Raw genomic sequence first — 60948 nt, 5'->3', positions numbered from 1 at the left:
GGTTATTATATAGCACATGGACTCATTTTATGACTATGGCTCTAACAGACAAGAACAATTATGGCTTTGTTGATGGATAAAAAAAAGCTACCAAACAAGGATATAGACAATGAATTGCAGCAATGGATTCGTTACTACAATCTTGTCAAAACCTGGTTATTGAGTTCGATCTCCAAGGATATTGTGACAAGAATGTTCTATTGTGATGGAGCACAAGCAGTTTTGGAGTGAATTGTGCAAATATTTTTCTTAGGTAAACAACATCCAACTATTTCATATTGAAAATGAGATACATGATTGCGTACAACATAATATGTCTGTTGACTCCTATTTTACCAAACTCAAAGGATTGTGGGATGTGAGGGATGCTCTTTGTCATATCTCAAATTGTAGTTGTGTTATTTTTTGTGTTAAGTTTTGCCTCAATACTTGCATTTTTTATTTACTCAAATTATTGCACACTTATGTTTAATATTGTAAAAACTCAATTCACAACCCCCACCCCTCTTGAGAAGCAACCTAGGCCAACATTTGGAATTTCTACTTACTAGTTCTATTAGCTAGAATTTACGCACAAGATATTCCAACTCTCCTTTAAGCCACATGTATGCTCAAATATATGATTACAATAATCTCCCCTAAGATTTATCAACTAGATTCTAGCTCTAGGAAGTTCTTCTATCTAGATTTAAAGGTTCTAGATCAACCTATGAGTCAAAACATCAAAATACAAATGAAGAAAAGCTTACACCCTTGAATTTGGTGGAGGGACAACCTTGTCCATTGAAATTTCCAAGCCTCCAATTTGCAACACGAATGAAGATGTATTTCGAGCTTCAACTTAAAATCTGTGTGACGTATTTTATGAATGTAACATAGCTCTTGCCATTTCAATTAGTGTTTTGTTTCTCCTCTCAACAACACTATTTTGTTGAGGAGTTCATGGAGATGATAATGTATGGTCTATGTCATGTCATGTCATGTCATGTGGAATATTCCTTGAAGTATGAATTTTAAAATTCTCCTCTATGGTCACTCCTAATTTTGACAATGTTACAATCTTGTTCTTTTTTAACTTCCTCACATAGCTTTGTAAAGGTTGGAATAACATCATCCTTATGAGCTAAGAAATCTACCCAAGTGAACCTGGAATAGTCATCTACAATCATTAAGGTGAGATGCTTTCCATTCAAGTTCAAGGTTCAAGTAAATCCAACTAAATCCATATGGATTAGTTGAAGAGGTCGAGAGGTGAAACTACATTTTTTAGCTTTGAAAGAGTTTTTGTGTTGTTTTCCAAGTTGGCAAACATCACAAGGTTTCTCTCTTACAAATTTATGATTTGGTAGTCCTCTCACTAGGTTTTTATTCACTAATTTGTTCAATGAGCCTATAATTATATGTCCTAGCCTCTTTTGTCATAACCAACATTCATCAACATTTTCACCCAAATAGATGGTACTAGTTGAGAGAAAGTTAACTATGTTCACAATATAGAGATTTCTATTTCTATGTCCCTCTAAAACTAGTTCATCATTTTCATTCTTTACTAAGCATTTGGAGACTTTGTTTCCTTTGTCACAAAATTGACTAATGATAAGTGAATCATGCTTCAAATCTTAATCATAATAGACATTGGATATGAAAGAGTTAGAGGTACGTATTTTAACAATTTCTTTGATGATACCTTTGTTTTGTCTCCAAATGTTACAAGACCACCGTCTTTTGGTACAAGTTCAATGAACTCGTTCTTATCATCGATCATGTGCCTCGAACACTTGTTATCTAGGATCCACATATTCTTTGGTGCCTTGGCTCGAAGACATACCTATATCACAAAAAGCTCAACCCCTAGAGATCCCATTGAGGTTAGGTCCCTTTTGGGAAAGCCCTTGATCAACTAAATATTTTGGGCATCCACTTTTTTATGCCTGAGGATTTGTGGGTTACCACAACCCTATTGGTTTCTTTGGGAACCCAACTTTGTTGGATGCCATTTGTGTTTTTGATTTGGCAAATGTGGGCACAACCCAACTCATTGCAACAGTGACATCTAAAGTTAGGGACGGGAATGAACGTTTGATTTTGTCTTTCCTTGTTCTTCCCAATTTTCCTTTTAGGAGTGTTCTTTTGAGATAGGGTTTTAAGTTGGTGTTCTAACTCAATACTTTTCTTCTCAAAAGCTAGCCTATATCAAGAGAGTCTATTGATCACACCGCTTTGCGTTGAAGCATTTGCCATATGGCTTTCATTTATTTCCTTCAAGGCAACAAACTCACTTTTGAGCTTTGCAATTTCTTGTTTTTAAGCATTGTAGTTTTCCTTATATTTATTTAGACTATGAATTGATTTTTCTAGAAAAAATTCCAATTCATTTTCATAGTCCAAGTCGTCTACCTCTTTTGAAGTAGTGGATTCATCATCTTCAATGGCTATGACACCACATCACTCTCTTCTTCCTCGGAGTGGTTGGACTTATCTTCCATCGCATCCCAAGTTGAGATCAAGACTTTCTTCTTCTAGGTTTGGAAATTTATTTCTTCTACACCTTGGTTCTCACAACTCATAACAAACATCAGTTCTTTTAAAAGACTTAGTCATTTTGGTTCCTGAGTTGGCATCTGCTAATGTTTTTTTCTTTTTCCTATACATCTGTTGAAGATGCCTAGTGATAAAAGCCCACCTCATTAGAGCTTTCTTCACTAGTATCATCATTCACACTAGATTTGACCTTAAGAGCAAGAGTTTTCCTTTCATATTTCTCATCCTCTTTTTCTTTGGGTTCCATCTCATACGCTGGGAGGATCCTGTAGAATTTAAGATCCCATGTGGAGGACTTTAGATCAATGAAGAAGAGGAAGAGAGGAAGGAGTGGAGAAGGAGAAGAACCAAGATGGAGAGAGTTTGGATTAAGGGAGAAGAGGTGCACCAACCAAGTGAGGAGTGAGGCTGGATAAATTTCTTGAGAAAAGAGGGGAGAGCTTCAATGCTCTACCTCTTCGCGAGTGCCTATATTTATTGCTTTAGAATGCCCTTACGGGTACGACTTGATAAAATAAGAGACATAAAAAGAACAAGTATTTACACCTTTATGCCATCTTTATGGAAAGTATCCTATTTTACCCATATGTCACCACTTAGACTTGTGGGATTACTAGCCTTGAGCTTGTGGGCTTGAGCCCATCTTCCAACACTCCTCCTCAAGTTGGAGGAGAAAAAACATCATAGATACCCAGTTTGCCACATATATATGATAGGATTTTAGAGGTAATTGGTTTAGTGAGGATATCTGCTACTTTCTCTTGAGATGAAACATGTTTGAGGGAGATTATTCTTCCTTGAAACTTCTTCCATATTAAGTGACAATCTACCTCAATGTGTTTAGTCCTTTCATGGAAGACTGGATTTGAAGTAATATGAATGGTTGATTGGTTATTACAATGTAGACGCATGGGGCCTCCTTTATAAAATCCTAATTTGGTAAGAAGGGTCCTGATCCATAAGAGTTCACTAACTATGTGAGTCATAACTCTGTATTCTGCTTCGACGCTAGATCTTGCAACCACATTGTGCTTTTTACTTTTCCATGTAACCAAGTTCCCTCCAACAAGAGTTCAATATCCAGACGCAAACTTCCTATCATCAAGTGATCCAGCCCAATCTGCATCTGAGAAGCCTTCTATGTTGAAGTGCCCATGTTTTTTTATAAAGCAATCCTCTTCATGGAGCTCCATTTAGGTATCATAATATTCTTTCTAAGGCCTGCTAGTGGGTAAGTTGTAGTTTGTGCATGAGTTGACTCGCCACGATTACAACATATGATATGTCTGGTCTAGTTATCGTGAGATAGATCAGTTTTCCCATAAGTCTTTGATATTTGCCAATATCAATATCTTCTCCAATTGTTACACATAATTTTACATTTGTATCCATAGGTGTGTCAACTGGTCGATACCCCTTCATTCCTATTTCTTCGAGGAGGTCCAAAATATATTTTTGATGAGACAATATTATTCCATGTTTGGATCGAAGAACTTTTATGCTTAAAAAAATATTTAAGCAGTCCTAGATCTTTAGTTTTGAATTCCTAAAATATCATATTTTTCACTTCCTATGTGCTATGTGCATCATCATCAGTTAAGATAATATCATCAACATATATAGCTAATAATATTTTTCCTTTAATGGTATCTTTAAATATATTGAATGATCTACCGAGCACCGATGAAAACCAAACCGTAGAAGCATTTGGCTAAATTTATCAAACCATGCTCGAGGGGACTGTTTGAGTCCATATAAGGATTTTTGTAACCGACATACCAACTCCCCCTCAACCACATAACCTGGTGGTTGAACCATATAAATTTCCTCGCGTATATCACCTTTTGATATACGGGCCATGATCAATTAGTAGCAAGAGATAAGAGGATACGTACCAAATTTAATTTTGCAACAGGAGAGGTCTCCTCATAATCTATCCCATAACACTGAGTGTATCCTTAGCAATGAGTTTGGTTTTAAGGCGAGTAATAGACCCATATGGGTTATGTTTAAATGAAAAAAACCCATTTACAACCAACTATTTTTTTTCCTTTTGGGAGCGATGCTAAGTACCAGTTTTGATTCTCATATAAGGTGTGCATTTCTTCATCCATAGCCATCTTCCATCCTGGATGTTATAGGGCCTCATGATAGGAGTGTGGAATGGAATTAGAAGAAAGAGATGCAAGGAACTAAGAGTAATATGAAGACAAATGACGGTGAGGCATAGAGTTCAAGATAGGGTCAGTAGTACAAAAATTATGTTTCTTTCTTAAATCAATAGGTCGAGTATCAAATTCTAGCCCAAACATAGGAGGAGAAGGACTTACCTCGGGTGGATCCGACAACTCCGTAGGTGAGGTGGTAGCAGGTGCTTCAGGGGGTTGAGCAATATCGACATTGAAAGGCAAACGTGGACAAGGAGTGGTAGGATGAAATGCCAACCTTGGAGGAGTATCATGCGAGGAGTAGAAGGATGTCCTAAAAAACGGTCACATCTCGAGATACAAGCATTCTCAAATGGATAGGATTGTAATAGACATATCCTTTATGGGTGCGATAGTATCCCAAATAAATACACCTCATAGAACGAGGATCAAACTTACTCTTTTGTGGGGAAGTGACATGGACAAAACATGTACATCCAAAAACCTTAAGAGGAAGAGAAAATGGATCTTCACCATGAAATAAAACAGAGTAAGGAGTTTTATTGCTAAGAACAGATGAAGGTAACCTATTGATAAGAAAACAGGTCGTAAGTATAACATGAGGCAAATAAAAGTAGGGTACCTTCATGGAGTAGAGGAGGCCTTGAACAACTTCAAGAAGGTGGTGATTCTTTCTTTCAGCAACACCATTCTATTGAGGGTTATAGGTACACGATGTTTGATGGATAAGCCCATTACTGACACAAAATGATTGGAACTCACTGGATAAGTATTCCTTAGCATTATCAGACCTAAGGATTCTTTCCAAATTGAGTCAACACCGTAGCATGAAAGGTTTTAAAAATAGGAAAGATTTCAGATCATTCTTTAAATAGACATAACCACGTGACTCGAGTAAAGTCATCAAAAAATGTAACAAAGTATTTAACATGAGAAATATAAGAGACACACAAAAGTCCCCATGCATTAGAGTGTATTAAAGCAAAAGGAGCAGCACTTATAGTTGTAAGGTGAGGAGAATATGTACTCCTATGGTGTTTACTTAATTGACAAACCTCACAATTAAAATTAGAAAGTGATTTTAATGAAGGAAGTAAATGACAAAGTGAAGATTTAGATGGATGGCCAAGCCAATTGTGTCAAAGTTGTGCCTCAGATATACTGGATGATAGGGCAGCTAATGGCAGAATTGTGAAGTAGTACAAACCCCCTTTTCATGACCACCACCAATCACCCATTTCGTAGTTAGATCATAAAATGTACAAGAAGAGGGTGAGAAGGTGATAAAGCAAAGTGAAGATTTAGATGGATGGCCAAGCCAATTGTGTCAACGTTGTGCCTCAGATATACTGGATGATAGGGCAGCTAATGGCAGAAGAGTGAAGTAGTACAAACCCCCTTTTCATGACCGCCACCAATCATCCATTTCATAGTTAGATCATAAAATGTACAAGAAGAGGGTGAGAAGGTGATAAAACAATTCAAATTTTTTGTTAGTTGACTAACTGAAAGAAAATTTAAAGGAAATTGAGGGACAAACAAATTATCTTGAAGATGGCTAGAAGATGTAAGAGATGAGGAACCCTTGCCAAGTACCTTGATTTGGGTACCATTAGCAATAATGACAAAATTTTGGGGGCAGACATGGAGATAAGGAATGAAGCATGTGTTTGTTACCTGACAGATGTTCGGAGGCCCCAGAGTCGATGATCCAAGAGGAAGAGGATGAAGAGGAAGAAAGCATACCTGAGACAATGGTGGTAGCAACAGTAGGTAACGGTGGAATGGAGGACTCCATTAGAGACTTCATCTTCTGAAATGCGACATAGTCTTCAGCAGTGAGAGTCACTTTTTTGGATTGGGAGTCAACCTTTTCTTCCCGTTTATCAACATTAACAGAAGTTGGGTTAGTCATGGCTCAATCAAGTTTGCCATGAAGTTTCCAGCAGGTTTCTACAAAGTGGTTCTAACCACCACAAGTGCAAAGGCGAGGCTCAATGCGGGAATGAGTTAAACCCATTCTACCACCTCTACTGTGACCCTCTCTTATATTTCTTTCGCATCCTCGGTATGATGATGATGTACCCCTATTGCTGGAGCACATATCAGATGTAGCATCAATGGGGGAAGTAGGAGATAGATCAGGGATCTGTAGCTACATGGCACTGATGTCATCGAAGGACGAAAGAGCGGAGCTAAGAAGCTGGGTCTTAGAAACCTTAAGGTAGGACTTAATATTTGTCAAGCAAATGGTTGTTGCCAAGGCCTCCCATTGCCTTTCTTGAACTCAAATGTCAGTTGAATATGGCTGAGCGATGTTTCATTCTTGGAGAAGGCCCCAAATCCTAGTAAAAAACTCATGAATGTTATATTCTTCTTTAGTATTCAACATACTTTGTAAGACATCGAATACTTTTTGTAAGGACGCCGTACTGGAGTATAACTTAGCACATGTGTCCCAAACATCCTTGGCTGTCTCCAAGTGGACCACATTGTTAGCTACATACATTTCCATGTTATTGATGAGCCAACTAATAACCTAGTTATAATTTTTAACCCACTTAAGGTAGACTACATATTCTTCATCAATCAGAGGAAGAAGTTTGATTACATAACTGAGAAGGTCACCAGTAATGAGAACCCATCGTATCGATCGTGACCAACTAAGATAATTGGAGAGACTTCTTAATGGAATTGTAGTAATGCGGAGTATGTCACTCTTACTACTTGTATGTCCAATCTCCATCATGAAGCAATTCAAATGCCGAGGTCAATCGCAAGGGGCGTCTTCAAATAACAATTACTAAATGCTATTTGAAGAAACTGTGGACCAAATCAGACACCGACAATGGAAAAATAGAAATTTTTCATGAGAGCAAGCACCAAATCATCAAGGAATTTGTGCTTTTGTCAAGTGGGGACAAGATCCAACCATCACTCAATTTCTCCTATATTCTTATAGAAAAACAAAGAGGAGAAGATAGATGTAAACTTTTATGCCTTAATCCAAACTCCAACACAAATCGTGGGCAAACATGTGAAAACCACTATCTTCTTTAGAGATACTTAGAGGCAAATCAGAACTCTAGGAAGCAAACTTTTCTCAACTCATGAGAACACGCCAACATAAAAAAAAAAAAAAGGCAATCGTTCCAATTTAAGAGCAGTAAAGTAATAGAGATAAGTAGATGTTGGAATTTTAACCATATGACGGTCATCCAACAACATAAAAAGATCCCATGAGTAGCGTCAAGTGGAGAATTTACAAAAATATATGCTGGAATTCCACCTCAAAGAAAATTGATCCAAGTTACATAAGGGGGGATTAGTCAACTTGAAGTCCGAGATGATCTTCAACCGCATGACGCCCTTCAACAGTTGAAGTCGTTAGTGGAGAGTAGATGACATTTTATCAGGATGCAGGTGATGAAACAGTCTTTCATCTCCATGGTTTAAAATCCTTCATTTCAAAGAAGGCCATATTTGATCTTCTTTGAGATGAAGGACGCGCGACACTTCCTTTTCCCCTCTCTCTCCTCACACCCCCTCTCTCGCATGTCCTCTTTTTCCTTTTTTTCTTCCTCTGTCCCGCACTCTGTCTCGAAAACTTTCCAAGCGGCGAAGCCCCAATGAACTGCGATTCGCCACCGGAGAAGCAGGAGACTCCGTCGGCGAAATTTCCGCAAGGGTTCTCTATTCCGGGGGGCTGAGAAACAGAGCTTAACAGGTTTTCGAGAGCCCTCTATCTAAGAAACTCTCCACGCGGCAAAGCCCCAATGGGCTGCAATTTGCCACCGGAGAAGCAGGAGATTCCATCGGCGACATTTCCGCTCAACCTCCATCTCGGCAGCACAGTGACAAACGACCCGTCAGCGAAATTTCCACATAAGGAGGAAGAAGGCTTCCGATTACAATTTACCTAAGTTAGGAAAATTTAATCAGTGCAGTACGCTAAGTCGCGCACTGGACCGGGCTTACTGAACCAAGTCAACCCAGGCCAACTCGGACCGGGCCAACTAAAAAAATAAAAATAAGCTTCAGTTTTGGGCTTCATAGGGTGGACATAGCTATTGCGGGTGTTACTTGGGCACAAGTGGAGACGTCGGCATACAGACCCTACTTTCGAGGTTGGGGACAAGCCGTATTGATCTGCTCCGTAAATTCGGTTGGAGCTTGATTAGCTGCTTGGATTGATTTTCTCTGTTCGTTGTGATCTCTGGTTTTTCGGCGCCGTGGGAAGAAGACACTGTTGGAAAATTTGATTTTCCTAAGTTAGGAAAAAATTAATGTGGCGCCGGTTCAGTGCCTAACGCAACCTGGCAACCCAGCACTATATCAAATTTATTACTATATTAAACTTCATATTTAAGTCTTTGGTAAATAAAATATAATTAAAGTATGCATTTGATTAATTAATTACTTTTAATTTTGTGAAAATATATTATTAATTAATACCATGTAAAAAATCTATCTTATGTTATTAATATAATACTTTTTATTCATTAATCATTTTTATTTTTTATTTACTCTATTGTATTAGTGATTTAATAGTCGTAATTAAAATATTGTTAACTCAAACACTTGGTTTAATTAACTCATTTTTATAATTAATAAAATCAATGGTTTTAAATTTCGAAGATGAAGATGAAGATGAACTTGTCCATACTAACACCCTATTTTGAAGATTTCGAACATGAACTTGTCCACACTAACACCCATTTCGAAGATGAAGATCATGTAGATGCATGAGATGAAGATGAAGATCAAATTTCCAGTTTGTTGACTAACCACCTAAGTTACATAAAGGTAACCGAATCATAAATCATCAATTTATCAATCTTGATAAGACACTAGTAGTAACTAATCTTGATCAAGCTTATAATTTAGCTATAAGAAGATTAAGATTATAACATCTTCGTAGTCATAAGAGATAAATCTTCACAACCTCTCATATGAAGATTATGTTGACTTGATGTAATTCATAAATCAAGAATTCAACAATTAAAGAAAAAGTATATAAATAATGGCCAGAATTGACTTATCTCTTCATGGTCGGACTCCTTCATTCATGAACAAATTTTTGGACAAAATTCATAAATAATTCCTTGTATACCTCATAAAGGGGGATCCTAAAGTCCTTGCTTTGATACCATCTAGAATTAAGGATCCCATGTAGAGGAATTTAGATCAACGAAGAAGAAGAAGAAGAAGAAGAGAGGAAGGAGAGGAGAAGGAGAAGGAGAAGGAGAAGAACCAAGATGGAGAGAGTTTGGATTGAGGTAAAAGCAGGTGAGCCGACCAAGTGAGGAGGGAGACTGGATGAATTTTTTGAGAAAAGAGGGGAGAGCTTCATTGTTCTACCTCTTAGCCAATGCCTTTATTTATAGCTTTACAATGCCCTTAGGGCTACAACTTGATAAAAGAAGAGACATAAAAAGAACAAGTATTTACACCTTTATGCCATATTTATGAAAAATATCCTATTTTACCCATATGCCACCACTTAGACGTGTGGGCTTATTAGCCTTGAGCTTGTGGGCTTGAGCCCATCTTCCAACATATCCCAACTTTTTTGAGCTCATTGTCCTAAAGTTAGCATTCTCACGAATGGATCTCTTCCTCATGACCCATGAATTTGGAGGAGTCTTGAGAAGCTTGTCTTTTTGCCTATATGGTGACATCTCTTCTCCTAGGATGTTCAAATTATTGATAATATGAGTGAACTTAAAGTTCGTCTTAGTAATTAATTCTCCTGGTTTCAGTTTAAATTCATCATATTGGGCGATCAAAAGGGTAATTCTAGAGTCCTTGACCCAATTGGTTCCTTCATGGATCACTTCAAGTTTGTCCTAGATTTCTTTGGCAGTTTTACATGTTGAGATCCTATTGAACTCATTTAGCCCTAAGGCATACAATAAAATGTTAATTGCCTTAGTTTGTTCTGAGTTACTCTATGTCTTCCCTAATGAGCTCATTAAATTCTTTTGTGACTAGGTAACAATCTTCTGATTTTTGTAGCTGAAATTGGTCACTCTTGGTCACATGCAAAATGTCTCAATCTATGGATTAGAGGAAGAACTACATTCTTACCTTCCAATATTCATAATTTACTCCATTGAATAATGGTGGACGGTTGGCTAATTGTCCTTCAGGAAGAAGCAACTTGTTTTGAGATGCCATGAAATCAAGATTTAGAAATCAAGTAAGATTTTGATTTCAATAAGTGCAAAAACCTGCTATGATGCCAATTGTTAGCCTAGGTGGGGTAGGGGGGAGGGGGTGTTGAATTGACTTTTTACAATTGTTAGCTAAGTGTGGCACATTGAAATTTAAATAAAATAAAATGTAAAATGCACATACCTCAAATAAACACAAAGATTTTTTGTTATCAATGTTCCCTAGTAGTATTCACCTCCCAAGAACCTTTGCTTAGGAAATTCTATTAATTAGCTCTATTACTTGGAATTTACACAAAAAATATTTTAGCTTTCTTTTAAGCCAATTGTATGCTCAAATACACAATTACAATAATCTCCCCTGAGATTTATCAACTAGATCCTAGCTCTAAGAAGCTTTTCTTTCTAGAATTAAAGGTTCTAGATCAACAACCTATGAATTGAAACATAAAAATACAAAAGAAGAAAAGCTTATTCCCTTGAATTTGGTGAAGAGACAACATTCTCCTTTGAAAATTTCAAGCCTTCAACTTGAAGTACAAATTAAGATGTATTTGGAGCTTGATTCTAAAGTTGCATGGATAAATTTGAGAGAAATGGGATTTTGCAAGGTTTCTCGTTCTTTTTCTCTCAAAAATGATTTTGAAGTGGATTTTAAGTAAAGATTGCTTTGAAAGTGGTAGGTTTTCAAATAAATGCTCAATAATTATGTTTAGGAATGTTTGGTAAGGTATTTATAACTGCTCCAAGCAAAACTAGTTGTTATTTGGTCATTTGGAAAAAAAAAAAAAGGTATAACTCAATGATTGATCAATGCAAAGTAATGATTGATCAATCATATGTACTAACTATATTTTTGTTAGACTTTAGGCTAATTTGCCAATCAGTTGATTGATCAATGCTTATTTGACATATTAAAAAGTTTAAGTTAATCAAACAATCCATCAAGACTAATCGATTATGCATTGATTGTTCTGGCTATGCAAAACTAAGTTTGATCGATCAATGAATTGTGTATAATAGATCATGCTTTGTGTCCCTAATTTCATTCTTTTGTATGATCGATCAATATTGTAGGTATGATTGATTATGCTTTATAATTTTTCAATGCCTTGACATAGATGATCACTCGGTCCAACATGGACGCTCATTATGGCCAAATTTTGTCTGGGTGACTGATGGATCATGCTTTATAGCTCATTATGGCCAATTTCTATTTGGGTGATTGATCAATCATGCTTTATAGTTATAGCTAGGTTGCATTATGGATGATCTATCATTGGCAGGTAATGGTTGATCATGCCAAAGCCAGTTTGCTAATCTAGTCTTCAAAGCTTAATAAAAAATTATCCTAAATGATTCTAACACGTTTAAAACTTGGGTATGCATCGGTGAAATATGTGAATGCAATATCCCCTGAAGCTTCAAAATTTTATTTGTACCTCAATTTTGAAGAGTTGGGGATGCTCTCTTACATAGTTAGGGTTCTTGAGATTTTCTAAACAACTTGGACTCTAAAACTTCCAATATTCATTTGTTCACTTATGGGTACTTCTTCAAGATGACTTGACACACGATAGAACTTGAGCTTTTGAGATGCATATATCGGTTATTTTGCAAAGACTTTGATTTGTATGTCTTTTGAAGGAAAAACCCCTTAAATGCTAAAATTTATAATTGTTAACACTATTAAGTTTTATTATCATCAAAATATGGATGAGAGTTAACTCTAGGTCAACAGTGATGGGTTCCCAAGGACACAATGAGATGAGTTGAGCCCTGCAATGTCAGGGAGATCAATTTCAATTTGTAAAGAGAAAGAGAATCAATGTCTCCTCTTCCTCAACTAACCAACTTCATAGGCTAAAGGAAGACATTGTGAAACTAAAGGCTGGGCAACAAAAGCATAAGGCAGGCCAACTTGAGCTTCGGTCCCTTCTAACATCATCAGCCTCCTATCGCTTCCTCTGTCACCTCAATTTTAGGATCAACTTACTATATTGCTAGGTTAACCTGGAGTTGATACCTGTAATTCAATTTACTTATATTTATGTAATCAACTCAAATTTTCTATGACATTGATAATCTATGAAATAAATGGCCATGATCCACCTTTTATTCAAAATTTCACATCTTTTGCTCATGACAAAAGGGTGATGAAACAGCGAGAAAGAATTATGCAAAAAAACAAATTTTAAAAATCTTATATGCATAAATTCAAAGGGATCTAACTATAAAATTGAATTCAAGTACTTCAATTATTTTAATACTCTTTACGCATATGGGCAATGTTATTTTTAGCTTTATATGCTAGGTTTTATCATAATAAAAAAAGGGGCTGATTGTTGGCCTAGAGTTGACTCTCATCCATATTTTGATGAAGACAAAATTTATTAGTGCTAACTGTTGTAAATTTAGCATTGTAGATGTTTTTCCTTCAAGAGACACAAAAATTAAAGTATTTGACAAAGAGCAGGCAAATGCATCTCAAAACCTCAAACTCGATTCATGTGTCAAGTCATCTTGAAAAAGCACCCCACAAGTGAAGGAATGAGGACTTGGAGATTAGAGTCTAAGATGTATAGAAAGGTTTCAAGAACTTTAATTATGTACGAGTATAACACCAAAACTTCAAAATTGAGGTACAAATGAGTTTTAGGACATATATCTTTCAAAACATGTTTTTTCAATCCATACCAAAGTTTTGAACTTGTTAGAAGCTCTTATGATAATTTTTATCATGCTTAGAAGCCTAATTTAGAAAATTGGTTGTGGCATGAACCATCAGTTTCTGGTAATGATGGATTATCCAGAGGGTTATCAAGTACAAAATATAAGGCATGATCAATCAATCAGGTTGATTGATCAATCAGACAGAACTATGCTATAATGAACTATAAAATATGATCAATCATTCCCATTGGACTGATCGACCATACATGTCCAGGTATTGAAAAATTATAAGACATGATTGATCATACCCATGTATTTATCGATCACACAAAACTATGCCAATGAGGGACATAAAACATGATCGATCAGACTTAAGTTTTCTAAAAGGCCAGACATCATACTTAGTCTTGCACAACCAAAGCTTCACTACATGATCAATCAACTTAAGTTTTCTAAAAGGCCAAACATGCATTGACAGCCAGATTTTCACTACGTGATCGATCAATCAACTTAAGTTTTCTAAAAGGCCAGACATGCATTGATCGATCAACTGATCAATCACTTAGGCTAAGGTCTGACAAATATGTAGCCATTACACAGGTTGATAGACAATAGTTTTTCATTGATCGATCATTGAGTTGCCAGCCTTTTGCAAATCGCCATATAACGGCTAGTTTGGCTTGGGAAGTTATAAATACACCATGAAATGTGCTTTAGAGCATTCATTGAGGATTTTTTTTTTGTTGGAAACCTACTTCATTCAAAACAATCTTTACTTGAAATTCCATCCAAATCCATTTTTGAGAGAAAAAAAAAATTATAAATTACAAACTCCATCTCTTAAATCTCTCCTTGCATCATACTACGTGAAGTTCCAAATTATTCCTAGTCATGCTTCAAAGTTTGAGGCTTGGATATCTTAAAGGAGAAGAATGTCTCTCCATCAAATTCAAGGGTGTAGGTTTTTCTTCTTTTGTATTTGTACTCTTTGCTTCATAGGTTGATCTAGAACCTTTAATTCGAGATATAAGAACCCGCTAGAGCTAAAATTTAGCCAATTAATCTCAAAGAAAGGAGATTTTTGTAAGTCTGTGTATTTTAACATACAAATGGCTTAAAAGATAGTCAAAATCTCATTTATCTTAATTTCATCTAATAGAGCTAATTAGTGGATTTTCCAAAGCAAGTTCATGGGCGGTGAATACCATTAGGGGAACATTGATAAAAAAACATAATTGTGTTAAATTTATGGTGTGTGCATATTTTGAATATATGTTTACTTCATTTTTTTAATTTAGCATACTAAGTTTTAATTTGAAATAACTCATTTCTCCCTCCTCTTGAGAAGCCACTTGGGCCAACACCTTTCCTCTCTCAAAGTCACTTTGCATCCTAGCATTCAAACTCTACATTTCATCTCTTGTGCATATGAGGATTGGAAGGTTGGAAATTACTAGGAGAAGGTTCTCTCCATTAAAAAACAGTGTAAATTTTCTTTTTCTTTGTATATTTTCCATTTGTTTTCTCGAAGGTACTCTAGAACCTAAAATCTAGAAAGGGAAACTTACTAGAGGTGTAATCTAGTTGTAAAATCTCAATGAGAGATTTATTTTGGGTAATTAGGCATTACACATGGCTTACAAAGAGAACCAAAATATTTTTTGTGAAAATTACAGCTACTAGAGCTTATTAGTGAAACCTTTTCGAGTAAGGGTTCTTGGGCGATGATTACCACTAGGGAATATCGAGAACAAAAATCTTTTGTCTTGTGTTGTGGCGTGTGCATTTGTTATTTGTACTAATCTAATTTTTACATATAAGTGCCAATTTTTTTTAGCTTTGAATCTCAATTCATCCCTCTTGAAAAGCCGTTATAACTACTTCCTAAATAAATAAATAAAATTAGTTTAAATAACATTCATAAAAAATAATCATAATCATTGCTTTATGCATTTATTTATGTGAGAAACATGTTTTATAAGAAATTAGCAAAACCCAAGCCATTGCCATTCATATTAAAACGAAGCCCTTCTTGCTTCTCCTACTATGCAAGTAAAGCAAATGCAAATATACCGTTAAAAGAAAATAGCACAAGTAAGTAAGGGCAAAAGCGTCAGTTGATGCGGTCGGCAAAACCCTAGCTCTATAAAAACTCTTCGAAGCGTAGTGTATAGGCTCTTCAGCGATCTTCTCTAAAACCCTAATTCGTTTACCTGTCTGCTCGAAGCCTCTGCCGCCATGCCGCCCAAGTTCGACCCCTCTCAGGTCATCGATGTCTTCGTTCGCGTCACCGGCGGTGAAGTAGGCGCGGCTAGTTCTCTCGCTCCCAAAATCGGTCCTCTCGGTCTCTCCCCGAAAAAGATCGGAGAAGATATTGCGAAGGAGACCGCTAAAGATTGGAAGGGCCTGCGTGTTACCGTAAAACTCACCGTTCAGAACCGTCAGGCGAAGGTGTCGGTTGTCCCGTCCGCCGCCGCTCTCGTCATCAAAGCCCTTAAGGAGCCGGAGCGAGACCGGAAGAAAACGAAGAACATCAAGCATTCGGGGAATATCTCGCTCGATGATGTGATCGAGATCGCTCGGATAATGAAGCCAAGATCAATGGCTAAAGACCTTCGGGGTACTGTGAAGGAGATTCTGGGGACTTGCGTATCTGTTGGATGTACCGTAGATGGGAAGGATCCTAAAGATATGCAGCAGGAGATAACTGATGGAGATTTGGAGGTTCCATCTGAGTAAGAAGGAACGAGGACGATATTTCTGCTTGGTTCACTTATTAGCTTGCATTTCCTTTTGCATTTACTTTCTCGTTAGTTCATTGGATTTTTGTTTTTCAATACTCCCTTGAAATCCAATCTCAATTGGAGAACGAAAGAGAAACTTGGGATTTTGTTGAGATCTCTGGAGATGTAATCGTAATTTGAGGGTTTTGGATAGTGTGACTCGTACAGTACGGATTTTCCAATTCAGAGTAGTATGGTTTGGTCAAGTCTAGTCTTATTTGAGGTCGCGGTATCTGAAATGCTGAAGGTCCTTCGAGTAACTGACCCTATATGTTTTCCCTATATTTTTCCTCTCGTCTCGTGATTTGGGTGTTCTGTGTAAAACTGATGTAGCCCGAGCACGCCAAATTCCAGTGTTTTGCATCATTTGGTGACTGATTCCCTTATTAGAGTTAACATTAGAGTTCTAATGTTGATGTTTGAGACTGAAAGCCTTTCCCTTCCAACGAAAAAATAGTCCATTTTTAGCGTGCTACTGAATTTATTCAACGGGTTTCTGTTTGATGGTATTGAACCTTATGCTTTTCTAATTGCTGCTGTACAGATATCACAGTGTTTAGTCATTCTTCTTCTGAACAAATCACCAAGCTTTGGTTCTGTATCTTGTTGTCAAAATGTGCCTGTTTTGTTAAATTTTTTATGTAGGAAGTTTTTGTTAGTTAATCTTCAGTTCGAGAAGAACTACCCATTGTGGAATGTCATATATCATTTTATATAACCATGTTTGGTCGCATTTCTTTTTCACATCTTGGAATCCTCTGATGGTTTTTTATTTTTTATTTTCTGTTCGTGGATATTGAATCCGGCAGCTCAGATGACCTTTTTTCTCTAGGAATGTTAGAGATTTCACTTTGAAGCTTTTTCGCAGGAATCGGCTTCTGTTTGCTATTTCCCGTTGGGGCGGGGGTGGTTTGCTCTGGAACTTGAGTGACATTCCAGGTTATCATGATCCTAGTATACGTTTGTCAGAAAAAAGTCTCTCCCCTTCCTCCCCCGTTAAGACTTCAGAGAGACTTGCAGAGTTCTTCTCCCCTGTTAAGACTTGCAGAGTCCGTTTTATACCTTCACTTTTGTATCGTTTTGATTATTATTTCTTAAGAGTCCGTTTGTGCTGCCATTAGAGATTTTTAATTTTTAGACTAATTTTTGAGAAATCTAGTTTTTTATTATGACTTTTCGTGGTTTGTTATTGGAGTAATAAAAAATATCTGAGATCATATTTTTAACATTTTGATGGAAAGGATGAATTAAGTGGAACAAACATTCATCACGAAAAAGCCAAAGAACTTTTGTTGGTATAATTTCGCACATATTTCTAGTTAGAATATGTTCATTGTAGAGGATGAATAATATTTTAGTTTAATTTAACTATGAATGTTGAGTTAAATATGATTTAATTATAAAATTAAGTATAAATTTATATTTATTTTTTAATTATTATTATTATTTAATATTTATATTATTTTAAATATATTAAATGTAGTTTTCAATTTAATTGTTTTAATTGCGTTAGACAAAAGAGGGTCACACTCTCTCTCTCTCTCTCTCTCTCTCTCTCTCTCTCTCTCTCTCCTCTGCAGCATGTGGAGGTCCCTCTACTCTCCATGTGTTGTTGCATTGAAATTTGTAACATGTGAAGTAAGCAAGAGAAGTAATTAATTTGTTATCAATTGTGAGAGTTAAATGATCCAGCCTTAGATATATGTTATATTATATTTATTCTGAGAATGTTAAAAGACATTCGCATGTGTAATGGTGGTATGACTAGTAAATAAGAAAATTTTATATAATAATGATATTAAATTGTATTTATGCAAATTAGTATATGTTTTTGGTTTTTTTCTTTTTTGAATCATATAACATTAAGGGTATTGTAATCATTATAAATACTTTTATATAACTATAAATTCAACCTCAAGACATGAGGTAGAAACATTCAAGTCTTTCCCATTTGGCTCAAATTCGCCATCTAAAAAAAAATGGTTAAAGTCAAATTTTTCTAGAAAGTGAAATCGACATATGAAGTGGGAAAGGTCTTGTAGTAGAACAGTTTTGAATAGCAACAAAAAACCTCAATTTTTTGAATGATTTGTATCAACATAGCTGAGAATTTATATTGAGAATTATATTTTAAAAGAAAGTTATGTGAGTCTACTTTATATCCCAATTAACCATTTCTCAATCTGATATTTCTAGAGAGAGATATCCATATTGTAAAAATTAAAGGTCATGTTGGTAGCATGTGGTATGTGAAAATCGGAATTTAAGCTGATTTTTTTACTTCACTTTTTGAGTTATTAATGTTAGTTAACTTTCCTATTTGTTTCAAACTCTAGTCAAGATTTTACGTTTAAGCTATCCTTAAAATGTCAATAGCTTCTTTGTTGTTCCCTAAAGTTGGGTTATTTTTCTACCATTGAAATTGAGCGAAGGGTGTTTCAGACTATGACTGCTTTGACTGGTGTATGAAGCTTTGTTGTACGGCTAGGAATGATTATTATTTTTTTCACCATTATGCTGTGCAAATTGCGTCTCTTGGTAAAAAACAAAGAGATCATTAATTTGAGGGAGAGAATTAGAAGAAGAAATACTAGAAAGAAGTAATCAATAATGAAGAATTCCAAGGGAGAGAACAAGATGAGCACAAGATGAGGAGTATAAACAAGATGAATCAAAACAAGACAATCAATTTTTTTACAAGCACATAAGTTTCTTGACAAAGATTATTTGCATAGCGAAATTACAAACACCAATTTTAGGGGGAGTGTCAAAAGGCACCCACATATGTAGTGGTGGCATGGCTAGAAATAAGAAGAATTTTCATAAAGATGGTATAAAATTATAATTATGTAAGTTGGTGTATGTCCTCTTATGTCCTTTTTCCTTTTAAGCATGTAACTGTATAAGCATTGTAGTCATTCATTGTAAACAACTTTATACAACTATAAATACAATATCAAGGCAGGGGGTAGAACACTCAAGTCCCCCCTTACTCTTTGCTCAAATTCTTCTTCACACCTCTCTCTCTCTCTCTCTTTTCTTCTTCTTTTTTCTCTCTTGGTTTCTTCCCTCTCTCGCGAGAGCTGAAGTTCATCTCTTCAATCCTTCCCTTGAGTTCTCATGTGTTTATGTGTTAACCCTAGAAATCAACATAAATCATTTGCTAACTTCAATTTGGGTGAAAAATCTTCACTTCAATGAAAATATAACATTTTGATATTTCGATTAAAGAGGGATTAGTGGTGGACAAATTATTATGTCCAATCCCTTTTTTTAGCAAAAATAGGTGGCACTTCTATATGGGAACATTTTTACTACCTTAGGAAAATAAAAAAAAAAATATCAATGCAAATATTATTTATGATCTATTTTTGATTAATAATTTTTATATTAAATAATCTACTTGGTTGGTTTTTTTGTTTGTGTTGGTGCCTTCTATTTATTTTTCCATTTTATCTTATAGGAGCAATAGAATACTTATTTTCCTTTTTAAAATTTTGTAGCAGAAGATTTGCATAAAAAAATTTCTAACCCTTAAAATTGACCCAAACATTAGAAATTTTCTATTGAATGAGAAATTTTTCATTTACATTTTTTCTCTATGATTACCGGAAAGACACTTGGAATTAATTCCATGAGTAGGATTTTAGTAAGGATATTGTCTTTATTTCATATACTTGGAGTCAATTATGAAGATCAGTAAAGAATGTTATCTAACTTTATTCCATAGGCAAACAAATAACATTAGATGTTGAAAAACCCAAAAGGGTTGAACTATCGATCGTCTTTGAGGTTTGAGGTAAATAAGAGTAATTATTAACCAACTAAAGAGGGAATTGACGAGATCAATTAGAGTAAAGAGTATTTTTGAAAAAAATAATATGCTAATGAATCAGCTCATCAGCTAGCAAGCCGACTTGAAAATTCTCAAGTTTAGTTTGTTATATTTAACGAGCCTTATTTTAAGTTTGAGCTCGAGCCGAGTTTAGGTAAAAACTAGACTGAATTGAACTCGAACGATTTGCAAGCCGATTTGGCTTGGAGCCACCCCTACCTATGTCCCCTTTTCTTCTAGATTTTGTTTTAAATATTCAAAAGAAAAGGGTAAGGCAATGCTTCCCTCATATTGGATGAATGACTAAGAAAGGATGATACCTACTTTCCTCTTCAAGATTCACAAAAAAATAAAGAAATTTAATAATTTCATACAAAAAATATGCTATAGTGGACAAAGAAGATAATGAGATTGGTTTAGGGATTAGGGAGAGAATGTTAGGGTTTTTGCAAGTTTGGAAAAATATCAGGGTTATGTAAACTTTTATATTACTAAAATTGGAACGTAAAATTATCTTTAAATATTTCCAGGTAATCAGAGGTAATTAACTACGAAATAACCATTATCCATATCCACTATTTAATAAATAATAAATTAAATACTAATTTAATACGAAGTTAATGAATTCAGTGGGCTCTGATAAGAATTAGGTCATATTCGAAAATACGACATCTAGATTTTGGATGGCTGTATTTAGATGATAGAAGAGGTTTTATTTGAAAATTAATGTTGTTGGATTTCTTTAAAATTATCTTCAGGCTACAATGTTTAACAACTAAAGTGCTTGATAATAGAAAAATAATTCTGATAGAGATTTAGGTCTATATAGTTTAAGTATACCTAATTTTCAATTTAACCATTAGTGTTTGTTTTTTTTATTTTTATTAAATTTTAATGATACAATAATAGTATTATTATTATAAATATAATAAAACAGATGAGCCTCGCCACTTTTTTTCATTGTATGACGAACCCCCAGATTAGCCAACGAAAAAATCCATTTGTTCGATTGGACAGGAAATTCATGGTTGGTTTACTGTCAGACAAATATCAGTATCTAATGGATGGCGATGGTAGCCTAATTTGTCACGTCTCACGGTGACGTGCGGTGGCTGCCGCCATGTGTGACCCATCGTTTCCAACCACAGTCATCCATGTCGGACAGAGCCACCCTTTTGATTCTATCTCAGAAAAACGTGTCGCATGGAGACCACCAGACACCTCTTTATTATTTTCCTTTTCGTTGCACTTGCTCCTCCAACGAAATTTTCAGAGAGGAAAGAGAAACGAAAATGGTATGGCTTTGAGAATTGAGAATTTGTTTCAAGCACGAGTTGGAGGGATGGGGAGAGTCAGAGATGCTCTGGAACAGGTCAAATAACAATTTTGTTTTAATTGCGTCGAGGATAAGGGGAAAGGTCCCAACGCGAATGTCGGGGATGTGTATTCTGTCCAGGGCAGCGATACCCGCAAACCGTATCTTTTCCTCGCCTCGGCATTTAAATCCGAGCACAACCCTTTTTTCTCCTGCTCGTCAGGTATCTTTAACGTCTGGCTTTTCGGGATTGAGAGTGTTCTGCTCTGCCGCTTCCAAGCCTTCAACCATGGGAGACGCCGTTGCAGATTTGGCTATGGACGCTGTACAGAAGCGCCTCATGTTCGAAGACGAGTGCGTGCCTCGTTCTTCTTCTCGTGCTTCGTTCTTCTTCATTTTCTCTTTATACTATCTACGTTTTACTCTCTGCTTCTTTTCTGATTCACGATGATTTGGTTGATATACTCGTAACTCAATATTGGTGAACAGGCCGCCTGTTTTTTAGTAACTGGGATCGCGGTGTTTGTTACTACTGAAGTTTGAGAGTAATTTGGTTTTTCTTCTTTGATATTCTGGCTGGATCTTGTAGAGGTCAAGCTCCGAGGTGATTGCAAAGGAAAAGAATAATGTGTGGATGTGCTTATATTAGGATCTGCTTGCTTTTGACTTTTCGCTTTTGGAGGAATCTGGTATAAGCCTTCACTGGCGCGTACTTTCTCTGCATGCTAAGTTTGTTGCAGATTCTGATGGATGTTTTAGATTTATGTGTTACAGTGTAAAGATAATATGTTTCATGATGAATAGTCTACTATCGAGAGTGTTCACGGTAAGATTGAAAGAAAAGCCATTGTTTTTTTTTAAAGTTGATTCTCTTTGTTGCTAGGAAAACAATTACAGAAAGGGGAAGAAGAGATATAATGAGTGTAGATCAAGGAACTCGATCTCTGCAATTACATAAGAAAGTGCCAACTAGCTTCCTATAATTTCTGATGAGAGAAAACCAAAGAAGGGTAGCCCTTTGTATGTGTCTGTCGTTAGTACTATGGCCTGAAAATTCTTTCAATTACGCTACTCATTGACCTAGATAATCTGTTAAATGTTCTGTCACTCTTTTCACAGTAACCAAGACATCGTCCAATGACTGCCTTCCTTGTATTTCTGCCTGCTATAGGGAAGTTCCATGAGTAGCACTGATCAATGAATTCAGGAAAGGACTTTTACATGCAGAAGTGGATACTAAATTTGTTGAGAATAACACCCCACTGAAACACTGAGAGGACAGTGCAATAGTCGATGGTTTATGTTTCTTCAGCCTGCCCACAAAATTTACAGATGGTATTGACCACTGGGCTCCCTCTTCTTTGCAGTCCAGCACAAGTGAGGATCCTCTCGTGGATGGTCCAAACGAAATGCAATGCTTTAGGAGGGTCAATGAGTTTCTAAGCAAAGGACATTGGGCTCCAATCAGAACTGTTGGGGCACCCAACAAGGTGGCAGTATTGAGAGGCAGTAGAGAATTTGGCTAGACATGGAGTCCAGATTAATTCATCATAGTTATCATGCCTGAGAAAGAGAGATTATAGCTGGTTCAAACAGGCTTGATATGTCAGCAGCTTCCATATCATTAAGAGCTCATCTAAACTAGAAGTTCCTAGCTGAATTCGCCCATCGAAGCATCTCAAATCTGAAAGCAAGACCTCTTTATTCAAGTCTAAGATGCATAACCTTGAAAAATTGTTCCTTTAGGACAGCACCTCCAAGCCAAGTATCTGACCAGAAATTAGTGAGATTCCCATGTTTAATTTGAAACCTGATATAAGGAGTGAAGAAGTCCTTGGACATACAAATTACTCTCCAACTGTTAGAAGTTCTATATGTTGGAGTCTCCATGGGGGGCCAAGTTTGTTGGTCAAAACTATAGTAACAGTTTAAAATTTTCCTCCACAAATAGTTCCTAGAAATGGCAAATTGCCACAAGCATTTAGTAAGGAATGCCACCTGCATTAGTTTTGCTTTCTGATGCCCAATGCTTCATCGTTTTTCTTCTTGCAAACTTCCTCTTGTTTTACCAAAGAAAAGTAAAATTTGTTCGAAAAGCCCATCACAAAAATTTTATTTGGGTTGCTTCCAACTTAGCAGTTATACTCTCTATGGCAATGAATAGGTGAAAGGAAATTTTTGGAATGACCTGCGAAAATTGATTTGATTAATGTTTCTCTACCTGCCAACCTCCTTATCCAAGAAGCAAGTTGTCTTTCAAATCTTTTGAGCACCATATAGCATAAAGCTCCATTGTGTCTGCCACGAAAAAGAAGCAAAGCAAGATAGCTAGATGGGAAAGAAAACAATTTGCACCCTAGAATTGCAAGAAGAATCCAACCTTTCTTGAGGGGTGTTTACTCCATAGAGAACGAATTGAGTCCATCTTGGGTGTTGGGTTGAACCTGATTCTATCCCAAAATGACTAGCTAGTTAGGAGACTTATTACTCAACTTTATAACCCTTTAACTCTTCTTCCCATTTTTTCATGTGAGATTTTTTGTCACTCAACACTCCCTCTCACGTCCAGGCTTTATACATAACTGACCTAAGACGTGGGGAAAAACCCTCAACGGGGCACACAAGCTCCTATTTCACGGAGTCCACAACATAGAGACTCTTACCTTATGGAGCCCATAACACAAACACCTACCTCATAGAGCCCATGACACACAGATAACTTAGGGAGCACAAACTAAGCCTTGCCTAACACTCAACTTGCTTTGATACCACTCTTGGTTGTTGGGTTGAACTCGGTTCTATCCCAAAATGGTTAGCTATTGAGAAAGTCTATTGTTCAGTCTTATAACTTGTTAACTTTTCTTCCCATTTTTTTAATATGAGACTTTTTTCCCACTCAAGAGTTCAGTTTATCTTCTGCCCATTTACCATCTCATATAGTGAAAGAACTACCTTGATGCTTAGTACTTGTTTAAGAGACCCATTTTAGAAAATACCATGTCATATGCAAATAAAGGAATTTGAATAGAGGAGCCATCGAGCTCAAACACGAAGCCCCTTAGTTGCCCTAAAAGAAATAAAGAGTATAAGGCTTCACTTATGGTGTTGAAAAGGAGAGGGCAGAGGGGTTCCCCTTGTCTGTGACCTCTTGTACCTTTTAATTAGCCCTTCACTGTTTCATGATTAAGAGAGAAAACATAGCAGAAGACACAAGTTTTGATCCATAACCTCCATTTGAGATTGAAGCCCATTTTTTAAAGCATGAAGTCAAGGAACTTCCAATGTCCTCTATTGAACACCTTCTCCATTTCTAGCGTTAGGAAACCTTCTTTGCTCCCTTTTTTGTAAGCATCTAGTAACTCATATGCAATGAATGTGGAAACCAGAATCTGTCATCCCTTTGTAAAGATACTCTGTTTCTTGCTTATTGATATAAGGAGGAGCCTTCTTGAGTCTTCTGGGCAGCACTTTGGCAATCAGTTTAGATGGGTTTGAAATGGAGAAGTGGACCTCTTGTGAGGCTGAAAGATCTGATGGTATAGATTTGACTTGTATATTTTCTGATTTTGGTGTAGATGGCTCACTATTCTGTATAGGACAGTATAAAAGCTCAGAAACTTATGAATGATATCCTCCTTTTTAGAGTTGATTGTGCCATAGGTAATGATTGAAGAGATTCTGTTTCACCTTCTATGGGCTGAGGCCATAGAATGATTTTTTTTTGTGTTTGTATCACATTCTCTCAGCCACCTGAAGCAGGCCGTCGGTTTCCAAAACTCCCTCTCTTAGACTCTGAATTTTATTTTTTTCCTTTAATATATCTCTTAACATTACTTTAATATTGTTAAGGTTCTTGACTCCTCTTCTGTGTCTAGGTACTGAATTCGAGATAAATTACAAGCTTGCTGCTTTGAGATTCTGCTGAAGTTATTATTACACATTCCTTTATCTTTAATTTCAGACCCTTCAATCCTTCATGAATCTCAAGCCAGCTGGTCCAGTAGGGTCTTGTTTTGACCACCACAGTGGAAGTAGATCTGTAAACTCTTTCTCATGCAGCGTACTGTTTTGAATTTGAATGGAGGAGAGCTCTAAGAATCTGGAAGGTTTTCTATTTTAGTAGAAGAATGGTATGAAAAGGGCTTGGCTCTCTACTAGCGCTAGAAGAGAACTGATAAAGTCAGTCCTGAGTAGCCAAGAACCTAGCGCACATGGACTAAGCAAAGGGATGGTTAAAAATGACAAGGGAAGTAGGGCAGTTAAATCTAGAAAGTCTTGAACTACTTGGGAGCCAAGTGAAAAATTGGGGGAGGGGAGCAACCTTTGAAGGGTATTTTTGGACAATTCTCTTAACAAAACTAAAACATTTAAGTAAAAAAAGGAATCTTATGTGAAAAAGGTCATGTTTAGGGAACGAGTCTTTGTTTCCTATTAGGAGTCCTACTTTCCTATTTGATGTAATATTTAAAATTAGAATCTTAATCAAAGTTGTTTACTAAAGTCTTAGTTAAAGTAGGAATCTTCTATTTGATGTAATTGAAAAGTTATAAATAGAAGAAGCTTGGATAAGACAAAGGAAGCCAAACCCTTTTTTAATTTTGCCTTCTTGTTCTCTCCTCTGGTCGTCTCTCTCTTTCCTCTTCTCTTCTCTCCTCATGATCACTCTGTCCCTTATTTCCTTCTCTTTTCTTCTCTTATCCTTTAGATTTACCTTTCACTCTTCTCCCAACCCTCATAATCTCCCTCTCTCAATCTTTCCTTGCACTTGGCTGAAAAGATATGAACTTTCTAAGAAGGGTTCCATCAAAGTGGTACTAGAGTAGCCTTCTTTGTGACCTTCTCAAATCATGGTGAACACAAAAAGCATTGACAAAGAGATAGAAGATGCTGCTAGCCCTAGCTAGTTATTCGTGCATAGCTTGAAAAGATGTCAACTTGGGGGGAGCAGATATCCACTATAGGGGTAAAATTCTCTTTTTTAGCAATCCAAGTTGAAAAACTCTTACTTTGGATGGATTCATGTATGGAAGAAAGTCTCTAGACCTCCTCCCCCCTCTCATTAGCCTATTAATAAAGAAGCTTCATCCAAATCAGTCCTTGCACTAGCCTCTTCACCTTTTGCCTCACCGCTCTTGTTGCCCATGCCAACCATCCCCTACTTCCTTCCTTATGAATTTTTTTTTTTTGAATCTTAACGCCGTTTACCCTCCTCAACCCACCTTCCCTCCAAGCCAAACTTCTCTCTCAGTCTCTCACTCAACTCCCTAATATCTTCCATCCATCTTAACCGCTCCCTCTCCTTCTCAACCAAATCTTCATATTTTTCACCCCTACAATCATAAAACCCCTCACCAACCCATGCACCACCATACTACACTCCAGTTTCCAACCACCTAACCCATGTCAATACCTACCCACTTTACCACTATCTCCTAAATCAACCCAAACCTGACTCACTCCACAAACCCTAACCCTAAGCCCTCCCCCTCCCCAACAAGTATACACTTATTCATACCAACAAACGAACCCTAACCTCCATGCACTACCTATTATCCAGCCTCACACTTAGCACAACCACCCTCCATTGATTATTTCCCCCCATGTTCTAATTACTTACTACCAAGGATGGTTAGGTTTGACTTTCCTAAGCATAAAGTCGAGGATGACATAGCTTTTTGGGCTTACATGGTTGAACAATTCTTTGCATTCCGTGGAAGATCAAAAGATTGCTGCTCTAAAAGAAGCTTGGCTAGATCGAGATTTGACCCTCAAGCTCATCAAGCGCCACCTCACCTTATCACATCAGGGTATGAAAATTTATTATGACAAGAAGCACCAAGAGGTTGAATCTATCCTGATTGAAGAAAAAACTTGGGAGCTTGAAGAATACATTGGTTTTCCAATTCTTCAACCTTTAGGACAAGGTTAATCTTCGAGGATGAGTGGAATGATAGAATTCATTTTTTTTATAATTTTAAATAACAACACATGTGGACTAGAAAAAGGAGGGTTACAAATGGCAAGGGGGAGGTAGGGGAGTTAAATTTAGAAAGTCTTGAAGTTACCTTTGGACAATACTTTTGACAGAAGTTAAAAAGTTAAGTAAAAAAAGGAGTCTTAAGTGAAAAGGTCATGTTTTGGGGTGTGAATCTTAGTTTCCTATGAGAAGTCCTACTTTCCTATTTAATGTACTCTCTAAAGTTAGAATCTTAGTCAAAGTTGTTTACTAAGATCTTAGTTAAAGTAGAAGTTTCCTATTTGATGTAATTGAAAAGTTATAAATAGAAGAAGCTTGACCGGGGCAAAAAGCAGCACTAGATATGGGATCTTGATCAGGGCGAGGCCCTCACTAAGATTAGAGAATTGTTTTATAGCTATAGAAACATGACCTGAGCTACTTGATTTCTCATTTGCAAAGTGAGTGGTGTTGAAGTCACCCCCAATTAAACCATGGAGAGGATACTACTGTGACAATAGAGAGAGTTTTGCCCAAAAATCAGGTATCTGAGCTAGGTGGTTTGGTCCATAATTAGAGGCTATTGACCACAAGAACCTATCTGATTGACAAATGAATTGAACTGCTACTGTGAATTCCACTTGCAATTGGTCAATTTTCTCTAGCTAGTTTGGATCCCAGTTCATCAAAATAACCTTGGCTGATCTCCTTGCATCTCAAAAAATCCATTCAGGTTTGGTTTTGTACTAGACATCTCTTACGGTAGAGTTTGAGATTGTCTCCAATTTTTTTTTTTTTTTCTTGAATTAGAGTTCCTAGTACCTTTTTCGGTTGAAAAACTTTTCTGCTAATGCCTAGCTTTACATAAAGGGTAAGTCTTCTATCAGGGTTGTATTTAACACCCATAGAGAGGCATAATCTGACAACCTACAGTGCATGAAAGATTCCCTTCTTCTGTTGACAGCATCGCCACTGCTAGTGGGAGGGCTGAAAAGTGTTGCTTTCTACTAGTGGTTTGTCCCCTTTGATAGACCCCCTTTGTGTTGAAGTTAATAGGTTGGCTGGAGCAATTGTTGTAGACGTTTGCCAAATTCTGGGAAGCTTGTTGCCTTGGTGCTGCTGCAGAACAAAGGGGACGAGGCTTGGGGATCCCCTGTGGAAGACCTTGTTCGATTTTTGGATGTCGGTAAGTTGAACTATCTCTGGGCCCTTTTTCAGGCATAAGTGAATTTCATCTTAGTTCTTCCCATGACGCTGAATCTTGTCCACAAAGAAGATGAGATGATGTCTTTGGGCAAGGTTGTAACAAAGGAATCCGGCCTCCAACAGAATTGCAGCTGGCTCGGGTGGATATGCCTCATTAAGTAATTGGGCATTTGTGTCTCGAATCAGTTGGCTTGAGGGTGGTCTGTTGTGCTGGGCTTTTCTTCAAGGTCTTGAATGAACATCACCATGGGCATTCAATTGAGGCTTGAATTGGATTCAGCAAAGGAAGCTTAAGCCTGATTGATGATGTGGATAGCTGCCTCCATTCATTGGTCATGGCTTTCGGGCTGAGATGTCGTAGCTTTGATTGTTCAAATTTCAAATTTGAAAACTTTGGTGAATAGCTGTTGGGGTTTGATTTTCGTCATTTATTGCTTTTGGAGAATGTTCAACATCCTTAACATCTGCTGTAGCAAAAACTGATGTCTCTTGAGGGTGCTTAGATATCTTTTTAGAAGAAACCTCCATCGATTCCCTATGGGTACATTGCTCTTCTGTATCTTTGTGCTTAACACCTGATTTCCTGTTGAGTGATGGGGACTTGTTGTTGATTGAGTTATTTTGCATTCTAAGGTGGGAGAACGACTTGCTATTGGTGAGAGAGAGAGAGAGAGAGAGAGAGAGAGATTAAAATTCTAACCTTTGTTTGATTTGTTGGTAAATTGTGTACTATGACAACCATAATTAGAGATTGTAAATATGCATACTGTTCATATTAAAGAAAGCTGATGGTTTTTTTTTATAACCCATTCTTGCTTTGAAAACATTGACTCTTACACTATTTTTTTAGCTTATTGTAAAAATGGATCTTCATTATTTCCAAAATTGTGATTACAATTTCTTATAGAGCTATGACATAATACAGAACAGGAACCTTTAATGTCAAGTGGGGATTGTTCAGAGTGGTCATAACTCAACTTCATAGAAATCAAGCAAATATCTTTATACATATTCTTTCTATCCATATTATAATTGACAGTTTTACTGTGTTTTTTAAGCAAAGGAAAAAAATCGTAGGTTAAAGTCTGTTGCTGCACAGGCAGCCTTCTTATCCCTTGTTTGCTTCTCCCATATGTAGATGCTATCTACAACTTTCACTGTTCTAATGCATACTATCATTTTGGTCTGTATGATATACAGTTAAAGGAATTACAAAGACTACTTTGTGTTTTTCTTCTTCTTGAAGCATATGATGAGTCTCCACATTTCATGCAGATGTATATTGGTGGATGAGCAAGATATTGTTATTGGACATGACTCCAAATACAACTGTAAGTGAAGTGTACTGCAAAACCATTATAAGTTCTCTGAATCCTTTTAGTTTGCCTTATTCTTTGAGTTGTACAGTGTTTTAGATCCATCAATTAGCTTTCAGAAGGAAACAAATCATTTGTTATTTTGGTAGATATTGTTTGCTTACTCCTCTCTTATATTTGGGAAAAATATGCCTAATTTTTATTTATCTTCTTTCAAGAAGATTTTTCATAAAATGGAAATTTAAAGGAATTGACCAGTACATTTGTACCTGTAATAATGCATTTTATTCTGGTTATTCATCCAACAGTTTTGTTGGAATTTACAGTTTACTAGGGCCCATTCCACTTTTAGGTAACCTAAAGAAATTTGCTGTCAAAGAGGCCATTGTAGTGATTTTAGACACTTGGAACCTCAGGGACATTGCAACAACTTTTTAAGGTACTAAGCATGTACCATTGTGGATTTGCTGCTTTGGATAGAATAGAGAGAGAGAAATGAAGAGGTAGAGCAAGAGGAGAGTATTCTGGTTTGTGTCAATGAGAGAGAATATGCTAATTCAGTCTTTGTCAACCCCAACTTCCCCCTTTAAATGATGTTAGGTTTGGATGAAACATTACAAAAAACTCAAGTATCCCTCTCCCTTAATAGAACATGATATTTATAAAGATCTAATACAAAAAAAAAAAACTACAGAAATGAACTTAGAGATATCTTAAGAGGGAGAGGACAGTGATCAGTCTACCCATAAGTAAAATGCAAAAAATACCCCTTACAACATTCAACAAACATGTTATCAAAATAGTATGCCATTAAGCATTAAATTGTTAACATGTTAGCTTGCTACCAAGCATTTAACTTGTCAAGATTACAAACCCACTTCCCGGCCAACTTTTCAAGATTAAATGGATGACCGTCTCTCAGATGGGGCTTCCTATAGAATTTTTTCTGGTTGAGTAATTTTGGTAAAAATTTTATTTTACTTTTCTTCATCCCCTTTCATATATATAATTTCTTGACTGAAAATTATATACCATCAAGCTTTCATGATTAAAAAACACAAATATACTGTCCCTTTCTCTCAAGCCATGTATTTTCCTATAAGGTTTCGGTCAAGTTTATATGCTGCTGATGGTTCATAACACACCCATGTTTCTGATAGAAGGTAGTTATATTTATGTTGTGATGACACTGTAATTTGTGGTCCTTGACCTACACAGAAACCTATTGTAGAGCTTATAAATTCTACTTAACAAGCAGTAAAGGTAACTTCATGAATTTTTACAACTGAAATTTTGTGAATATTTACAATTTTCTTGTGGTAAATTTAGATCGTTGTTTTCGTTATGGTTGATGCATCAATAGTTTTAACATTACATTATTTGGGCAATATATATTTGGTTGAGTATAATGTCTTCTCTTTTGTCATCCAGGCCATCTGATGGAGAAAATTGATTCGGAAAATCTCTTGCATAGGGCCTTTAGCGTGTTTCTCTTCAATACGAAATATGAACTGCTACTTCAGGTTTGTGGAGTGTTTTTGCTCCTTAATTGAAGTATTGTATTTGCTTTTGTGTTAGTGAAATTGTCAATTTCTTTTTCTATATTCAATTTGAAGTAATTTTATGTCAAATTAGTAAGTAGTGAAAGACAAAGGGAAGTAATCTCCCCGTTGTAGCCAATCCATCCAGAAGTTTTTTCTTTTTTTCTTTTTTGATTTTTTGAATGGCAATAAAGATTTTATGTAAGGGGAATGAGGAAGAATAATACACATCATCCGGAATTTGCAATGACTGTATTGTAGGAAACATAGTTTGTTTAGTATTATTTTCTAAGCAAGTTTATTATTTCATGGACATGCTCTGCACCATAGCTTATATAATTCAGTTTGCTATTTCAAGATGTGTGCTCATCCATCAATGTGTTACATGCAACTTGATTGGCTGTTGGAAAAATGTTATTTTTGCCTTCACATTTTGTTATTTTTCCATCCATGCAACTCAATACAATTCTCTTCTTTTTTCACAGCAACGTTCTGCAACAAAAGTAACATTTCCTTTGGTATGGACAAACACTTGCTGCAGCCATCCCCTTTACCGAGAATCTGAGCTTATAGAGGAGAACTACCTAGGTAATTTATCTCAGCTACTTGCTTTAGTTTTCCCATTTTCTCCTTCATTGCCATCACCTTTGTGCTTCTTTCTCAAACAGGGGTTAGAAATGCTGCTCAAAGAAAACTTTTGGATGAATTGGGTATTCCTCCTGAAGAGTTACCAGTTGATCAGTTTGTCCCTCTTGGCCGAATGCTATACAAGGCCCCATCTGATGGCAAGTGGGGTGAGCATGAAGGTACAGCCTGGTCCAGCATATGCTTACATAATTACCTTGCATTTTGCTTGTTCTACATGTAATATTCTGATTGTTCCGACTCCTGATCGTCTGGCTTGAGTAGCACACTGACTTGAACTTTGATGTCTAATTTTTTTTTCTTTCAGTGGATTATTTACTTTTCATTGTGCGGGATGTCACCTTGAACCCAAATCCTGATGAGGTTGCCGATGTGAAGTATGTTGATCGGGAGCAGTTAAAAGAGTTGCTGAGGAAAGCAGATGCCCATGAAGATGGTGTCCAACTTTCACCTTGGTTCAGGCTTGTTGTGGACAACTTCCTGCTCAAATGGTGGGATCATCTTGAAAAGGGCAATCTTGAGGAGGTTGCTGACATGAAAACCATCCACAAGTTAAAGTGAAGAGCAGTTGTCTCTGGATGGGTCATCTTGCAGTTGAGTTTAATATCTGTGGCCATTGGCCTCACATGACGCTGTTTAGTCGTTTCAATAAGGCCCGGATCATTTCTTGTTTATCCTACATTGTGGTTATGCATTGAAACATGTGTGGTATTTGGTTGTCAAATAGCTTTTTAGGGTTCTGCTTGATTTCCGACCCCATGTGTGATTGAGGCCAGCGAGTGCCAATCCAATTTTAATTTGTCACTTTGTTTTTGCTTCAAGACCGCATTGAAGTTCATATTCTTACATGGTGTTAAACTTGATAGCAGCACCCTTGGATATGAACAGACGAGTAGAGCAGAGCAGCATGTGGCCTCAAATTGTGAAATGGTCAGTGGCAAGTGCGAGGCCATAACTCAAGCATATGAACCGAGAATAGAGACTAAATTTATAGACTGACCGGAGAATGAAGGTACAGACAATAAATAATAAATTTATCGACTGACCGGCGAATGAAGGTACCTAAACGGGTCCCCGGCTGTGGTGCTGGCAGCTCACAAGGTAGTGAATCCAGTAGTCTCTGAAATTCTCAGGAAACAGAGAAGAGCGTATCCCCTAGTGTTTGTCAATCACAAGTAGAGTATCATTTTGTATAACGGCACAAAAGATCCTCAGTTTTGCATTCGTAATTGATTCTTACATTTTTTTTTTCAATTATTCAAAATAAAAAATATTGTTTTCTATTTGAAAAACTTCCATTTGATCCAAGAAAATGCCATGCAACATAGTAACGATGGATACCATGCGACATCTGATGATTTTTTTTTCATCGTTTTGATTTTTCTTGGCAACACAATTTGCATTTTATGTCGTGAGAATCCCATGCAACGTGGTGGAAACTAACAACGGAGCATTCATTTTTATATCTATTGGTTGATTGAGTTGTACTTCAAAAACTAAGTACACCCGAACTCTTAGTTTTAAAATTCTTACTCATACTTACGGTGATTTCATGTTGAACTTGTTGGCCCTGGTGGTTTCTCAAGAAAGGGGTGAATTGAGATATTCAAATTAAAAAATGAGTTGTGTATGTGATTAAACATTCATGCATAAAAGCAATTCAAATTAAAGAAGAACATGTGCACAACACATGGACAAATAGATTTTTTGTTATCGATGTTCTCCTAGTGGTAGTCACCGCCCAAGAACCCTTACTTGGAACAATTCCACTAATTACTCTAATAGCTGGAAATTTACAAAAGAGATTCTGGCTCTTTTTGGCCGCGTGTAACTCAATACATGAATTTACACAACACCAGTCTCCCCAATAGATTACTGCTAGATTTTAGCTCTAGTTAGGTCTTTCTATCTAGATTAACAGGTTCTAGATGAATCTTTCACAATACATAAAAAAGAAGGAAAAAAGGTACACCCTTACTTGGAGAGATGTTTCTCCTTGAGATATTCAAATTGTCTCCTCCTTTGTAGCACATTATGAAATTATCAAGGAGTTTGTACTATGATGAATACAAGGATGACTGAAAGAGGATAAGAATTTCAAAGTGTGTAACTCTCTCTTTCTCTCTAAAACACTTTTGATGAAAATTTGAAAGATAAAGGATAGTGCCTTGAAGATATGCCAATAAATGCTCATTCACACCTTTACTCACGGTTTGATGGGGTATTTATAGCTTCCCCATCTCAAACTAGATGTTATTTGCCCGTTTGTAAAAATCAGTACTTTGATTGATCGATCGTTGTTAATGATTGATAGATTAATTGATCATAACAACTACTTTTCTGTCAGACAATTATTAATTGATCAATGGACTAATAGATCAATATGTTACCATTGGTCCAAAAAAGTTAAGTTGATCAATCATTGCCAGTGATTGATTGACCAATCGAAATTCCCTTTGGTTGTGCATTAAAAGTATGATTGATTAGTGTTTTTTCATATGATCGATCATGCTTGAAGTTCCCTACTGGCAAGGTTCTGATTAATCGATCATTCTATGTGAAATTAGCTTGCCTGGATAGTAATGATCGATCAATCCAAGTGGGATAATCGATCATGTATTATAGCATGAAATGGCCATGTCATGGATGGTCGATCAATCGACTATGGTTGATCGATCGTGCCTTATATTTTTGGCTTGCACTGTTTTGGATGATCATTCATTGCCAGTGCTGATCGATCATTCTAATGCTAGTTTAAAAGAGTAGACTTTTTAAAAGTGTTATGGCATGTTCAAAATGATGTTTATGATGATATTAAACATGACTATTTGTAATTTATAACCTAAAGGTCTGATTTCACAAATGTACTTAAGGAAAGGGAGTTTAGAATGTGCTCTTAAAAAAATGATCGAGTTTAGACATTTGTCTATTACACTTGAACTCTAGTATTCTTGTTGTCTTTTTCCTTGTGGGTACTTCTTCAAGATATGTTCTTCAATTGTGCTTGAGGTCTTGAACTTGGCTTTGACGCTTTAGACTTTGAGATGCTTTAACTCTTGAGGGTGAAGTATCTGAAATACTTGGATTTTCAAGTTGTTAATTCAATTAAGTTTTGTCAACAATCTCCCCCCTTTTTTATGATGACAAAACCTTACTTGGAAAAATAAAAAATTACTCATCCCTAAGGATTGGAGTTAAGTAAATGATGCAATATTATCATAAGCTCCCCCCATTAATCTTTGCATAGTCATCATACTAAAAAAGATGGACAATTGAAATACATAGGATATAACAAAAGGAAGCTCAAAGACCGTATCATAAAGATGTTCAATGTTTGTAAAATAGTGTGTATAAGTATAAAAACCAATACATACAAGTAAACATTGAGTAAAAAAGAAATGGGTGAATCCTAGGTCAGCTAAGCTCGAGGAGGGAGTCGGTTGAGAATGGTGCCGAGGAGATGCTTGATCCTCTGCTGCCTTGCCTTCAACTAGTACGATGTGGGTAGGTCTGGTACCTAGGTAGCCTTGACATCATCAATGACATCTCCTAGTGCTAATAGTCGGTTGGTGGATGATGAGCCGCCTTCTTCCGTTCTTCTCCTCTTTGTGAACTCCAACTGATCTACAGGAGGCTCTGGACTAAGCTCATCTCCGGAAGCTTTAGGCTACGGGGCAGACTCCTTCGATATCTTTTCCTTCTATATCCACTGACCTCACCATTTTGCGAAACCAAACTTCCCAACCTTAATTTCTCTAACAGACATCTTCTTCATCATGTCCAAGAACACCTGATCTGAGAGACCTACACCACTATGTAGGAGGATGGCAGTGATCTCCTGAGCGAATGTTAGTCTATCCACCCTCGAGCTAACAACAATATCAGCCATCCTATTGGCCATGAAGTACCTAATCCAAAGGGACTTTTTGGAAGATCGCCATCAACCAAAAGATGTTAGCTGTTGTGAGCATTGAGAAGATGCCCTTCCTAGGATTAAGCATGTGAGTCACAATCTCTATGGCGATTCTCTAAGGTATGGCGAGGTCTTGTATCTTGACTTCATAGGAGCTTCCAAGTGTTTGTCCGAAGACAGAGATATATCATCTTGAATATTTTGAGGGAGGTCATTGTGGAGATCCATTGATCAACTTTCTTTGATATATCTTGTCTTACCAATGATGGTGGAGCCGAGGAGGTCATTTATAACAGGAGTCTGAATGGAAATAGGTGTTTTCTTCACATAGGTATTACAGTAGTTGTAATACCTTTGATGTAAGAAGCTTGTGTAACTTTTTTTTCTTTTGTAAGTGTAAACTTTAGTCACTTTTTTATGAACCTCATATAATTTTTCTTTCATTGTATTAGGTTATGTGAGGAGCAAACCTAGCGAGGGGAGGGGGAAAATAGGTTGGTTAAATTTGTAATATTTTTACTTTGATTTATGTGTGTTCACACTTTTAGAATAATATTAGTGTGCACAATTAATTTCAGAATCAACACCAATGCACAACAAATAAATAACCCAAAGGACATAGAGATTTATAGTGGTTCCCAACCCAAACTTAAGTTCCTAATCCACTCTCAAGGTGTTTGCACCTCAAAGTTTAATTTACTATGTTTGGGGAACCAAATGACATTTACAACTAATTATCAGTAAAGTCAATTACTTACATAAAAAAAAAAAAAAAGACAAGGAAGAAGGCCGATATATTTCAAGGGAGCTACTTGTCTATCGAGGTTCTCTCTTTCTTCGCTTCTCTCTCCTCTTCTTTCATGTTGGTCTCAGTTCGACCAGCCAAGGATCGTCCAACTGGATTGCCCATTGTCCGATTGGCCATGAGAGAGAAAAGGTGTAGTAAGTATCCATTTGGCTAATCGATAAAACACCTTGTACAAAATTGAACAAATACCTCATGATTGGAAATGAGAGAGAAAAGCCTTGGGAACTAACACTTCAATGAACTATCCGAATGGCCAAGCCAAACAAGCTGAATGCCCAAAGAGAAGAAGGAGGCGCTCACTGAAGACCGTCCGATTGGTCTATTATTGGTTGAACGACCATTTCGAAAAATTTGTGGAACAACATTGAAGGTTTTAATCCAAGCAAGATATTCTAGAAATTCTGTAAGTGACTATGTGATTAGTAGCTCAATAAAAAATGTTAAATATATTATCAAGATTTTTAGCTGAGATTTTGCTAAGATATTTGAATAGACATAAGGCCCTTTTTAAGCTCAGTGGTTCTATCTTTGAATGTTGAAAACTAATCTATTTATATTGTTTTAGCTCTCAACAACATCTCTCTTGACTCCTAAGGCTTCCACAACCACTTCAAAGCACATATTAACTTTGAAATCAAATTTCGAGATTTGATTCGAGTTTTCAAAAAACCAATTGCCTAAGTCATAAATTTTTAGCTTTTACTTTGAATTTTTTTTTTCTTAGCATCTTTCATGTTAGAATCTTTGTTCTTGTACTTAGAAATCATTTTGTACATTTTAGCAAACTAATTTTCTTGGAAATTTGAATGGCCTTTTGCATGATATTGGATTTTGGGGGCTATATTAAATATCCAAGTCTCAATATGCTTTGGTTTTAAATTTTTTTTATTGAACTTGGTCGGGTACTCTAAACTTGTGCCTTTGCACTTTAAAATTATCCATTAAAGCTTAGATTACTACTTGTGGGGTTAAACTTTGAAACCTTTATTCATATTGAGTTTCTTTAAGTAATTCCACCCACATTTTAAAAACCGATCTAGTTTTATTATAAAATTTAAAATTAAGTCATTAAGGATTACTTGAGCTGATATTTTCATAAAATACATACTTAGCATTGATTAGCCTTCATCGCACTTGATTGAGAATTCTGCCTAATCTAGACGTTGATATAGGGGGTTGAAGTGAAAGCAACTCTCATATATTTTGTCAAGCTTTTAGTAGGCAAAATTTTATTCATCTCAATTTTATTGAGAGAGGCTTGAGTGGGAGAGGAAAAAGTCTGTTAAGCCTTGACTTCTGCTATTGTGAACCATAAGCACTTGGCTACAGATGTTGAAAAATCCCTATGTGGGTCTCGATTGGTGTGCCTTTTGATTAGTTGTACAAAATCCCTTTCTCGGTCTAGGTTGGATAACCTTATTTTTTGTTGTATTCCTATGTGTGGGTGAACTTTTGTAAATTAGTTGTTGTGGTCAATTAAGTAGTATAAGTTTTGTGTTTGCAATATTATAATTGGCCTTAGATGTACTATTTTGTAAGTGCCATTAGACAACCCAAGACAGTAAATTATTCAATTTCTGGAAAAAATAAAAACTTCACTAATTTTTTGTAATTAGAGTACAATGAACCTCTATTTATAATAGAGGAAACTAGTAGAATTGAATTACAATTAAAATACCCTTATCCTAGTTACACCTAAAGTTAAACACTAAAATATAAGTCCTAGAACAACTGAACAACTAAACATAAAAATAATACTAACATAACTAAAACACTTTTAACTAAGTCTCTTTTGTGAGGCCTCCTCCTGTGAGACTCTTGTAAGACTCAAGCATATTAATTCTGGTTCTGTGAGACTTCTTATTGTGAAAGTCATAAAAGTCTTCCATATATGCTCTTCAACACTCCCCCTCAAGTTGGAGTTTATAACTTCAACTTGCAATGAAAAGAATTCGGTTGAAACTTAAGATTCCATGGTGTATAATCATAGTAGAAGAAGATTAAGGGATGAGAAGAAGAAGAAAAGTTGTGGAGAAAAAGTTTTAGGAGGAGAAGAGGAAGAGTGACAAATTTGGAGAAAAGAGGAGGAAAAATAGGGTAATGAACTTCTTTTAACCTTCTCCCTTAAGCTCTATTTATAGATACTAATAGTACCAATATTACATGTATACTCTTCACCCTAGTAAGAGTGAAGAAAAGATAAAAATCATAAATTAATTACATCGATGACACTCCAACTTATTCATATCTTCTAACACTCCCCCTCAAACGGGGAGGTAATGGCAGTGATCCCAACTTAAAAAAAATAAAATAGATAGAGTAATAATCTCCTCCATCACGGTGTCCCGAAGATAAGTACAAAACTGAACACATACTCGTAAAAGGTAGAAATTGGTGATAAAACTTAAGTCGAAACCAATCTCAAAGGATTTTGAATAAAAATAGTGATAATAATCACTAGAGTGGGAATGCCTGTCATTCAAAAGACGACAATAAAAAACCCAAAAGTACCAATAAAAAGTTTCAATGGACTTAAAAACACCCATATATAAAGGACCAACCATAACAACGTACCAAAAAGGGTTGGCCAAAGGGGTAAATGATAGTCAAATAAAGGTTGGTAAACTTCAACATGTTTAGTGCGATCATGTTGAACCGGATTTTTTGCAATTTTGATGGTTGCCTTATTATCACAGTGGAGATTCATTGATTCAACATATTCAATACCTAAGTCCCTCAAGATATTTTTTATCCATAACAATTCGCATACACCATGAGCAATACCTCGAAATTCAGCTTCAACACTTGATCTTGATACTACCTTCTGTTTTTTGCTTCTCCACTTGACAAGATTACCTTCCACAAAAGTAAAGTAACCAGACGTGGATCTTTTGGTTGTCTGATCTCCTACCCAATCAGAATCTATGTATCTTTCAATGTTAGAGACACCCTTTTTTTTAATAACAAACCTTTTTCCTGGAGCACTTTTTAAGTATCTCAAGATCCGATAGACTGCTTCCATATGTTCTTCACTTTGTGCATGCATGAACTGACTCACAACGCTCACTGCATATGCTACGTTTGGTCTTGTGTGTGATATGTAGATTAATCTTCCAACTAATCGCTGATAACGCCCTTTGTCTGTAGGGATTTGATCTGGGAGAATTCTGAGCTTATGATTCATTTCTATGGGCGTCTCTACTGGTTTACAATCAAGAATTCCAGTTTCGGCTAGAAGATCCAACACATATTTTCTCTGTGAAAGGAAGACTCCATGTTTCGATCTTGCCACCTCAATTCCCAAAAAATATTTAAGTTGTTCGAGATCTTTCATTTCGAATTTAGTGGCTAAATACTCCTGTAAAGTTTTCATTTCACATGAGTCATCTCCTGTCAAGACCATATCATCAACATACACAATTAAAACTATTACTTTTCTTTCTTTGCGTTTTATAAACAAAGTATGATCTGAGTTACTTTGCTTATAGCCAAACTCCTTCATTGTAGCCGAGAATCTTCCAAACCATACTCTAGGTGATTATTTTAACCCGTACAATGACTTCTTCAATTTACAGACTTTAGAACTACTTTTAACTCCAGGTGGTAGCTCCATGTAGACTTCTTTTTCTAAGTCTCCATTGAGAAAGACATTTTTAACATCAAATTGTTGCAGAGGCTAGGCTCAATTTGCTGCTATAGATATAAGAATGCAAATTGTATTGATCTCAACTACTGGTGCAAAAGTATCCTGATAGTCTATCCCATACATTTGCGTATATCCCTTTGCAACTAGCCAAGTTTTATATCTTTCAATACTTCCATCCGGTTTGAGTTTCACCGTGAACACCCATCGACATCCAATCGTCTTCACTCCTTTAGGCTGTGAAACAAGTTCCCAAGTGGCATTCTTTTGTCGAGCCTCTATCTCTTCGTTCATCGCCTTTTTCCATTTTGGATCAACCAATGCATCCTGCACATTACTAGGAATAGAAACCCTGGATAATTGATCAACATTAAATGCATACGATTTAGTCAACCTATAGGAGGACACATAGTTGTTGATTGAGTATTTTGTCTTGGCTTCAAGATCAGGTTCATACTGTTTCTTTAGAATTTCCCTATTCAATATTTGTGGATATCTAGGAGTTATATTTTCTGTAGGAACACATGTTTCAATAAATTTATCAAACACAAGATTCATATTTACCTAAGGAGGAACATTTTGGGTTGATTCTTCAGTTGATGGTGCAGACGGAGGCAACCCTAAATCATTCAGGAGAAATTAATGATTCACTCTCGGCTTCATGGTTGGGAGCACAGTCTTGTTGCACATCATGACGGCTTAGTTGGTTAAGAAATTCATTCACCGCTTCTAACTCAGTAAACTCAGCCCCTCCTCTATTTTCTTGTTGAACATTCTCTTCACTTGAGCTCTCCCCCTGAAGAGAATTCCGAGAGACTCCCCCTGAGTAATAAGGTTGTCATTCATGGGACGAGGCATCTAGAGTTACATGGAGCTTTCAAGTGTGTGGATCATAGCACCGATATCCTTTTTGAAAATCAGAATAGTCAACCAAAACACATCGTTTGGCACATGGATCAAGTTTATTTCGCAAGACTTTTGGGATATGAACATATACAGTACACCCAAACACCCGGGGTTCAAGATTCGAAAGATGGGGAATGGAAATTAGGGAGTGCAGTTTTTGTTGAGGAGTTTGAAAGTCTATAACTCGAGAAGGTGTTCGATTGATAAGGTAGGTAGTAGATTTGACAGCTTCACCCCAATAAAATCGAGGAATGTTCATGCCAAAGAGAGAGGCACGCACTACTTACAAAAGTTGTTATTCTACCTCTCTGCCAATCCATTTTGTTGGGGAGTATAGGTGCATGAAGTTTGATGATGAATTCCATGATTGTTCAAAAAATTACAAAGAGAAGTATCGACAAACTCAGTACCATTGTCAGATTGTAAAACATGAATCTGCTTCTGGTACTGAGTGTGTACCATTTGGTGAAATTTCTGAAAAGCTAGATACACATCACTCTTTTTTATCAGCAGGGATACCCAAGTCATTCTAGTGCATTCATCAATAAATGTCACAAAATACCGAGCTTGAGAAATAGAGGGAACCTTTGCAGGACCCCAAACATCAGAATGAATAACCTCAAAAGGTTCAGAATTCTTATTTAAACTCGGTAAATAAGAGATACGGTGGCTCTTAGCTAGTTCACAAGAGTCACAATGAAAATTCAGATTATTCAAACCTGAAAAAAGTTGTGGTCGCAATTTCTTAAGATAACCAAAGGAAAGATGGTCGAGTCTTCGGTGCCATAACCATATAGTTGTTTGAGCACTTTCTTCACTACTAGCTTGATTTGCCTGACTGATTTTTGATCCCGCATTCTTTGTTAACTCCAAATAGTAGAGTTTGCCCCGTCTAACACCATAACCAAGAATCTTTCGGGTTAGAATGTCCTAAAAGACAAAAGGAGGGCCAGAAAGTTATAGTACAAGCAAGAGTTGAAGTAATTTGGCTAACAGACAACAAATTGTATTCAAGAGATGGAACAACAAGGACAATATCTAATGTAAGATTATTCGACAAGATAACTGACCATTCCTCAGTAATAAGAGAGGTACTACCATTGGCGGTGGAAATAACAGATTGAGGAGAAGGTAGGACAGATGTTAACTGACTGAAATCCCTCGTCATGTGATCGGAAGCACCTGTATCAATAATCCAAATTCTATTCTTAGCATATGCAGAGAATACTGATGCTTTACCGATAATACCTGGATGGGCAACATTCGCCGTAGGCAGTAGTTTTTCCCTAACAATCTGTTTCTATGGTTTTTTTGAGAAGTCCCACCACTCTGGATAACCAATAATCTCGTAACAACGCTGTTACGAATGACCTTTTTTCTCTACAGTGAGTGCATACCCGGTTGTTAGCTTTTACAGATATTTAACGATAGTTCCCCATTATCTGTCTATGGGTTGATTCAGATTTTTTTTGGTCCGGTCTACAAATTCGGTTTGATCCAGTTCGGTCTAGTCCGGTCCGATTGTGGTCCGATTTGGTTCTGGTCTGGTACGATAGTGGTCCAATTTGGGTCCGGTTTAGTTCGGTCTGGTCCGGTTCTGGGTCCAGAACAGGCACAGGCCGGCGCTCAATTAAAATTTCCTTAACTTAGGAAAAATTTAATCGAAGTCGTCTTCTTCTTCTTCTTCAGTAGCGGCAGCGTCGACTTCCTTCGACGCGGTGGTCGACAGCAACAATGGGGCCGGTGGTGCGGTCATCGGTGACCAGGTTTTGCGGGACCGTCGGCAGTCGTCGAGAAAAATAGAGGTCGTCGGCTTCCTTTGGCGACCGCAATGATCCTTCTGGTTTGGGTGACGGCACAATTTGCTGGGAGGCCGAGCGGTGGCTCAGCGTCGGTAGATTTTGGAGCTTCCGTTGATCTTCTGTGACGGCGATTCTATTCATAGCTATGACAAAGGAAGCTCTTCCTCTTCGTCGGGCTGATGATGCGCCGGAAAGCCGAGCGGTGCTTCGGCGGCGGTTCGACAACGATTTGGTGGGTTCCAGCGGAGTTCGGGTGGCGGAATTTGGTGGTGTTATGCGACGACTGAAGGAGAAGATATAAAACACACACCGTCTTCTTCGTTCACTGTGACGGCAGAGCAGAGCTCTGTTTTTTTTTTCTCCACCGGCGACAGAGTTGTTGCTCTGGTCTTCGGCTAAAGGATAACTTCTTCGTCCACGACGACGACAGAAGACTTCTCCCGCTCTGATACCATGTCAAACGGAGTAACCAAAGCAATAACACATACAAAGAATTTTTCGATGATATCCATTCTTCTCCTTGATAACTTCAACCTAATTAAGATCCAATTTAGATCTTAAAATCAGGAACAAATCAAGGAAAAAAATCGTTCCCTATAATTACGGTAACAAATTACATAATTTACAGCTTATTTCAACAAAATCCAAGGAAATCGGGAAAGAGAGAAGGGGGAAAAAGAGAGGTAGAGACTAGAGGGGAGGAAGGTCGCAGACGACGTAGAGGTAGAAGGTGCCGAGAGGGAGAAGAGAGCGAGAAGGTGCAACACGATGGGAGGTCGAGAGCGTGAGGTCGAAGGGAGAGGGAGGCCGAGTGCGAGAGTGCGAGAGGGAGAATGTGCCGAAAGGGAGAAGAGAGCGGGAGCGAGAGGGAGAAAAAATATTTCGGGAGGATGAGAGACTGTCGCGAGGGAGAGAATCGAGGAAGAGAGACTGTCGTGAGGGAGAGAATCACGTCCCATTCAAGCGAATGATTGGCTTCATTTACTTGAACTTGGCAAGGTGGCCGGGTTCAAGTCAATCCCGATTTAGTGCTTGATGCAGGGAGAGAATCGAGGAAGAGAGACTGTCGTGAGGGAGAGAATCACGTCCCATTCAAGTGAATGATTGGCTTCATTTACTTGAACTTGGCAAGGTGGCCGGGTTCAAGTCAATCCCGATTTAGTGCTTGATGCCGGTTCAAGTGAATGATTTGCTCTATTCACTTAAACCCAGCCAAGGTGCACCGCTGACGGGTTGAAGTCAACGATCGGTTGAACTTAAACCCGTGGTGGACTAACCCCCCTAAGTTGATCAACTCTGTTTGATCTGCTCTCTGAATTTGGCGATGAATTCATCAACTTTCTTATCAATCTCGTTCCCTTCGGAGGCACCTTCTGTAGCGAAAGTGTTGATTTTTAAGACTATAAATTTAGCTCATGGAGAAAAAAGGAAAAAAATCCATGGGGAGAAAACAGGAGGAAGAAGGGTTATGGACTTGATGATTCCTAACCCTCTCCCTAATGCTCTATTTATAAATTTATGAAACTAAAATATTATAATAATACCCCTGAACTTAGGGTTTAAGGTTTTAACCCTAGAACTTTAACTTAATTACATCAATGCTATCTCTATGAGATGACCCTTTATTTACCATCCTGCCATCCTATATGACTTTTTTGTTTTGATTCTACAGAGGATTTCCACATCCGAAAGAATGCTCAGATAGCTCAGGCCAACACTCCCCCTCAAGTTGGTGCGTACAGATATTTGATGCCCAACTTGCCAAGTGAGTTGTATAAGTTCTTGTTGCATACTACGATTGGTCTGAGACAAAATATGCCATATATCTACTCTTCTTAAGTGCTCCATTGGGTGTGATCAGCGGAAGTCTATTTGTGCGATCCAATTCGGACGTTCAATTTCGTCCGGTTCGGTAATTCGGTTCGATCAAGTCTGGTCCGAATCAAATCCGGTCTCGTCGTCTTCTTCATCGAGAACATTTTTGAACTGTGCTCTCATGGCGAACTAAAGATTAATTCGAGACAGTCTTCGGTGACAACTGATGATAGAGCGTCTTCGGTGATGATAGAGCATCTTCGGTGATGACAGAGCATCTTTGGATTTGTGATCACAATAGAGCGTGTTCGGTAATGTGGTGACGACAAAGCGTCTTCGGTCACGATGACTACAGAGCAGACCTGCTTTGTTCTTCTCCTAGCCACTAAGATATTGCTCTATACTCCAGACTTAACTCATGTCGGATGTAGCTCCTTGATCTGTGGGCCTTGAGCCCGTCTTCTATATTTCTTGGATGTATTGTTCTTCCTTGGTTTTATGGGCTTGGGCCCTATCTTCCAACACTCCACACGAACTCCCAACTTGTTGATATATAAAATATTTTTTGTCTAATATGCTTTATCTTCCAACACTCCCCTCACATTGGTGTTCTTGTTCATGAGGCCCAGTGAGTCACACACTGAAATCTTGGGCACGTTTACCGAGGCAGAAAATAAGTAGCCTGACTCAAGTTTACTTGGACCGAGTTGACTCGGTCTGACTAGTGCAGAAACAATACCTCGGGTCGGTTGGGAACTCGGTTTGCTGGTTTGCTGATTGACTCGGGCGAGTCAACCAGAATAAAGCACTTTCCGAACTTAGGCGCTGAAATAATAATTCCTGAACTTAGTTCAAGCTTTAATTGGGAAACAAAGCTTTCTTCGCGAAGAGAAGGAAACCCAGTGATGCCAAGAGAAGAAAGTTTCGGCTTCCGGCCAGAGAAGAAAGATACGGAACTTTATAAACCAAGAGAGCGTCTTCTTCCACTCGCAAACGGAAACAAAACTCGGCTCTTCGGGAGGAAACTTTCCCCGCGAGAGTTCAGATCCTGCTGTTGACGCCATGTTTGTCCTCCCAAAAACGGCAACCTCAACTTCGCCTGCTCCTCGACACCGAACAGAGAGGGAAACACTTTCTTCCTCGGCATCTTCGGCGGAAACAGTGCTCGACGGAAACTCGGAAGGAAAGTTTCCAATCCGACTGTCTTCTCCGGTAGCAGCAAATAGAGAGTGGCCGACTTCTTTCTTCTTCTTCGGCAAAGGTAGGTCGTCTTCCTCCACGGCCGAACTTGAATCTTTTACTTCGATGACTTCACCACTTCCGGATTTGCCGCCCTCTTCGGCCTTCATCAAAAGCTGCAATGCCTTTTTACAATCTCTGAGGGGGGCTGGCCGGAGAGCCCTTCAACGAGGAGAGCTGCTAGGCCTTTTGTCAGCACAGAATCAGAATCAGCTTCGAGTCGGACGTTTCGATCAGAATCTAGGTAAGCATGACGGAGCTTTGTTTACGTTTTGATTCTGCGGAGGATTTCCTCATCAGACAGCTCACGCCAATAGGAAATCGAGGCTGCGTCTTCTTCAGGAACCGGGGGGGGGGGGGGGGGGGGGGCTTTGTCATCGTTGAACTTGAAATGAAGTTAAGATTTCAATTCATCTTAAATGAATTGATTCAACTTCAACTCATTCTTGGGTCTTAGTGTAGACGACTATTGAAAAACAGATAGTTAACCAAAATGCAAAAATGTGACATAAACAAGAGAATGGGTAACTTTTTATAATATATTTAAATAGAACATATACCTAAACAGATAGTTAACCAAAGAAACAGGGTTACTACACTTATAAGTGATTTAATGTGTTGTATTAAAATATATTAATAAACTAAATAGTGAAAGACTGTATTATATTACTTAATGATTACAGTTTATTATAAATTAATATAATAATTACGTATTACTAGAATAAATTATAAAAAAATAAATTAAAAAATAACATAAGTGAATATAATAAATAAATAAATTATTTTTTAATAACATAAGATATATTTTAACTTTAAAAATCACTAATTTAATAAAATAATAAAAAATAAATATAATAAATAAATATATTATTCTATCAATAACATAATATATATTTTTATGTATTATTATTTAATAATATATTGCCAAAAAATTTAAAACCATTGGTTTAATTAATTATAGCAATGGGATAATTAAACCAATTTTTTTTTATCAAATGTTTACTTTAATAATATTTTAATTATGATTATTAAATCACTAATTTAATATAGTAATTAAAAATGAATATACTGAATAAATAAAAAAATTATTTTATAAATAAAAAATATGGATTATTTTACAAAATAAATATAATGAAGTTATAACGTTGGTTTAATTTTTTCTCACTTAGGAAAAATTAAACCAGCATCGTCTTCCTCACGGCGCTAATGTGTCGTCTTCCTCACAGTGTCGATGTGTCATCTTCCTCATAGTGCCGATAATGGCGGGAGATAACGGCGGGCCAACAGGCAACGACGACAAAGGGAGAAGAGAGGGAGAAGAGAGGGAAAAAATTTGGGGGAGGAAGGCCGAGAAGGGAGAAAAGTCGAGAGGGAGAAGAGAGCAGGAGAGCAAACGAGAGAGGGAGAAGATAACAAGAGAAAAAAATTTGGGAGAGGAAGGTTGAGAGAGAGGGAGAACAAAGCGAAATGAGGAAAAACAATTCTATGGAGGAGAGAGAAACGCGCCCCGCATGATCGCTTCATGAAAATGATTTGCACAATAAGTATGAAACATGATTCCCCGATTCTTGCCTGAGAAGATTACCTAGCGTGATTCAAAGGGGTGGTTAGTCCAAAATGAAGCAAAGATGAATTACTTGTGCATTACTCCGTTCATTCGATTAGGCCATTAGTGGTGAACGAGTGCCCCTTCATTTGAATCATGCCAGGTAATCTTCTCAAGCAAAAATCGGATAATTGTGTTTCATACCTATTTTTCAAATCATTCACATGAAGCGATCGCACGGGACGCATCTCTCCCTTCCTCGACAAATTTTTTTTCCTCATTTCGCTCTGTTCTCCCTCTCTCTCGGCCTTCCTCTCCCAAATTTTTTTTCTCCTGCTCTCTTTTCCCTCTCGCCTACTTCTCCCTTCTCCCTCTCTCGTCTGCTTCTCCTGCTCTCTTCTCCCTCTCGGCTTTTCTCCATTCTCAGCCTTCCTCCCCCAAATTTTTTCCCTCTATCTTCTCCTTCTCGACGTATCATCAGAGTGCTGCCTCCGTCTCCATTGCCTGTTGGCCCGCCTTTGTCTCCCGCCATTATCAGTGTCGTGAGGAAGACGACACTGGTTTAATTTTCCCTAAGTTAGGAAAAAGTAAACCAACGTCATAACTTCATTATATTTATTTTGTAAAATAATTCATATTTTGTTATTTATAAATAATTTTTTTTATTTATTCAGTATATTCATTTTTTAATTACTGCATTAAATTAGTGATTTAATAGTCATAATTAAAATATTATGCAATATATTATTAATAATAATACGTAAATATATATATTATGTTTTTGATAAAATAATTTATTTATTTATTTATTATATGTATTTTTATAGCTGTATTAAATTAGTAATTTTTAATTTTAAAATATATCTTTTGTTATTAAAAAATAATTTATTTATTTATTATATTCGCTTATGTTATTTTTTACTTTTTTATTTATAATTTATTCTAGTCACACGTAATTATTATATTAATTTATAATAAACAGTAATCATTAAGTAATATAATAATATAGTCTTTCATTAATTAGTTTATTAACATATTTTAATACTACACATTAAATCACTTATAAGTGTAGTAACCATGATTATTTTGGTTAATTATCTGTTTAAATATATGTTCTATTTAAGTATATTATAAAAAGTTACTCATTCTCTTATTTATACCATATTTTTCATTTTGGGGCACTAACACTGGAATCTGTTTTCCAGTGTATTTGAACTCGTCAACACTAACACCCTAGGATGAGTTGAAGTTGAATTGAAATTTTAACTTCGTTTCATGTTCATTGTGGACTAACCCCTCAAATGAAGAGGCGCTCATTCACCACTAACGACCTAATCGAATGAACGGAGTAATGCCCAGGTAATTCATCTTTGTTCCATTTTGGACTAATACCCCCCTCCCCCCCCCTCCCCCCCCCCCCCCCCCCCCCCCCCCCCCCCCCCATGTGGCAGACAAAAAGCTTTAATGATTCGGAGGGCTTCCTCCTCAAAGGATGTAACCTTAACATTGTTTGGCTTCAAACAGAGCAGCATGCATCAGACAGTTTAATTGAATCATTTCATTTCCGAGTCTTTCCTTCTATCCTTCTAGGTGCTATTGTTGGTGTGATTTCCTCGAAAGGAGGACTTCTTCCTCTGGAACAGTCGTCCAGATCCGTAAAAACAAAGGAAGAATTCTTTTGTAGCTACAGCTTCGGATAGGATTTGAAACCTTGGTTAGAAATACCTATAATTTATGTATATAAATATAGATGTGATTGTATTGAAATAAAATGACTAATAAAGAAAGGTTTTATGACTTTTATATGGTATTAGAGCGGGTCTGAACCAGAGATCGAATTCGGCGATGATGCAGGGAGAAAAATCTGACTACGGAGATTCTTGTGCCTACTGCTTCTTTGACGCGAACGAATTGTTGAGAATGGAGGCTTAACCTTGGATTCAGAAGCTCGGAGTCGAAGACCTCTCCCATTGCTGATGGCGCTCGGAGGGATGATGACCTGTGCAACGAAAGATCTCTCGTCCCACGCGGCTCAGAGGCAGCGTCACGGGGACGATGAACTTTAAAAATTAAATCCCACTCCCCCACTGCCGATGGCGCTTGAGGGGACGATGGCCTATGAAGCAAGAGATCTCTTGTCCCACGCGGCTCAGTCCAAACCGGCCTCGGGCCTGACTCAGATTAGACTCAAATCGGACCGGACTCGACTCAAACCAGACTCAGACTAAGACTCGACTTGGACTAGACTCAACCTATCCCAAGTTGTCGAGATGTATATCTCAAACAAAGACAAACTGGGGTATATGAATGGTGATCTCCCTCAACCTCCTCAAACGGATGCTGACCCAAGTAATGTTCTCCTCGGATCCACTAGAGAGGATGATTGCAGAGCATGGATACTTGACTCTGGAGCAATAGACCATATGACATTTGATGCAAATGTTTTTTCTCAACACACTGCTAGTTAGTGAAATAGCATTGCCAATGCTAATGGAATTATCTCTCCGATAACAGGGGCTGGAATAATGATGTTATCACCAGCTCTACCATTATCTAATACAGTACACGTGCCCTCTCTCTCTCACAAGTTACTATTAGTGAGTAAAGTTACCGATGAGTTGGCTTGTGTAGTTCTTATTTACCCTACATTTTATCTTATTCAGGATATTCTCACCAAGGAGATCATTGGGCATGGTACTAAGAGGAGGGGGCTCTATTACATGGAGGATTTTAGTGTAGGTCAGGCATATCACATGCGGCACCCGAACGACCTCAAAGTGAAATAAATTTTGATGTGACACCATCAGTTAGGCCATCCTTCATTAGGGTATTTGAAACATATGTTTTCCGATCTATTTTGAATTTGTCAGTTTTGGATTTTAATTGTGAGACTTGCATTCTAGCTAAAATTCACCGAGTCAATTATCCGTTAAACATGAATAAGAGTGATAATCCTTTCTCTTTAATTCAATCTGATGTGTGGGGTCCTTGCCCAAAGATGTTAGGTCTGGTGTTCATTGGTTTGTCATATTTTTTGATGACTGCACACGAGCTCTGAAAGACCCTAGGTGGGTTCAAGTCATGAAGGAAGAAATGAAGGCGTTAGTCAAAAATAAGATCTGGAGTCTTGTTGAACAGTGGGTGTAAATGAGTATTTTCCATCAAATACAAATCAGATGGATCAGTTAAACGGTACAAGGCAAGGCTAGTAGCAAAAGGATATACACAAACATATGGCGTGGATTATCAAGAGACATTCTCACCGGTGGCCAAATTGAATACTGTTAGATTTTTTTTTTTTATCTCTTGCAGCTAATCTTGATTGGCCACTGCACCAATTTGACGTTAAAAATGTTTTTCTTCATAGAGATCTTGAAGAAAAAATCTACATGGATGTTCCTCCTGGATATATAACAAATTTTGAAGGAAGGACAGTGTGTAAACTCCAAGAACTTTATATGGCTTGAAGCAATCTCCTAGAACGTGGTTTGGGAGATTGAGTTTGGCAATGCGGAAATATGATTTTAAACAAAGTAACTCAGATCATACGTTATTCTTAAAGCATCAATGAACAACTTTGATAGTGTATGTAGACGGTATGATCATTACAATAGATGATCTAGAAGAAATAGCAAGACTTCAAGAGCAATTGGCAACAACATTTGAGAAGAAAATTTTGGGAGGACTCAAATATTTTCTGGGAATCGAAGTTGTTAGGTCCAAGCAAGGCATATTTTTTTCCCAAAGAAAATATATCCTAGATCTATTATCAGTAGTTGGACTACTGAAGTGTAAACCTACAAATATCCCAATAATTCCAAATCATAATCTTGGAGAATACCCAGACCAAATGCCAATAGACAAAGAAAGATACCAGAGGTTGGTTGGGAAACTTATTTATATCTCCCATACACGACCTGATATCGCCTATGCAGTAAGTGTAGTAAGCCAATTCATGCATTGTCCTACTGAAGATCATATAAATATAGTGAATCAAATTCTTCGATACCTCAAGTCCTCCCCTGGGAAAGGACTTATGTTCTCAAGAAACCATCACCTAAGGGTTGAAGGTTACACAAATGTTGAATGGGTAGGGAATATTTCAGATAGAAGAACCTCATGCTATTTTATGTTTGTTGGAGGAAACCTAATTACTTGGAGAAGTAAGAAACAAAAGGTGATAGCTTTATCAAGTGTTGAAGCTGAGTTTCGTGGGATGGCTAAGGGTCTTTGTGAGCTTCTCTGGCTTCGGAGATTATTAACCGAAATTGGTTTTGGCCCAAAATGTGAGATGAACTTATTCTGCAATAACAAGGCGGTTACTGATATTTCACATAACCCGGTTCAACATGATCAGACTAAACATGTGGAAGTAGAGCAACACTTCATTAAGCAAAACTTTGAGGCAAAGATAATTCGATTTCCATTTGTTAAATATGAAGACCAGTTGGTAGATATACTTACAAAAGCAGTATGCAATAAGAACTTCTACAAGTCACTTGACAAGTTGGGCATCAAAGATCTATACACACCAACTTGGGGACTGTTGGAGTGAGTTCCTCCAAAGGAGGACTTCTTCCTTTGGAAGAGTCATCCAAATCTGTAAAAACAGAGGAAGAAGTCCTCTGTAGCTACAACTTCAGAGAGGATCGAAACCCTGGTTTAAAGTACCTATAATTTGTGTATATAAATATAGATGTGATTGTATTGAAATAAAATGAGAAAGAAAGAAAGATTTTACGACTTTACAGCCTTAACCAAGTTTTTGCTTCTCATCATGAAGAAACAGGATCATTATTGTTCATCAAATGCCACTATGCCATCTCGTCTACTCGGGCCAACAATAGAAGATAGAGCCGAAAATAAGATCAACGAGCAACACGAACATGGGAATAAGATTTAGCAAAAGCAAAACGGGATGGAGAAACTTGCAGAAGTAGTGAAGAAATGTAAGTCGGAAATCAGCTGGAAGATGAAAAAATTTCAGGCAAGAAGGAGATCGAGAAAAAAAATCAGCGAGATGGCTCAAAATTTTTAGGAAGAAGAAGATCTAAATGGTATTTGAAAAAAGGAAGACCCTTGGCTTGCCTACTGCAAGATTGTTGGAAATTATTTCTGGAAGATTGCCACGCTGGTACGTGTAAGTGTGGGTCCTTGGTCCCACTTAATCTACTAGTTTTTTCAGGTTGTATTGGTTAGGTGCTTACATGGTATTAGAGCGGGAAATCGAGCGATTTTGCTTCGATTTTTCATTCCAAGGTGATTTGGTTGTTATCGAACTCAAAATTTTTTTTGTTTCGCTTGCTTGCGCTTGTTCTGCTCGTCTGCTGTTTCCGTGCCACCGGTTCCCTCATCGTCCGGTGATCTCTGGTTCGTGAAGATGCCGCGCAGCCCCGCAAAAGATCCGTCTTTGGCTGAATCGTCGGTTCGGCGTCATCAGAGTCTTCGTTGCTTCGTTTCGCCGGCGAGAGGTAGGAGACTTCATTTTTTTTATTTTTCTTCGTATGCTGTATTGGCTGAATGTCGTGGGAGCAGTATTTGGTTGGGTGAAATTTTGAGTTTTCTAGCGTGAAGCTCTGCGAAGAGGTTTTGGTGATACTTGAGATTCTGGTTTTATTTGGGTGGTTTGGATTTATTGAACGGATTGGAGAAGAATTTTGTCCTGTTTCAGTGTGATGCTGCAACTTTAAAAAAAATGTGTGTATATATATATATATATAAATATATATTGGGATTATTGTGGTTCAGAGAGGTGTCGGTGTTTGATATTCGGTAGTTAGTATTTGGATTTGGATTATTGTGGATTATCGCTATCCAGAGAGGTTTCGGTATTTGGATTAATATTTACACAATTGGATATTTAATATTTGGTCATTATTGGGAGAATTGGCATTGTTGAATTCACTTTGCAAAGTCATTTGACCATCATCTCTATGGATTCTATTAGTCACTCAAATGATTTGAAGGTTATTTCTGTCCGATTACATTGGAGTAACTACTCTCTTTGGAAGTTTGTGATGCACAATTTTTTAATTGGGAAAGACTTGTAGGGTTACATTGATGGAAACATTACTGATCCAGACCCTACATCCACTGACTTCATCAAAGAGAATAAGAAGTGGGTGACTGATAATGCAAAAATCATCACCCGGATCAACAACTCCGTGGATCAGTCTATCAGCTTGCAACTTTTGAAGTATGAGACTGCAAAAGAAATATGGGACTATTTGGAAACTCTGTATGAACAGACAAACTTTGCCAAAAGGTATCAGATTGAGACAAAACTTCAATCCTCTAAGCAAGGTGATCGTACCATTCAAGAATTCTGCTCTTTTATGACATCTCTTTGGGATCAACCATATATGATGGATCCACCCTCCTTTAGGAAGCTCCCTGAATATACCAGAGCATGTGATGATCGCAAGCTTACTGATTGTCTTATGGCTCTTCGTAGTGATTTTGAAATGATAAGAGGATCTATGATCCAAAGAGATCTGCGACCCACCTTATTTGCTGTTGTATCTGATTTGTTGGCTGAGGAAACGCGATTGAGGTCTTTGGGTGGGCTTTCTTCCAGTAAGACATCATCACTTGATATGTCACAGGTACTTGTTTATGGAACACACTCCCATACTCATCAGTCATCAGGGAAACCTAAAGTGACAGTTCCACAAGATGAATGTTCCTATTGTCATGGTAAAGGTCATTGGAAACAACAATGCCCCGTATTGAACAACAACAATAAAAATCAAGGTCATTTCAAACCTACACAACATCATGCCTCTAGTCGTCACGACCAAGGACCCACACTTACATGTAAATCTCTCTGATTTCACAGAGTATCTTTCATTATCTGTAAAACTTAGAATACAAATACAATACCGACGGTTTCACGAGAAACCCTATTCAAAAATGAACAAGGAAAAGGCAATTTAAGTGTATACCCTTAGACAAATGAATAAGACAAGAATGCCCCTATTTACATTAACCCCCCCCTCAAACTTATGATGGGGCAAGTAACATAAGTTTGTTTATGAGATGATGAAAACGAGAAGTTTATACGATTTGGTGAAGACATCAACAAGTTGAGATGTGGAGGAAACATGGGGCAAGGTGAGAGAGCCTTGTAAGTAGTGATGTTGCACAAAGTGACAATCGATCTCAATATGCTTCGTATGCTCATGAAAAAAAGGATTCTTGGCAATCTAAATGACACTTTGATTATCACAAAACATAGGGGTATCAGATAGTTGAGGAAAGCCAAGTTCTGCAAGTAATCGACGAAACCAAATTAACTCAGCAGTAGTGGTTGCCATAGCCCAATATTCTGCCTCGGCAGAAGAGCAAGAGACAACTGATTGTTTCTTACTCTTCCAAGCCATCAAAGAATTACCAAGGAAGATACAATACCCAGTAGTAGATTTTCGATCTGTCGGATCACCAGCCTAGTTAGCATCAGAATAACCAGTGAAAACCAGATCAGAGGCGGAAGACAAAAGTACACCATGATGCACAGTGCCACGTAAGTAACGTAAGATACGGAGAACGACTGTCCAATGGGCAGTATGAGGTGTGAAAGCAAACTGACTAACCACATGAACAACATAGGTAATATCAGGAAGGGTGACTGTAAAGTAAACAAGGGACCCAACTACCTCTTTGTATCGGGTAACATCAGACAACAATTCACCATCTGTAGGGCTAAGGCGATGATTGAGTTCAGTGGGAGAGTCCATAATCCGATCATCTAACAATCCTGCTCGACTGAGCACATCAAAGAATAGGCAACTTCAATACCCAAAAAATACCATAAGTATCCAAGATCCTTCATTTCAAACAGAGAATGAAGTTGTTGTTTAAGGTCTGCAATGCCAGCTTCACCATCACTAGTCACAATCATATCATCAACAGAAAGAAGGACCACAATATGCCCCACAATAGTTTTGCCAATGAACATGGCATAATCGTAATTTGAAGCAACAAATCTAAGACGAATCAAAGAGGAACTGAACTTCTCAAACCAAGCGTGAGGAACTTGTTTGAGACCATATAAAGCCTATCGAAGACGCCAAACATGACCAGTAGTATGAGGAAGGCCTGGTGGTGGTTGTATATACCTCCTCGGTCAAATCACCATTTAAAAAGGCATTCTTAACATCCATTTGATGAAGATGCCATTTTTGAACAGCTGCAATAGAAATCAAGGTGAAAATTGTCTTCATTTGAGCAATAGGAGCAAAAGTCTCATCATAATCAAGGTCTTCAGTTTGTGAGAATCCTTTAGAACCTAACCGAGCTTTGTATCGCTCAAGTGTACCATCAGATTGTGTTTTGACTTTGAAAATCCATTTACAACCAATAGCATGTTTACCTGGAGGAAGTGGAACTAACTCCCAAGTACCTGTTTGGTGCAGGGTGGTGAGCTCATCATTAATGGCTTGTCAATTTGCATCGGATGCAGCTTCCATGTATGACTTAGGCTTAACAAAAGAAAGAATCTTAGACAAAAAGGTCAAATTGGGGGAAGAGAGCAAATATGAAGATGGACTATACCTCTGAGGGGGACAACATACATGAGTGGAAATGCGAGGGGTGGCAGGATGCGGATCACCAGAGTCCAGAGAGTCAAGAGGGAGAGGCACCATAGGAGCAGGTAAGTCAGTATCTGTAGGTGACTGTTGCAAAGGAATATGAGAGGAAACCTCAGGATGGAGTGGTGAGCCAGTGGACAGATTGTGAATGATTAACTGGTCATCATGGGGCTCATCAGACACAAAGGGATCAATGTGTAACAATTCTGTATCATGCAAAACAGGAGTAGACAAGGGAATGCGAAATTAATAGAACTGTTCCAAAAAATTAACATTACAAGAAACAAAATGTCTACCAGACTCAGGATGATAACATCGATATCCTTTTTGACCAAAACCACAACCAAGAAACACACATAATGCAGATTTTGCAGACAATTTGGTGCGACAGGAAGGGGGTAATAAAACAAAGCATGCACAACCAAAGATACACAAATGCTCATAGGTTGGACGAACACCGTTCAAAAGGTGAAACACTGCCAAAAAAAAAAGATTGGAAATTATTTCTGGAAGATTGCCACACTGGTATGAACAAAGCATGCCCGCCATAGAAATAATTTGAACTCGCGGGAAGATTTTTATATGCGGTTTCCATTTCTGCTCCTCATTGTCGGTTTCAGCCATTGATTGATGGCTTTTGATCTTACGTTTCTCCATGATTTCTCTCCAGTAATTAGCCAAGCATCATCGTCGTCCTTCGGGTTTGTGTTCAATTTATTTCCTATTTTGATCTTCCGTTCACTACTTCTCCGGGATATGATCGCTATCTTTCCTTAATCTTCCGAGAGACTAGCACAGAAGATATCATCCTGGCATTACGACATTACTCTTGCTTTATTTTCGAAAACCAATCTGCAGGATCTTTGCTGCCTTTCCTTCAAAAAATTCTCCTTCGCTGGATCCAATGAACTAATCCCATTATTATTTCTGGAATTTATTTATGGGTCTCGCCTGTTCTGGCCAACCTAAACCAGACTAAGTTAACCCATTGAACTTGCCATCCCAAGCGTTGCTTCTGTTCTGCCGAGTTAACCTGGTCAACTCAGACCAAGTCAACTCGGTTCAGGTTGTTAGGAATTAGACGCCCTAATTCCAACTAACGAAAGCAATAATAATAATCGCGAAAGAAAGAAAAAGCAAGCACGAAAAACAACAAGATTTATACAAGTTTGCCTCAAGGTGTGACTATATCCTGTCTTTTGCCATTGCAGTAATCCACTATAAAGATAAAATATTTTACAAGAGAAATCTCACACACTTATAGGTGTTTTCTCTTACCTCTGTCGGGCTACATCTCCTACTCGGTGATGATCAAAACCCTAATAACAACGCCCCTCAATTATAAAGAGAAAATTAGGGCAATAGCGATACAAGAGTAAAATTTCCAAACTGCCCTTAATAAAACAACAGTTAATATATCGGGGACCAAATGGGGGCTATGCCCCCACACCCCCCAAGACGGGGGCTTCCTACCCCAAACCCCCCCCCCCCCCCCCCCCCCCCCTTCTAATCCCCACAACGACCTTACCGCGAAGGTTGATCTACGTATCGACTCAACGTAGGGCATTGATTAAGCTCCACAACTTAACAATCTCCCACTTAGAGACTAATCCATCATCAATATCTCCTTTGCAAAGGCAAAAACTTTTGAATCCTCAGAGAGAAGTCCAACTGAAGTTGTGCACAACTTCAGTTGCTCAATCGTAATAGCCTTTGTCAACATATCAACCGGATTTTGACTTCCTTGAATCTTCTCAAGTTCTAAGACTCCATCCTCTAGAGCCAATCTGATGAAGTGATAATGCACCTGTATGTGCTTTGTTTGGGTATGATAAATAAGATTCTTTGTTAAATGAATATCACTCTGACTGTCACAATATACCACATTCTTCTCATGTTTGAGACCTAATTCTTCCCAGAAAGATTGCAACCATACCATCTCTTTGTTGGCTTCGGTCACAATAACATATTCTGCCTAGTAGTGGAAAGATCAACTATCTTCTATAATTTAGATATCCAACTAACTGTTGTACCACCCAATGTGTATACATATCCAGTGGTACTCTTCTTGTCATCAATGTCTCCAACCATGTCAGCATCTACATAACCTTGCAAACCCAAATCTAACTTTCTAAAACATAAGGCTGAGTTTGTAGTGCCTCTCAAATACCTGAAAATCCACTTCACTGCTTCCCAATGTTGTTTACCCAGATTACTCATATGTCTTCTCACAACTCCCACTGTATGAGCTATGTCTGGTCTAGTGCACACCATGGCATACATGAGACTGCCAATAGCATAAGCATAAGGCACATTGGCCTTGTTAGCTCGCTCCTACTCTGTAGAAAGTGATTTCTCCTTAGATAGCCTAAAGTGACTAGCCAAAGGATTACTTAGTGATTTTGTATCATTCATGTTGAATCTTCTCAGCGTCTTTTTCACATATTCTACTTGTGACAGTTTCAAGACATCAATGTCCCTAGTAATCCTCATCCCGAAGATTTTTTTTACAGCACCCAAATCCTTCATTACAAACTTATTGGACAACTCCCTTTCAACTTATTTATTTCTTATTTGCAAGCCCCTGCTATCAACATGTCATCAATATATAGCAGTAGAATGATGTACGAGTCATCAAGCTTCTTCACATAACAACAATGATCTGCCTTGCACCTCAAGAAACCATCACTACTCATAAATGTGTCAAACTTCTTATACTATTGTCTTGGAGCTTGTTTAAGACCATACAAGCTCTTTTCGAGTTTGCACACCATTTTCTCCTTTCCTTATGCTTTGAAACCCTATGGCTGTATCATGTAAATTTCTTTCTCCAAATCTATATGAAGAAAGGTTCTCTTTAAATCCAATTGCTCTAGGTGAGTGTCTTCATTTGCCACTAGTCCAAGCACTGTTCTAATAGTAGTTAATTTCATTACTGGAGAGAAAATCTCAGTGTGGTCAATGCCTTCTTTTTTGTTGAAATCCCTTTACCACCAGTCTTGCCTTATACTGCTTGTTGCCATCATGTTCGTCTTTTATTCGCTGCACCCATTTTTTCTGCAAGGCCTTCTTCTCTTTTGGTAGCTTGATCAACTGCCATGTCTGATTGGATAACAGTGAATCCATCTCATCCCGCATGGCCAACTCCCACTTGGTTGATTCATCAGCGTGTACGACTTCTTCATAACTCTCTGGTTCACCTTTATCAGACAACAAAACATAATACAGTGTAGGGGAGTACCTCTATGGTGGTCTGCAAGTTGTGGCAGATCTCCTAAGTTCAGTCAAATGAATGTTTAGATTTACTTCTAGGGGTAGATTTTCCCGGTCTTCCTAAGCAGTATTCTCTATCTCAATAACTAGAAGATCTCTCAAATGAATCACTTCTGACTTCTTGGCTTCATCACTTGTGTTCTTAGACTTTGTTCTTAACCTGTCTTTATACAGGTCACCTTCATTGAAGATCATGTCCTAATAACCTTACGACTTTGGTCATCCTAGAACGATAACCAAACTCAGTACCACCATAGCTAATAAAAAAGCATATCTTAGATTTAGCATGAAATTTATTTCTACCAGCAGAATCAATATAAATATAAGAAACACAACCAAAACTTTCAAGAAAGAAAGGTTTACCTCTTTGCCGCTCCAGACCTCTTCTGGTATTTTTCAATCCAATGGTGTTGAGGGACCTCTGTTGATCAAATAGGCAGCGGTGCTAATAGTCTCAAGCCAAAACATTTTTGGCAATCCCGCTTGCAATCTCATGCTCCTAACACACTCGTTCAAAGTTCTATTCATCCTCTCTGCCACACCATTCTGTTGAGGTTTTCCAGGAATGGTCTTCTTCATCTTGATTCTATTATCAACATAGTACCGTTTGAAATCATCATCTATTCATTCTCCCCCATTATCTGACTGCAAGCACTTCACCTTCAAATCTGTATCATTCTCAACCATTGCTCTCCATCTCTTGAATGTATCAAAGACATCAAATTTCTTTTTCAGGAAATAAACCCATACCTTTCTGCTTGCATCATCAATAAATGTCACATAGTAATTTGAACCACCAAGGGAGGTAACAGTTGAAGGCCCCCACACATTTGTGTGAACCAACTCCAATTTTGTTGTATTTTGCTCCTGTCCAACCTTAGAAAGCTAAACCTTCTATGCTTTCAGAAAATACAACCTTCACACAAATTGTTGCTTACAGCTTTCAACCATGGTAGTTTCCCTTTGGACTGAAGCATTTTCATTCCTTTCTCACTCATGTGACCGAGCCTATAATGCCACGAGTCAGAATCAATAACAACATCAGTAGCTGCAACAATGTTTCTGCAACTGGAAGTGATGTAAAGAGCTCCAGTTTTAACTCCTTATGTAACAACCATGACTCCCTTTGTGATTTTCCAGGCAGCACTATCAAAAGCCATATTATGACCTTCATCATCAAGTTACCCTACTGAGATTAGATTACGCATCAATTTTGGTACATGTCTCACTTTGTGAATTTTCCACACTGACCCGTGC

At 37.5% G+C, this 60948-nt stretch overlaps 3 protein-coding genes across 3 annotated transcripts; all 3 read left to right on the top strand.

Annotated features, from left to right (window-relative positions):
* Positions 1–15749: 15749 nt before the first annotated feature.
* Positions 15750–16547, top strand: LOC137963524 (large ribosomal subunit protein uL11). The gene has a single exon (XM_068810638.1). It carries the CDS (start codon positions 15797–15799, stop codon positions 16295–16297), a length of 501 nt encoding a protein of 166 aa, XP_068666739.1. The 5' UTR covers positions 15750–15796; the 3' UTR covers positions 16298–16547.
* Positions 16548–21408: 4861 nt separating this feature from the next.
* Positions 21409–32959, top strand: LOC137962287 (isopentenyl-diphosphate Delta-isomerase I). Its single transcript, XM_068809067.1, has 6 exons — positions 21409–21845; positions 29929–29984; positions 31401–31492; positions 31996–32098; positions 32179–32316; positions 32463–32959. Exons 1-6 carry the CDS (start codon positions 21535–21537, stop codon positions 32714–32716), a joined length of 954 nt encoding a protein of 317 aa, XP_068665168.1. The 5' UTR covers positions 21409–21534; the 3' UTR covers positions 32717–32959.
* An 18718-nt stretch (positions 32960–51677) lies between these two features.
* Positions 51678–52382, top strand: LOC137963315 (secreted RxLR effector protein 161-like). The gene has a single exon (XM_068810452.1). The coding sequence runs from the start codon at positions 51678–51680 to the stop codon at positions 52380–52382; it is 705 nt and encodes a 234-aa protein (XP_068666553.1).
* The last annotated feature ends 8566 nt before the right edge of the window (positions 52383–60948 follow it).

This window comes from Aristolochia californica, unplaced genomic scaffold (assembly GCF_029961685.1).
Source record: "Aristolochia californica isolate CCGP_79_NKW_82.1479 unplaced genomic scaffold, dmAriCali1.0.hap1 SCAF_4, whole genome shotgun sequence".
In the NCBI taxonomy this organism is placed as follows: domain Eukaryota; kingdom Viridiplantae; phylum Streptophyta; class Magnoliopsida; order Piperales; family Aristolochiaceae; genus Aristolochia; species Aristolochia californica.
The sequence above is the reverse complement of the archived record's forward strand: the minus strand, read 5'-3'. Positions and strand labels throughout refer to the sequence as shown.

Excerpts from the sequence above, each read along its gene's own strand:
- LOC137962287 (XM_068809067.1), top strand. The coding sequence starts at position 21,535 with ATGCTCTGGAACAGGTCAAATAACAATTTTGTTTTAATTGCGTCGAGG. Across the intron at positions 29,985-31,400 it reads ACATGACTCCAAATACAACT|GCCATCTGATGGAGAAAATT; the intron begins GTAAGTGAAGTG and ends TTTGTCATCCAG. Across the intron at positions 31,493-31,995 it reads AATATGAACTGCTACTTCAG|CAACGTTCTGCAACAAAAGT; the intron begins GTTTGTGGAGTG and ends CTTTTTTCACAG.
- LOC137963315 (XM_068810452.1), top strand. The coding sequence starts at position 51,678 with ATGCCAATAGACAAAGAAAGATACCAGAGGTTGGTTGGGAAACTTATT.
- LOC137963524 (XM_068810638.1), top strand. The coding sequence starts at position 15,797 with ATGCCGCCCAAGTTCGACCCCTCTCAGGTCATCGATGTCTTCGTTCGC.